Source organism: Chrysoperla carnea, chromosome 1 (genome assembly GCF_905475395.1).
Source record: "Chrysoperla carnea chromosome 1, inChrCarn1.1, whole genome shotgun sequence".
NCBI lineage: Eukaryota > Metazoa > Arthropoda > Insecta > Neuroptera > Chrysopidae > Chrysoperla > Chrysoperla carnea.
Window position 1 is genome coordinate 90,852,842 of NC_058337.1, and position 72,089 is coordinate 90,924,930.

Below are 72,089 nucleotides of genomic sequence, written 5' to 3' on the forward strand. Positions count from 1 at the left end.
TGTATAATGTACAAAATAGATTTATTACTTACCACGAGGATGCATCATCTTTTCTCATTACTTATTCATCGCAAACATTAATAATAAAGAGGGAATTTGTTGGTATAAAAACAGCAATTATTACACCCTGCATACTTGTTATATGTCAGAAATACATTATATTGAAAAGTTTGTAGCTTTTAGAAATATTGATTAGATGTAAAATGTGGGTACAGATGCTCAAAATGATCACATTGTCGCTATGCAAAAGAATCAAATTGGAAATATTTTTTCATTAACTCTATACATTCACCGTACACGGTAAGAAATTTTTTGAGAATCTTACGTTGTCAGTATCGATGTGACTCCATACTGTATCGTTTTGAACGCCATACTGTATTGGGAATTGATTGAGGGAATAGTAACATTACCAATAGTTATAAAATGAACCTGATTTTTGAACTTTTTGGGTCAAAGTTACCTCATAAACTGAGTTTTATCAAAAATGGAGATAAAAAATTTCTCGAGTTTTTCCAATTGTTTTAAGGGTAAGTACTCCTTTGAAAACATCGAGAAAAACGAAAAAAAAAAATTTTGTTTCTGATTTTGATGAAACTCCGTGGATGGGGTAAATTTGACCCAACAAGTACAACAAGTATTATTTTAATGATTGGATGCAGAGTTTCTGAGATATCGCAATATTTGGATCGATTTTAGCCCGTATCTCAGAAACTATTCGACCAGTCGTCAAATATACCTGATTTTTGTATTTTTTGGGTCAAAATTACCTTATGTACTGAGTTTTATCGAAATTGGGGATACAAAAATTTCTTGATTTTTATAATTATTTTAAGGGGTATCCCCTTTGATAAAATCGAGAAAATAGCAAAAAAAATTTTAGTTTCAAATTTAACGAAACTCAGTGGAATGGGTAATTTTGATACAAAAAGTATAAAAATCAGGATAATTTAATGATTGGACCTACAGAAAGTTACAGTGTAAGCGAATATCATGGGAAAAGAATTAAAATCCATAAAATTGTGGTTTTTAAAGAAGGAATTGCCCAGCAAAGTGGACGCGTATCTGCTTGTACTTTAATATTATTAATTACAAATAATCAGACATTGATACTCGAGTAAATTGAAAATAATTTTTCACTTAGTGGAGTAGTTTTCTACGCATCTCATTAACTTGTAATGTTTCATGTCTAAAGGTAAAGCATAAAAAATAACCAAATATAACGAAAAATGATTTAAATTTTATTCGAATGATTATCATGTGCATAATTATTTTGGCATACAAATTAACAAAGTAAAAATACCTATTGTTATTTCAACCTAAGTAACTTTACATCAAGATCGTGAAATGAAAACGATTTACATCGAATTAAATATTGCAAGCGTGACAAACAACTTCATTCTACGACGGTCTTCAATAAATACGTTTGTGAAGTGACGCTGTAATTACTCCATGAAACAAATAGTATTAATTTTTTTTGGTAAATGTCGCACTTTAAGATTAAGTGAAAACAGAATAATTCATGAAAATAAAAATTTTATATTGATGCTGTCATACAATCACGGAAAATTTAAAACATCCCGAAAATGATTAATTATCCGGAAATGAGAGTAAACTAATTAGGTGGTTCTATGAACACCTATTCCAAAATTTTTTTCGTAGCATCAATATTTTTAAGCGTTACAAACTTGGAACTAAACTTAGTATACCTTGCATATATCATATATGCATGGTATAAAAAGGAAATATTTTAATACTAAATGCAAAAACATTTTGTCAAAGGAAGGAAGGAAAGGAAAGGAAAAAAAAAAGAAGAAAGAAACATTTGAAAAGCAGAGTACGGGGAGAAAATGCTTATTCAGATTATGACCACATCCTGCATTACAAGAACCTGTGTGGGAAACAAATAAAACAATCTTGTACTGCGCGCCAAGGGAAAACTGTATACTGTGGACAATTAACTATTTTGAACACTGAAAACAATACGAAAGCTAACAATAAACACAATGTTAAAAATTTAAAAATTTATAAACATTATAAAATAAAAAATAAGATATTAAAATTATAAAAAACTTAATAACAATAAATAATAAATATAATAACAAAATTATTTAAAACCAATCACGTAAAAAACTTTTTTTAAATAACAAATTCTTTAATTTTTTCTTAAATAAAAACACACATATTAAATTTAAAAATATTATTATTTTATGAACAAAATAGTCTTCAAATTCATCAAAATAATTAAATATTGTTGTTATATTATTATCAGCTGATTGGTCACTCTTAGTAATGCTATTATCATTTAATAATTTTATTGTATATTCAACTTTGTACTCTTTTCCATCGGCAATAAAATTATATGATCCACTTGTTGGAACATTATTTTCTTCGTTCGGTTGATTATTTATTTCATTTAATGTTTCATTATTTAATTGAAATTGACTATTTATAACAAATTTCACTTGTATTGGTAACATAAATGATGATTTTATAATGTTTATTATTACAATTAAACAAATCAATGTCTAAAAATAAAAAAAAAAATATTTTAAATAAATATTTAATAAACAAAAAATAATTAAATTAATTAATTAACAAATGAATATCCAAATAACAATAATAATATATTTTTTACTCACCCTTTTCATTGTTACATTGAAAATTAATTTTATTATCACTTGTTTATAAAATTAGTAAGAAAACAAAGTTTATGATAATATTAATATTTTTCTAAGTTGGTAATATTAAAATTATTGTTATTAATAAATATTCATGTTTTTATTAATAGAACCAGTTTAAGTCTAGATTCACTGAAATTAATTATGAAAAAAGGCATTAAAATAATAAAAAAAAACCATTCATGACGTTTAACTTTTAGATAATAAAAAAAAAATGTTTTTAATATTTGTACAAATTGATAATATTACCTTAAGCAAAGGAGTTTAATTACGATTAATAATTATTTGGATATTCATTTGTTAATTAAATTAATTAAAGATATCACTGGATTCCTTAATTAAATGTTAAGTTCTGAAGGTTAAATTGTTTGTGTTATGATAAAGATTAGTAAATAAAAAGATCGATCATTGATTGCTGTTCACAATCTATATATTTTAATTGTAGAGGAGATTTGGAAAATTAACTTTTTTTTCTTTTCGTTTATATTCCGTTATATTGCTATAATTACATTGCGTTAATAACATCTAGGCCAGAAACTAAAAATCATATTATCAAAGAAGGCGTTAACTTAGACTCAAGTTAACGAACGAAATTTTATATTACTTATTGTTGTTCTTTACTTATAATTATGCATACGATATTTACATCATGGTCTATTCGATTATTTTTTATGTAAGTAGCATATTACCTACAATAGCCGAATTGCCTAATTGTTAGGGCGCTTGACATGAATCCAAGAAGTCCTGGTTCGAGTGTATTTTTTTCAATTCTCTTTAATTGAAATTTTATATCATTTTATTCCTAACGCAGACTTGTTAGAATTACATCGTGCTAAGAATAGCTGTAACGTACGTTGAAATTAAAGTTCATGGTAACTTTTCTATTAAGTAGGTAGGAGATGGAAAGTTTGTGTCCAAAATATGAAGACTGTTTCAGTCAGTTTCAAGATTGAATGCGCCCATTCAACCTATTAACAATGTTTCCAATTGAAAAAAAAATTTTTAAAACAGAATAAGTTAATAGTCTTCAATCATTTTGTGAAGCTTGCGAGAATAATTCATTAACCCACATGAAGTGCGTTGAACTATAATAGATGTGCAAACTAATTGACGATAAGTTGCCGCAGTTCGCAACTTTAAGATGTACAAATTTCGTAGAAATTTGGCATCGAGTGTATTTAGTAAGTCAATTATGACCACCCAACTGTCATAACTTTTTAAAAAAGCGCTGTAGTTCTTGTAAAATTTGTGTGCTATATACCCAACTTCCCCTTCTTAATGTATTCTAAAATAAGATACAGGGTACCACAAAATAATTACTAAATGAATTTACTAATATTAATAGATGCTGCCATTTATAATAACAAGTGAAATTAACAACATTTAAAATACCCACGAAAAATTTTTCGGGTGCATCGCATCTTTTTTACTTGTATCGGATACCTTAAGCTCAAACTTTAAACATAGCTGAGAACACTCTCCAATAAATGTTTTTTGCAAACAAAACAAAAAATATAAAAATCTGTTCATTCGTCTAGGAGCTACGATACCACGGACACACAGAGTGACAGACACATATAGCGGTCATACTTACAACACTCCTTTTTTGTTGATTCGGGGGTTAAAAATAATGAATCGAATTATTATCCATTGGGGCGCGCGAGAATTTAAATACTAAGACTGCATAAGTTTAAATTTTTTGTCTGAAAAGACGCATTTTTTGGACACCGTATATTCCATAGAACATTCAGATATTATGATCATAATGTGTGTGCTGTAATTAATTTATAATGATACTAATATAAGATCATAATTTTAATTTCAGACATTAAGTATGATAAATGAAAAAGAAGAAAACTTTCCACGAGCTAAATATAAATTGTTACTTGGAAATATTTTCTATTTAATAAGTTACTAAAACCTTCATTGGGGCAACCTTGAAATTAGTGAATAATTTATTAAGGACCATAATTAAATAAGAGAATTATTATTGAATAAGAAATGTAAATAATTTTGCCCACCGCTTAACAAAGCAGGGTATACTCGACATCGTAATTTTTAATGCTAAATTTTCCATATTTTAATCATTATTCAGATGTTTAAAATTTATTCAAATGAATGATTATGCAAAAATTCCAATACAGATTCGTATGTATACATTCAATATTTGAATGCAGAAAAAAAAATTTTTAACTTCAAAACCTGTTAAGTCAGTTTTATTTATGTTGCGGATAATGTTTTGATGAACTATCTTCCTCAATTTGTCAAATTGAAATATGTTCACCTTCATTCAAGCATGTATTTTTTGACGTACGTAGAGGCTTCATATCTTTCTTTTTTCAGCTTTAAGACGGCAATTTTTATACAATATTTCAAAATATTAATATTCGCGCTTTGATAGGCTGCGAGACAAAGGGGAAAGGCGGTCCCTTTTAACGGTCCCATTTTTAACGGTAAATAATAACTTATTTCGTTTTCTATTCTTTTAAGCTTCTATGATACATGCCTAAGGCTCTTTAAAGCCTCTATGTATAACCTGTTTGTATATAACCCATGTAACACACATTGTGAAATATTTTTACGCATTAGACGTTCGATGTGTACCACATACTAACAGAAATTCATAAAACAATCTGGGGCAACCCTTGAGGTCTACACGAATAACTTCCCAGCATAATAAAAGAAAGTATTTAAAAAAATAGAAAATAATAACTCGACCGACTAATAACGGCTCAATTGAATGTCATGAAATTCTTTTTGATCGATCAGCACCTCAACGAAGAGCATCCTTTTTTTTTTCTTGGGTTAATATTCGTCGATCAACTCCTCAACGAAGTCGATATCATTTTTTGTTCGCGCGATGTCGATGAGGAAAAAAATGACCATGAACACACACACACACTCACACATACACACCCTCACACACCACACATACTTCTTCTCATACCCATGAGAATTTCCGATACTGAGAAATTAACAATCAATCTCACTAATATACGGTTAAGTTACATTAATTAAAATTGTAAATTTTATACATTTTTTATATTTTATGCTACGATTTATGTATCAGATATGTCTTTAGAGATGTGTGATGTGCAAAAAAATAATAGCAAAATATTCGTCGCATAAACTTTTTATAGCGTAAGGCGCAAATACAGGATTGCACATATCATGATTGTGAATGTAAAGTGAAAATATATCAAAGCATAGGTATATATACACATATAAAAAATTTTTATTTATAATAACAGTTTTTACAAAATTTAATCAATTAAATAGCCTTTGATATAGCACCTAAGATTCTGGGCGCAATTTCTTCGTCTTCGGCATCAGGAGCACGTGGTAGATGATCACCTTCTGGATGGAATCCAGTTGCATCAGCTGTATAACGTACAGTATATTCCACACCATTCTCAACAAATGAGAACAATCCTTTGACTGTTATTGATGGAGCTTCCCCACCAGCATCTTCTAGCTTTCTAGTTTCTTTGAAATGTGTTCCATCATTTAGTTTATAATTAAAATGATAATTTCCATCAGTAGCATCATGTCTATTTACTTCTTTGACAACTTCGACTTCTGATGCTGGTTTAGCAAAAGTAATTGCAATAAATGCAAATGATAATACAATGCTCTGAAACAATATTAAAACAACATAACAAAGAGAATAACGTGCTTTTATAGGCAATAATAATGAGAGTGATATGATCCAAACTATATGAGGCGCCCTAATTTTATTATACACTAATATACATGCTACCTGTTTTTCTGTATCACAGTGAAACATTATAAATATTATTTACAGACAGTATTTTAATATTATCGTAAATTTATCAGATTTTACGCAGGAAAAAATGTTTTCTCGACTCAAGAATATTAAAGAAGTACGAGCACGGTACGTTAAGTTAGCAGGGCTATGAACAACTTTGATGATGAATATTGTTTTTTCCTGATGAAAAGTAAGAATTAAATTGATTGATATCTGACTTGATTTTTTAAATACTGAAGACTGAATAGTTGAAACGAAACTTTCAACTTTCGAAAACTAAATCAGATACAAAAAATTTTATTATAACTTTCATCTACTTTTGTCAAGAAAATTAAATTTTTTGACAAATCTGACATCCCTTTAACACTGATCGTATACATCCATAATGATGTCGGTTGACGAGGATTTTATTTTTTTTAAGTAGGTAGTTTTTTTCCGATTTCTTTTGTCAATTTGGGTTAAAGTTATCAAATAACCCGCCTACCAACCGCTTTTCCATAAAACCCAATGTTGAAGAGTGTATACTTTTGACGTTAATTAATTATTTAAATAATCGGTCAAAATCCCTCAAATTTTTCAAATGCATGTAAACGTATTTAAACTTTATATATATAAAAAAACAATCTTGCTCAAGAGTGAGTCAAAGATTGTTGAATCAGAAATTTTTTTTTATTGTACAGCGGCTTGTGTGCTATTATGTCGATGGCGGTACAAAATTGTACAATTTTTGGGATTTAAAATGATAAATAAACTATGTTTAGCCGCGAAATAGGAGATTACAGAGCCAGCAAAATAGTTAATATTGATATAATATTAAATAAATTTTAGTTGGATAATATGTTTAGAAAAAACTTTCATTTAAAATAAGCTTTAAGGTAATTGTAAATTAAAATTAAACTCACATAATGTAATTTCATTGTTAAATTTTCAGGATTTTATTCAGAAGAATATTTTAATTAATCTATACACACATTCAACGCCGATAATTTTCCTATATATATATTGAATTTTTTGTTTATAAAAAAAAACTGTTTTTTATGAAAACCAGTTGAGTAAGTACTCTTTTTTAGAAATAAAACGATGGTAGCGCATAAACTGGCGGGGTCATATTTAAAACCACAGTCTTATAATCCTAATAGTAAAAAAAATTTATCATCCTTTATTTCAATGCGTACACATTATACTTTCCGTACAGTACAATAAAACTAATCTGAAACTGTAATTGATCAATATTTCCAATAATTCGACACTCTACAGCAATCGAAATTGGAGAAAACAATTACCAAAACAACTGATTTTTGTGAATAATAACTTTGTCCTTGGGGAGAATGTGTACGCCTGAATCGACGCCATGTTGTTGCAGCTTGTTTTTAAGATTGGCTAGATTTAAATAATTTTCTTTTATTCTTTTTTCGATTTTTTTGAGGTAATAAAATGACAATTTACTCAGCTTACTATCCTAATGTGCAATTTATAATTTATTCAAAAATTGAATGTATGTTATTTTTCCTTTTTCAAGTAGGTATTTTAACATGGAAAAAACCATTTCGAAACATTTATTTCTTTTTTAGCGTTTGGAAAATCACACGCTTCTCTGCCTCAATCTAAACATATAAGAAGCTTTGTCCTTAATGACTGATTGATTGACTGACTGATGGATCAATTCACAGCCTAAACCGCTAATCGTAAAAACTTTTAGGGTCTATTTTTTGTATGACGTAAGCATCCGATAAAAAAGAATTTTCCGAAATTCTACCTTTAGGGTGAAATAGGGGATGAAAGTGTGTATGGAAATACGTCATATTAGAGTCCACCTACTTAACCGATTATAAAAATTCTTTCAATTTTGTCAGTAAATAACATGGGCAGTATTTTAAATTTTAAAAAAAAAAAAGGTTTCTATGTTAAAATAAAAATGTATGAATTGTATACAGTGGCATCCAGCCAATAGTGATGCCAGAAAGTCAAAAATATGAAAAATTGCGCCAGTGACAACTTTTGTATGATACTTTTTCGGAATTAAAGTAAGCTGAAAGTCTCTTTTGCTTGAACTATTAACTTATTATTATTTATCATGTCCAAAGACTACTTATAGTTATTATTATTACATTTCAAGACGCCAACACTGTCTTCTTCTTAATTGATGATTTAATTGAATTTAATAAATGTGTGACCTTCTGCTAAGGATATTTTTCTACTAAAATAAATATATTTTGACATAGCTAAGTAGTAGTCATATTATTAACATTTCAAAACCAAAAAGTTACATTGTTACTTTTTGATAATTAATCCATTACCTGAATAATGAATATTTAAATAAAATTAATAACTAATCACTAAGGTCACATTTTTCTTTCATGTGATGATAATGAAATGGGATATTCGTATTTGCATATTTCCAACAGGAAATATTTACATTAAAGGGCGGAAAGAGGAGCCGGTAAGTCAGTATTACTGCGAGAATTTCTTTTAATTTACCTCAATTCAATTTGGTAGTTCTATTGAAGATATTTTGACATAAAAAGACGAACTGCTGCGATTGATGATTTAACACCAATAGGTAGGTACTCCCGTGACATTAATTGAGCCTAATTATCTACTAACTAATTAAGGGACTTTGCTGATGAGCAAAAACTTAAAAATGTCGAAAAAATAGGAAATTCTTCTATACATCCCCTCCAAATTGCTCAAATTAACCTCACTTGAATAACATGGATTCGCCAAGTATACAATTCTGGGCGTATATACCGAATTTGTCATTTAAATGGCCAGGGGCCTGTTGAATGGCAATGTTTACGGGTATATGACAAATTACCCATTAAACCATCAATTGTAATATTATTACCGGGGAGTTCTAATGAATTAGATAGAGATGGAATGGAATGGTACTATAGACCCCTTATATCTTTTGAATTTTGGGAAGGAATCTCTGGAAACTATACATAACGCAATTGAATATCGTAGAAATGTACCGTAGAAAGGTACGGTCCAGTTATTGGTTTTTTTAACGGATGAATTTTTTTTTTTTAGATATCGTATTTGACTTGTTTTATTGCTTTAATTTAATCAAATGAGGTTGATCTGGAATTAGGCACTACAGACGGACGACTCAAAGATACTTTTCAACTTACAGTTTTCCAGATCTTATATAGTCTAACACCCGGCATTAGGAAAATATTCCCTCATTTGTTTATTAATTGTAAATAGGGTATCGTACTAAATTTTAATTATCACTTCAGATAAAGAATTCTCACTTCACAATAGAAAAGTGAAGTTGGTATAAGTAGTAAGAATCGTTATTAGTATGCGAGATATATGCGTGTCACTAGTATATACGCCACAGTGACGTCACAGGTGGGTTTCGTCATAGAGGCTACATATAAAAATTTGTTTTGCTAAAAGGAGCTTATAACTTCTTCGTTTTTTAATCAATTTTCATTTCACTTTCAAACTTTGTCGTGGTATCAAGTCTAGTTTTACATTTTTATGGGTAATATGGCCAATTCAACATCGGGATTATCCCCTATTGAAAATAGCATTGAATAGGTTTATTACAATATAAACAAATTAGGAATGTAATCTCTGCCACGATAGCCCTGCTGTTATGAAGATTAATTTATAAATTAATAATAAATTAAGAATATTACCCTAAAGTATAAAAGGCAACGCTGTTAATTATTTCTAAGTTTACCTACAGCCTCACTTACCTGCTTACTTCAAGCTGCAGATAACCGTTTATATAACTGTTATAAAGGAAAAGTACTTAAAAAAAATGACAGTAAAATAAGAAAAAAAATAATAACGTTATAGTTGTTTTAATGATTATTAACTTTAATTGAAGTAAAAGGAAGCAACAAACAGTTAGTCAAAACCACTTTTTGGCAAAAATCATCTGCATTAGGCAAAAGTACTTTTGACTGTTATTTCAATCAATTCAGTCAAAAGTACTATTGGCAAAAGCCTGACATCAAAAGTAATTTTAACTGATTTTTCCAGTTCAAAGTAGTTTTTTCTGGATAAGAGTTTTGACTGTAACATATATAACATTACCAATAAATGAAACAAAGTTTTCGATATTTCTAAGTTGAGTATATAATCTTGACAGAGCCCGTGAAATGGTATAAACGTGACAAAATTAAACTCCTCTTTTCAAACTGGATCAGTAGTAATCAGGCATTGCGTTCTAAGCGTGCCCGTACGCTGAGACTTACTATAATACCTGTTGTTTGTCCAAGAAATAAAAATATCTAGTACTTAAAATGGGTAGGTACCACCCAGAGTGTGAGTTAGCCCCACCATGTATTGGGTTAAAGTAAATTCTTATGTTGTTTCAAAATAATGAGATCCTTAAAATTTATCCTTCAAATATTTTGGAATATAAAAATTATAAAAAATATATAAAATTGATATCACCATTCTAAAATTGTTCTTAGTTTAGGAATACTACTTACGTCATAAGGGGAGTAGGATGTCACAAATAAAACAACACTTTATTTACAACATAATATAATTATTTTACTTTTTAAATACGTTACAAAGCTTTGGAAATAGCACCTAATATACGAACTTTAAGGACTTCTTCTTCTTCTGGAACAACTGAATCAAAAAGATTCAGTTCTGTAGTAGTAATTCCATTATCATTGTCTAAGTCTGATTTTTCATTTTTAATTTCACCACTTATTTCTGAACTCAGTTTTGTTTCATCTTTTGGATTCTTTTGTACATCAGTTTTATCATCTGCGGGTCTTGCAATTGATATTGTAAACAACGCCATTAATAAAATTATTGACTAAAATAGAACAAAAATTAATTAACACCTTCGTTCAAACATAGTTTTATTTTTAAGTCACTTTGAAACTATTCGATATATTTTTTAGAAATCTCACTTATTAATTACTACTTACATATTTCATTGTTAGATTTTCCTCGGAATATAATTGTGATATTTAATGATGTACCTTTTTAAACGAAAATGATTAATTTTTAAAGTGTTTATATACAATAATTTATTAATAAAAAATGTTTTTCCTACGAAACCATCAAATCACTTGCATATTCATATATTTCAAAACTTAATGATTTTTAACAGCTTTTAGTTTAACTGAATTAGACTTAATTACTATCATAATAATGCCAAAACGAAACATCTGGTCTCATTGTACGAAATATTTGAAACGATTTTATTTTCTTTTTATCGCTTGGGGACCTTTAACAGGTTCAAAAATTACTTTTTACTTTTATTATTTCGTATTACGCACATTTGTAATTGAAAATATATAGTTGGGAATTTTTGAATTTTTGAAAATATACAGTTTTGAATTCATAGGTACATGCCAAATGAAGCGAGAATAGAAAATCAAATGAAAAGAAATATGTGCCAAATGAAGATAAAAAGCGATCAGAAATCTTACGACCCAAGAGGTATCTTGGAAAAAGCTAGCTAATTTAAAAAAAAATGTAGAAGGTACAAGTTATATGCATCCAAAACAATGTACTAATCGTACTTTTTAACTTGTGAATCTTAAGAGGAAACCGTTTAATAATTACGTACGTACCTATACCCACGTTTAGAAAAATCAATTCACAAAATATACTGTTTGAGATTAATCCGCCAATCACTCTAACTAAGTGATAGTTGTCTATTTTGTAAATTGTTAGGTACATTTTTTAGGTTTTATTTCAATTTAACTTATCGATTTTATCATTTTGCAAACTTTTTTGGTTGAATTCTCACAAAAGTAAGTAACACTAACTCCCCAAATTATGGAATAACATTGCCAAAGACTGTTTATACTACACCATCTGATAATTCTCTAATTTATCTATCTATTTCTTCATGATAGTCGTGTTTCACATGAAAGTAAAATTATTAATAATTTTAAGAAGAAATAATAAAATACCTAAATGATCTGTAAGGTTTTTAAAGGTAATAATTATAAGATAATTAAATTGTTTGGTATTCAATTCCTTATTTCTTTTCATACAGATAATATGATTTATTAACTTGAAACAACAACGTAGTTCACAAATTTTTTTTTTAAGTCAATAAAAAATAAATATAATACCAATAAAAAGTAAAATTTAATGAAATAATTAAAAAATAATAATAATAAATTGAAAATCAAAAAACCCACTTTTGTAACTGAAAACAAGAAGTGGTAATGAAACTGGTTGAGTCACTGTATAAAAATAGTAGCGGCTGAGAACCGAAGCACTAGACCTGATCTGGAAGACCTGGGTTCGATTTCCTCCTACTCTGTAATTTGTTTGCTACTTTCTATTAGTTTATAGGAAAAACGTCATGTGCGATAGTCAATTGAAGTGTACAATCTCGCCCACATATGTTATAACATATAATAAATAAATGTATAGCAAATTTTATTAAAACATCATGTATACCGGGGAACTACACTGATAAAAAAGTACACGGAATCAATTGAAACAAATAGACGTTTGGCTTTGAAATTCCCCTTACCTATTTTATAATATATTCCAAGAATTGGGTAGCAATTGACTACTAGAATATTTCCTTTAAATTATGAAACGAACAGTTTCTCAACGTAAAGTTGTATGTTTTTAAGTTTTAAAAAAGATTCGGGCTCTCACAGGATTTGGAATGTTATATGTATCTATCGTTTTTGATACCTGCTTTGGACTTAAAAGTAAAGGCCGCGTATAGCCTACAGCTCTCTCCGCGTATAGCCTACAGTTATTTTCTCTTGCTTATCTCCATTCTATAATACTCGAAATAGGGGTAGGGATTTTTTTACACGGGTCAAATATAAGAGAAGAATTCAACTTTTTTCAATGTTCTACCATCTTGATTCATTGAGGGTATCTGAAACGATGGCCATAAATTGTATAGTATTCACAATTTTACAGAAATCTTTAATTTATGATTCAAAATAATGCTAGTAGATGACGCAGTGAAATGTCATAATTTAAATTTTTTAAATTATTTTTTAAAATTTTTTTAATAATGTGTTAGTCTGACGTAGGAGCTATATTATTGTACAGTTTCATTCAAATCCTTTCACTTATTTTTGGGTGAAAACGTAACAAACACACAAACAAACACACAAAAATCCTATTTCCACATTTATAATTTACAGGAATTTTGTTGTTTATATCTTAAATATCGAATACGAAAAAAAAATAAATTATAGACAGAAAATGATATATATTTGTAGTTTAAGTACTACTCTAACCAGAAAATGTCAGTAAAACCCTCAACAAGGTTTTTAACTCATAGTTATCAACAATAAGCGGCTTGGATCGTTTACAGTAGATAACAATAAGTTACTTTAAGCTACCCCGTTTCACTTCATAGAGGGAGAACAAAGCACTCATTTTCATCGAACATTTTAATAAACACCGCAAACAACACATCTAGCCAGCAGCATGGTGAAAAAATTAAACGTGTAATAGAAATCCTAGATTTGAAAAACGGTTCTGAAAGCAAAGAGTGAACTTTGCTACTGGTATCACAGAATACCTATTTACATTTAATTATTGATTACTGGACACTTGTAATTTTTTGTGTATATTTAAACGCATGATATTTGATCGAAATTATTAATCATTCACTTTGATTTGATTAAAGATTACGTCTAAACATGTCTTGTTAATACTTGAGAAAAGGTGTAGGACCTAGAATGAAAGTTTACATTTCTGGGTTTTGCAAAGCCTTGCATTTGAAATAAATTGTTCCTGCTAATAGCGCTGTTATTCTTCATTAATTTTTTTATTCCTAAGTGCGTTTTTGCGATAATATGTTAAAAATGCCGCATTAGAAAAGTAGAGTACCTAATATAGAAAATAAAATTTTACGTAAAAAATTTCTTTGATGTTTTTGGATATGATGTGCTTTTAATGGGTCAGAACTTAATATTTAACTATATTAGATATTTATTTAACATGGTTAGTTGTTTAAATATCCTATTTATTGAAATCTGTTTCAATTTTTACAAAATCAAGTATAATAGTAGCCTTTCGAGGAAGTAAATTTTTTTACTGAAAATTACGAAAAGACACTATAATTTTATTCTATTCAAATTGGTTCATTAGTTTGGCTAGCTAAACGCCTTCTAGCTTTAAGCACTAGAATGCGCTTATAAAAGTATATTAGTACGCTAGATTTTGTTGGCTAAGTTAGTGTCTATGCCAAGCTACAGTTGAATTCATGCAAGTTTCCACCAATAATTTCTGATTAAACCCCCTTTTTGGTCTAAGGGGAAGTAATTTTTGAAATATTGCTTAGGCTATAAACAAATTAATAAAAATAAACAGAAATTTATTGAAATAATTTATAAACAATGTACAATAATTTGTTTACAAACTTATTTCCATGTTAATTCTACTAGATCCATACCCTCTTCAATACAGAAACAAGCACCCATACTTCATCAACTAAAATAAATCTTTAAAAATTTCAAATGAATCTTAAGAAGACTCATGCTCATGTTCTTTTCTAGCTTTGATTCTTTCTTGGAAAGCACCCAATATGGGTTTAGCTCTTTCCTTTAGAAAACCAAATACTTTCGAATGCTCTTCTTTAGAATCATCATCGGATTTTTCGTTGTCTTTATCGGCTGGTTCTGACTTGGATTTAGGTTCATCGCTCTTTTTAGAATCAGTTGTATCCTTTTCTGCAGGTTTCGCATATACAATTGCAAATAATGCAATTAATAAAATTATTGACTGAAAAATAAAAGTGTAAGAATCAGAATCAATTTTTTAATGAAATTAAAAGTAAAGTGTCAATTGATGAAAGTTAAGTGTCAACTACCGTAGAGGAGGAGAGGCGTAAAACTTTCAATGTAAAACTTTAAAGTCGTAGTCGGTTTTATCTTCATAGTAGGCGTACGTGTTCATACAGGTAGGCTGACTATGAAGCACATAATCGCTTAGTGTTGTGAATCCCTTTCAGAAACCAAAAACCGCCATTATGCGCTCTGTGTCGGCAAGTCGGTTATAAAAGTTACTAATCATTACCTGTTAAATGTTTCACTTGACTAAAAATATTTATTATTTAGCGTAATGTCATTACGCATATGAAAGAGTGAATTTTGAAAATATTGGTGTACTGAAGTCTTTCAATAACAGTATACTTTTTAGTAATTGGAGTTAAGTAGTATCTTTTAACACACCTTTGATTAAAAATAATAAAACAATTAAAAATAAAGAAATATTACTTACGTATTTCATTGTTCGAGTTTTTCTAGGTGATATAAAGTTATAGTTTTTAATTTTTGCTGTTTTTGAGAAGTGGCCTAAGTATAATTTGTATATATACTAAATTTTAGTTATAAAAAAGTGCTCATTTTTAGATAACCTCCCTTTGACATGCATAAATTCAGTATTCAACAGTGTTATAAAGTAAGAATCATTTGGTTGCACGACACATAATTAGAATTCCATCACCTTAACTTCAGCCTAATTGTCTAGGCATTCAATTTCTCATCAAATTCAAATACACTCGACATTATCGCATTAAAAAAATGTTTTTTCCATTTAAGAGCGTCAAATTTTTGGCTTAAGATTTTTTTTGGACAATTTTTACAAAAGTAAGGCCGTGTTTTGTATCAAAAATTTTCATAGTTAAACGATCAGCGCGGGATGAAATCAATAAATTTTCCTTTTGGCTGCCACCAAAATTTTTGAAAATATTAACTTTTCCCGGCAGACTAAAAAATACTTGACGGCTGTACGGTTTATTTTTGGTGGAGATACCGAATTCGAAATTAAAAGGAAAATAAGAGCCTTTTAAAAAAAGGAAAATTGAAGAAGGTTGGAAACACTAATGCTTAGTACACACCGAAGGATGTGTAGGAGCTCGTGGTCTTAGTTTAATCTTCTTGCTCTTTTTAAAATCAGTCGTATATTTCTCTGAAGGGCTCCCATTTGCTCATAAGGTAATCAATAAAATTATTAACCAAAACATAAATATGTAAGAGGTACAATTTTCTATTAAATTAAAATATAATATTAAATATAAAATAAAAAGTGTCTCTTAAATTGAAAATACCGGTGGTGCGCGCGGGGATATTCTGTGAGTGGAAGTTTTCAATCTAAAGTTTTGAAGTTATAATAAGAGTTTGCTTATTATGCATCGTTACTACGATATATTTAGTCTCTTAAATAGAGAAAGTATCCTTAAAGTAGACATTTCAAATAACTACTTAATTTTAATACAAAATTTTGTTGAAGTAACTTTTACGCCTTGAAATTCTATAATAATTTGTTATTTTTGTTCTGCATTTAAGTGTCTACAGTGAGATAATGTATTTGTAAAGATGAATAAAAAAGTAGCCGCGTTTAATAAAATAAGCAGACGCTTTCTCTGTGAATTTAATGCATTCACACATTAATCATCCCTTTACTAACTTCAGAAAAAATATATAATGGGTAACGGGTGTCAAATTAACAAAACAAGCGGACTTCTTGTTTTTTGCTGTACAAGTCCAATGATAATGGAAAAATTAACAAAATGGACTGCTTTGTAGATTTTGGTGGTATTCATAATAATATAACGACGAAAATATTATGCTGGGTGACGTTTGCCATGTGAATTGTTCTTATTTAACATATTTCGTGTTACTATAATTTTCATCACATTTAATCGCTAAGACGTTTGTGTTAGCACAATTGAATGATCTAATATATAGACATATCAAACTCAACACCCTCTCTCAATCAGGTAAATTAAAGGAATGCAAATATTCTTTAAAAAATAAAAACTGAATTCATCCGAAAAAGAAACATGTCTACATGAAGGTAAACAAAGTATTTTCTCAGAAATAAAACCAAATAATTATATGAATACTATAATTTGAATTTGAAATGATATAATAAAACCAAACATTTATAAATTCATTCATTTTGACCTTCAATTTAATTGTTATCTAATTATCTATCTTATCGTATCATTCTAAATAATGAGTGTGAACAGCAGACTTTAATCAATCGTTAGTGCACACCTTTTGTTTAACGACAATCGAATATATTTGTATTTAATGCCCAATCGAAATTGTAGGCAGTATTTCTTTACGTTATAAAACATGATGTCAAATGATGTGCGCAATTTCCTACGATAATTCCTCCTCGTTCTCAAAAAGAATCAGAAACAATTGAAACCATTCAAATTTCCTCAAATAATTATTTAGTGTGCTTTAAGACCGGGTAACCGGTGACATCAGAAATACCGTTATAGCGGAATTTTTCAAAGTTTAAGCAGACTAACATAAAAAGTTCGCTAATTTCTGATATATCCTATCGAAAATATTCGTGCTACTAAATATGATAAATGTATGAAACATATGACATTTAACAGGAAATCTTAAACACATTAAGAAAAACTTGGTATGACTACCGCGATCACTAAGTTCACCAAAAATATATTGCAAACACGCTGTGAGTACTGCTAATAAACAAAAATAGTATTCCTATTTTTCAGATGCGGAATTTTTTTTTAAGCAAAATCTTTTTTAGCCTGGAATGTTTCTTTAATAAATACGCAAATTAATTTTTTTTCAATTTTATTTGATTTCAATTTTTCTAAACATTTGAAAAGATTTCTTTAAAATTATTTTCAACCTCCCTGTCGGCCTTGGACTCCTCTCTTGGCTGGAGATTTTACAATTATACCCAAAATTCTAGAATCTAGCTCTATTGGTGAATTCGTTCTTAAAAATGGATTTAAAGTATTCGTTTCATATTGAAATATATCATCATAAGCATTCGTTGATGCAAGAGGAGAATGAACTTTTGATCGAAATCCATTTTTATCAGCCACATATGACACATAATGAATTCTATCTTTTTCTTGAAATTCATATGAGCCATATACATTACTATTCTTATTTTCATCCAATTGACCATGACTTTCAACTTTTGTCCCATCTGATAATTCGTAAACTAAATCATACACTCCATTTTCCTTGTTTTGATTTTGATTTCTTAAAATATAAACTTCATTATTTTGTGCAAAGCCCGGTGTACTCTTCGTTAGAAGCAATACTGAAAACTGAAAAAATTTTTTTATTGATTTGTGGTTATTACTCTTCAATTCATTTAATACTAAAATACTTGGAAAATTATCAATGACTGACTAGAGCACTAGTTTTACAATTTGAAAATGTTTATAGTACCTATGCCATTTTTTCTCTCAAAGGACATGCTAAAAAATTAGAATAATTTAATTCTAAAAAAAAAACGTTTTTAACGAGACTTCATTTGTCAAATTATGATGGATAGTTTGGAATATAGGACAGAACAGACGAAAATATATACAGTTTAAACTATTTTGCTGTTATAGTTTCGTGATAAAGTAAAATAATATATCTATTTCTGAAAATTGCTAATTACGCCTTTTTATTTTATACAATACACGCTATCATATCGAAATTTGTTTTTCAATTATAACTTTATGTCCTCGACAGGACGTTATATTCAATTTAATGTGACGTCACATAGCCTTTAACCAGCGATTGATACAGACGCTGGTTTAACGTAACCTCATATGTCAAATTATGATAAGTAGCTTAGAAGATAAGAGGAAACAGATGAACATACATATATACCGGTCAAACACTTAACCCTCAACATAGTATAGTCGGGGTAAAAAATTTTAGCTAATAACAGTTTACGTAGGCTACCTATTCGTCATAATGATTGTTTAGATTTTTAAGTCAAGGACATCCAATTAAAGAAAACCTTTCGGAAATTTTAATTTGCTCATAATATAGCCGCCATCATCTTGGAGAAAAAGTATATTTCTCTAGATCTTGATACGTACTTAAAATACAAGAAAATAGTTATAAAGAAAATAGATTATGTTTTGTTTAACTATATAGAACATGTACTTTTGATTCGAACAATTTTTAAAAACTGTAAGGCTTGAGCTTAATTCCTGGTATCGATATATTATTTGTTTTAAGATCAAAAAGGGACTATAACACGGGATAGCATTATTGTATGGAACACAAAGTGTGTTATGTATCCAGCTGCTGTAACGCAATTCATTATTAGTAATCAGTATTGAAAAGCGCGCACAACACGTTTTTTCAACAATAGAACACATAGGATACAGTAATGTAAACCGTTATTCGAAAGTGCACGAGACGCGATAGCTGAGGCACGTAATGGGAATTATTCTATGGTGCAGGAAGCCTATGCTATGCAGGTATCTAATATAATTCTAAAATTTGATATGTTTTCCAGCTGTTTGACACGTACGCATAGTGAGATTTTTGCTAGAAAAAACAACGCGAATTATCATTTAAAAGCTAAAAAATAAGATACAAGTTGAGCATTATGCAACTGGTTATATTGTATTTGTTTAATTTTTGTATTACCTAATTAGAGTGTATCAATCACTGATTTGTTTAATCAATTTATGTTCAAAAAACTTGCCGCTAACACTATTTTCACTTTAAACCTTAAAAATAAATATAATATTTTAAAAACACAATAGAACTTACCATAAAGTAAACAAACATTCTGATCTTAAAACACAGCTTTTTTATTTTCCACAAGCCTTAAATATTCTTCCACCTTATACTTGGTTATACTAAAATTGACAATTAAAAAATTTGAGAAGACACTGAAAAATACTTTTAATAAATAGCCTTGAATTTTAAATAAATTGGAATATTTTGATTGCAAAATTAATTATTTTTAAAGAATAAAGTCACGCTTCTAGATTTCATATAATGTTTAAGTTGATATAATGTTTTAACGTCATAAAAATAACAATGACGGAAGACGTAGACTTATCGGCCTCGAAATCAAAAAATTCATAATTAAAAAGAAATATTTACTACAATGTTTTAATTAAGTCAATTTAATTAAGAATCGATAATCGATGGGGTATATCTCTATCGTTAGCATATAACAGTTCCTATAATTATGTTTCATGGCCAAAATTGAGAGAGCTACACTAATTCATATTTGGGTCTAACAACTTTTTTACTGCGCCGCAGCTTAAAAACTGTTTATATTAATGTTTTCATATTTTTTTCGTAAATAAAAAAAACCTTGTTACGCAAAATAGCTTTCCAAATTAAATTTCACCGACATATTTTTTCAAATATGAGCGGCAGTTGACCATGATGACCAATATGAGCGACAGTTCGGGCACATTTTAGGATTTTACAATGGACGTTTCACAAGCCATTTCTTGCATCCAAATAACATCCAAAATATAATTTCAATAAAAAAGCATTTAATACGCGACGAAAAGAAATTATTTCAAGATTTTGTTTATGTATAAAATTTAAAATAAGTGTTTTGTCAATTTTTCAATGATCTTGCCTTCTAGTAATAAACATTTGGCTTGAATCCTAAAAAGTACCGTTCTTAATTTACTTAGTTCTTATTTTCAGTCGATTGATTAAATTTATCTGATGAGAACGTAATTGAACATAATTTATCATCCATAATTTACAAATAAATTCATGTTGTAATAATATTTTCAATAAATTCAATAATATTCGTTACTTCCTTGATTGTATTTCCTACTTTACAAGGAGTTCCAAATAATACGAGTGTGATTATTACAAAACATTATTGTATAATATCACTTCCAAACATTTCTATTTTCGTTTTCACTCTTTTATCAATAGCTAGACACAAGCCAGGCAAAATTAATACCTAGACACAAGCCAATACTGTATTTCTTGGTTTCACCCACTTAGTGCTATGAGCTTTGGTCGTTATCTTGTGCCGAGTTCCACTAAGCCCCCCTTACACAGTGTTATACTATACTCTATCAAACCCTGGTCCACTGTGTCCCACCTTTCTTCATTTACCCTAATTGTAAACTTACTCGCATTAGTACATCAGATACACTTGGAAGTGGCAACGGAGGCCAGTGGAGGTGGAGGCAAAAGAGATTCAACTACTGCTCGCTAACAAAACAAACAATATTTGTGAAACTTTTATAACATAAAGTGCAAATTTATATGAAAATTTTTGATACCACGAACAAAATTTTTTGTTTGATTATAATTTGCTCTGTGAAGTTATACTGAAATAATTTTTCTTATGGAAACGCTTCTGGCAACGTTTTTAATGGACCAAAAATCAAGAGTTGGAGTTAAAAATTCGCAAAATAGGATGTTGACTACACGTAGTATTCTGCTTTTCAAGAACTGCAGTAGAATATTTTTGGAAAGTTGAAGCTCCAGCTGCATATATACAATTGCTTTATAGATGCTTAAGAGTCGCCGGTCTAGTGCTCTTAGAAACTAATTTTAGTTATAATTTGATAATTAGTTATTGGCTAATATACCTAAAGGCATCGAAAAATCGAGAACAATTGCAATAATTATAAAGAATACAAAAATAATGATTGTCCTACATCACAGTTTATGGATAGTAATTAAACACAATATTAATTATTGCAAAATAATCAAATAAAAATTACAAACTATTTTATGTATCTTCCTATTTTATTAGTTTTAAACTACAGATTGTTTTAAGTAATTATCAGTTATATAACTAAAATAGACTACTGTTGAGCAATACTCAACAAAATGATTTGTTTGGTCTGCTAAAAAAAGTTACTGGAAATTATTAATAACTTGGTAGAACTAGACAATTAATAACAGGTCGTTTGTCGATCTTAATAAAACCACTTTGTCGTCGAGTCAAATAAATTCAGGGGTTTTTTTCATTTGTTGATCAAGCATAAGCCTTTATCCCATAAAAATACTAGAAACATAAAAAAGGGCACTAATCAAAATTTATCCATATATGCATTAATAAAATTTCTAAATTAAGAATACCTTAAAGGATACGGAATAGTAAGACAATATGACAAGGTGTTGATAAAACTTTGGCAAATTAAAGTTTGCAATTACTTTGACTTAAAATTTGCTAATCTCGTAATATTAAAATAATTCAAATGTTGTAAAGAAAGTATTTAATCAATTTTAATACCATGCATATATGTAATATCCAAGGTATACTAAGTTTAGCCCCAAGTTTGTAACGCTTAAAAATATTGATGCTACGCGCAAAATTTTTGCATAAGTGTTCATAAAATCACCTTATTAGTTCATTTTCGGTTATCCGCCCGTCCGTCTGTGTGTCTGTGAACACAATCACTAAAAAACGAAAAAAGCTATAAAGCTGAAATTTTTACACTGTACTCAGGACGTAAAAATTGAGGTCGAGTTCGTAAATGAGCAACATAGGTCAATTGGGGCTTGGATCCGTAGAACCCATCTTGTAAACCGTTAGAGATAGAAAAAAAGTTTAAATGTAATAAATGTTTCTTATCAAAAAATAAACAACTTTTGTTTGAAACATTTTTTCGTAAACATCACTGTTTGCCCGTGAGGGTGCAAATTAGGCGTAAATTGTATAGTATGTATTAATATGGGAATATCAGTTATGTATACTCAATTGCACAAAAAATGCATCAGATTACATATAATATTATATGTAAAAAGAGCTTTTCTTTGTGACATTAAGTATATGTGTGACATGTATGTATGTGTAATGTGGTAGAGTAACCAACACTGTGTATGCATGGTATATATATCCTTTAATCCCATGGGGAGCGTAGGGTCTTTATTTAAACTTTACTATTGTGAATTTTTATTTTATATTATGTTATAAAATTATTCGAAATTTACTAGCTTTCATTGACCATAAGGGCCCCCGCAGACTGCAGACTTTTTATCGGCCGATAGTTTGGTCGGCTTCTTAATCAGTATGGAGAGGAATGCATATGCGCACACTACAGCGATTTTTATCGGCCGATAAAAAAGTTTGATGTGGTACCCAATTACATTCAAACTTATGTGTCGGCCAACTATCGGCCGACTGTTTAATCAGTATTGGGGCATACACGATCGCGCATACATGACGATTGTTTAGTCGGCCGATAGCTCAGTTCGCTCTGTGATTTGGCTCTTCCACAGGTATAGGAAGTCTTAAATTTGTATCCTCCTTCGCTATTGCTGGTCCAATTAGCTTGAAAAGTTCATTGAAGCTGGTAATGCTCATTCAATAATAGGCGGAAATTTTTTTCGGGTAATCAAGTAATTGGGAATGCATAGTGTAAAATTTTCCACTAACTAATCTATCACTGAGAATGGGATGCACCCGATACTCTCGGAATCTCTTGTTGATTTTCCTCCTCCGGAGTATGATAAGACCAATAATTGGACTAGTTTGCGCCCTGTTCACCAACCAAACTGTTTAGTTGGCTCGGTGTGCGCACTTTCAGCCCAACCCGACTAAACTATCGTCCGATAAAAAGTCTGCAGTCTGCGGGGACCCTAAATCATATATTCTGTAATAATACATGTAATCTATTTGTGAATAAATAATCACCAAAAGTTTATGAAGAAAATACAATTGCATAATTTTACATTGGAAAGTAACTGCGACAAATAAACATTTTCAAATGTTTCCCAACATACTGATATAGCAACCTTGAATCGATGGCATTTATAAAATTTTTGAGATTTATCCATAAATGGATATTACAACTTAAGAATCGAGGAAACAAACAAATATAACTTTCACATTGCAAGATTAAAGCGGATTGAAGGCCTAAAACTTACACTCTTAAATAGAAAATCAAAAGTGAATTAAAAAAATTAACAATCAACGATAATCTGGAATATACAGGCTACTCGAGGAAGAATAATAAATATTTTAATTCCATATTCAGAGACATAAAAACGAAAAAGTTCCTCTTATCCTCCTTTCTTGACTCTACCCAGTATTTTTTGGTGGAGTCCTTTTTCCATTGCTTTCCCTCACACTATAGTGATCCACACTATAATGCGGATCTAATGGCCACCATGTATAGCTAGTGAACCATTTTGTGTCTTAAGCCTCACTGTTTCCCTGTGGCCATTTTGCAGGTGTACACTGCTCGTACGCTCGTACCCAACAGTAGCTTTCAATTCAGAATTATGCCTAGATATTTCTCCGATAGTTTAAGACTGACTCTCTTCATATTTGGGACGGTTAAGGAGGGTTTGTGTTTCGTTGTAAAGAGTACCACCTCTGTTTTGTCTTGGTTTACTTGCTAGCGCCTATTTTAACGTTTTCTTCGAGACTCAGTCTATTCATGAGTATGAAATCAGAATATTTAAGACTCTGTGGCCACTTTTTCTATAATAATGCTTGTCAAATATTATATAACAGAAATCGTTAAAATACGTTCTGTAAATAAGTAAAACAATCTGAAAAGATCATAAGCAATTGACTGATTATTTAAAGATTTTATTATAAAACTTAAAAATTGCATTCATTGCATTAAAGGTGTTTTAGTGTTGTCTTTTTGGTGTGTAGTAAGTGTGAATTTGACATTAAAAATAAAATTAATTTTTGCGGCATCATTCATCAGGCGCGAGATAAAATAATAAAACAATGTCTGTCTACTCTATAGCAAAGATAAAAAAGAATAAAACAGTAACCATCTTGTAAAGTATATAGTTGTGCATAGATAGGTACTACACAATAGTTTTTAACGAAACAACTAATTAATTAATAATTAGGCTATGAGGAAGACACATAAAATGACAAATGCCTACCTATCTGTACCAAACAAAATAATTTCTGGGGAAAGATATTTGTTACAACAACAAAATACGAAAAAAAAATTGGTATAAAAACAGTTGAACGTAAAACAAATGATTATATTCTAAAAATCTCTATCATTTAGTCATTTGTCTTTTTTTTTAATTATTCAATTGTTTTAAAAAATAATAACTAATTTATTCTAAAATGAATTCTTTTGTGGTGAGTTGGTCGAATATTTGATTGGGAAAAGTGTATTGTGTGTTCAGAAAAAGTTGTTTCAATATGTGAAAATTTGTGTGTTGCAGGCATTTATTGGTTTACTTTTATTGGTTACTTATGTACAAAGCCGTCCAACCGATAGTGATAATAGTGGTAAATCGTCAACAAATCGTAAACCAGAAAAAGAAATTGTACCATACATTATTCATTATGAAAATGATAAGAGTGAGGAAGGATACAACTTTGCGTAGGTTTCAACTTTTTCATCGTTTTTTAAATTTTATGAATTGTTATTCAAGACGTTGCTAATTATTTTTAAATGTGCGAAATTTTTTTCGAAATCTAGTTTCCGTGCATACAGGCACAAATCGGTAAAAATACTCTAAATCTTTCAAATACAGGTTTATGACAAAAAGTGCTATAAGTTTCAAAATATATCGAAAATTTGGTTGTTTATATACATTCAAAAAAATTGTGTATTAACGTGTATTATTTTAGAGGTCACTATGTCATTACACATTAATGTAGTGTTTCAAACATTTCACGCAGTATCGCTTTTGATTCCGAGAAAATTGGGGGATTTGTAAAAACTGGTATAATTGGCGGAAAATTTGAGTAGCCGTAGCTTGACAATCATCTCGAAAATTTAATTTCTAATTTTTCAACGGGAATTTAAAGTATTTTATCGTTTTGTACTTACTGGTTTCTTGAATATGCAGAAAAAGGTGATGGTACTTCAAGAAAACAAAAATTCAAAATGACGTAAAATTGTTTTCATCTATTTAACTATTCGGTCAGTTGTAGGCTTTATGTACATCGATTTCCTTTCTGTATTTTCGTGAAGTCAATTAAAAAATGAGGAGGACCAATAAAATCGTTAAATATTTCACCATTTTCTAATCTAGTAGCCGGGCTAATATTATAACGTTTTTAATGGTCATACAAACCCCGACAAAAGATGTTCTGCATTTAATTCTGTAATTATTGGATGATGATAAAAAAAATTCCAAATTAGAACTACTTAAGGAAATTAGAAACAAAAAGATACTTTTGAAAAGTTTAATAATTGATTTTTTTTTATCAAATTCAGCTATGAGACATCTGATGGGATTGCTCGTGAAGAGGAAATGGAAATGATGAATGCTGGTACTGATGACGAGTATATTATAATGCGTGGAAGTTATTCATACGTAGGACCCGATGGTGTTTTGTATACTGTGTCATATGTTGCTGATAAAGATGGTTTCCGGCCAACTGGCCCACATTTACCTACAAGTAATTTAATTCGAAGAAAATAAATTAGTTGACTGCGATTAATATGAATAAGTTACGAAAAACACATTTTTTTTTTTAAATTTTTGTTACAAATATTTTTATAAAAATAAACAACAATAAAAACATTTTATCTTTCCTTTTATATACTCCTGACCCGGGCGTTGCTCTTTTTTTTTTTTATTTTTCACAATGAGGCAGTATGAAATTACATGTTTTTTTAGTTTACCTATAGTTCTATCCATTTCTTTTATTAAACAAAGCGCTTTTTAAGAATGATAAGGAAAAATAGATAAAATTCAAAATGAAACAAAATTTAAAAACAGAATTGAAGATAATTGTACTCGTCAACTCAAACTGAAACGTTACTTCAATCCAGCAACATGCTCGCTCAATAGTCTAGCCTACTTATTATACGTACAAATATTAAAACAGTTCTATTATTAAAGTATCTTTATACATTACAGTCTGCATCAATTCCGAAAGTTCTGATTTCTCGCAGACTTGTTTATGAAGTTATTCCAATGAATAATCCTAAATTTTCAAGATTTTTCGATTTTTGACAAAGTTGCGTTTAGCGCTCGAAGTCACAAACTTCATTATAATTATTTATTAGACCAACATCATAAACAATTCTGCAAAAAATCGGAACTACCGGATTTGATGCAGACTACTCCGTACTTTCAAACGACAAGGTTACTGTATTATCTGTGTATTTCTAATTATTTTGTGATTATATTTTTGGTTTGTATAAAAAATTCTAATGTTGTGAAACCTCATTAATACGACACAATTCGACACAAAGGTCCTAAATTTTATAAATTTGTAACTTTTTATGATACCTTTTATTTTACAAGACTTAAATAGATAAAAACGTGAAACAAAATATTAACAGCAGAATATTCCAATGTCATTAATACGACACAATTACGAAGGTCCTAAATTTTATAAATTTGTAATTTTTTATGATACCTTTTATTTTACCAGATTTTAACAGATAAAAATAAGAAAACAAATATTAACAGCAAAATATTCGTTGCATAGACTATTTATAGCGTAGGTAATGGTGGGTCCACACGATAACAACTTCACACAGACTTCTATAGAATTTTGTCTGCGCAACAAATCAGTGCAAACAAAAAGGTAAAGCCTGAGTTATAAAAGTCTGAGCACGGAAGTTGGAAGTATTCCCATACTAATGATAAGTCTGCACATACATTTCGTCATCACATTCACATCAACATTTTTACTCAGACTTTCAGTTTGTACAGATCTGTACAAACAATAGTCTGTATCGTTGGACCCACCGAAAAAGGAGGAAGTAAAGGATTGCAACTGTAATTGTGAGTCTAATAAAACTATAACATAGTATGGGTACATAACATAAATAAATCAACCTGGTCTTGTTTCAACAAATTTTTTATTTATAAATTACAGTTTTTATAAAATCTAATCAATTAAATAGCCTTTAGAATAGTTCCTAAAACTTCGGGCGAAATATCGTTTTCTTCGGCATCAGGAGCACGTGGTAGATGATCACCTTCTGGATGGAATCCAGTTGCATCAGCTGTATATCGTACAGTATATTCCACACCATTCTCAACAAATGAGAACAACCCTTTGACTGTTATTGATGGAACTTCCCCACCAGCATCTTCTAGCTTTCTAGTTTCTTTAAAATGTGTTCCATCATTTAGTTTATAATTGAAATGATAATTTCCGTCAGTAGCATCATGTCTATTTACTTCTTTGACAACTTCGACTTCTGATGCTGGCTTAGCAAAAGTAATTGCAATAAATGCAAATGATAATGCTATGCTCTGAAACAATATTGAAGCAACATAACAAAGAGAATAACGTGATTTTATGGGAAATAGTAATGAGAGTTATATGGTCCAAACTATATGAAGTCCCCTATACTTTAATTATTGCGTGCGAACTGAATTCAAAGCTTCAACTGAATAATATACGCGATCCCTGTTTTCCCGTATAACAGTGAAACATTATGAAAATTATTTACAGACAGTATTTTAAGTAGTACTATTAAGTTAGCAAGATTATGTATTAAATTTTCAACTTTGATGATGAATTTTGTTATAACCTGGTGAATTTAGACGAAAAGAAAGAATTAAATTGATCAATATCTAACTTTATTTTTGAAATGCCGAACTAGATTGAATTATTAAAACGAATTTTTAAATTTTTCATAACTGAACTAGAAACGAAAAATTATATTCTTTCTTTCGTCTAATTTTGTCAAGAAAATGAAATTTTTTGACAAATCTGTAATTACTTTAACACTGATCGTATATATGATTTTTTTAAATTTCTTGATATTAAGGTCTTAACTTAAAATAAAATATTTTTTTCCCATTTTCTTTGGTCAAATTTGGATTAAAATGCCTTAAATTTGTAGAATTAATTTCCGCTATACCGCATTCGATTATTCGATTTTTAAAGATACATTAATTCATCCACTGCACATGTTACTCAACAGAAATATGAGATGACAGAGTCAGGAAAATAATTAATTTTGAAATAATATTACATAGATTTTAGTTTTAATTTATTTAGAAAAAGCTTTCATTTTAAAGAAGCTTTAAGGTAATTGTAAATTAAAATAAAACTTACATAATATAATTGCATTGTTAAATTTTCCAGAGGTTATTTAGAAGAATATTTGAATTAATCTATACACAAATTGAACGCCAATAATTTTACTATATATATATATATATATTGAATTTTTTGTTTATAAAAAAAACCAGCTGAGTAAGTACTCTTTTTTAAAAATAAAACGATGGTAGCGCATAAACTAGCGGTGTCATATTTGAAACCACAGTCAAATAATAATAATAGTTTAAAAAAAAAAATTGTCTTCCTCTATTTTAAATTCGGGCCTTATACTTTCAATACTGTTCAATCTCACTCATCTGACACTTCAAGTGATCAATACGACCAATAATTCGGCACTCCACAGCAATCGAAATTTGTGAAAAAAATTACCAGAACAGATGATTTTCTTGCTAATGATGATATTTATTATGATTTTTCTTTAAAATCTAGTGATTCGAACAATAATCCGGGACCTTCTAGTTTTTAATAGTGCCGAATTAGTGAGATTGTAGGCTCTTCATTTGTCTGTTACCAAAAAATGCATCTCAAATTTAAAATAAAAAGTTGAAGCTGTGTAGCTCGCCAGTTTACCTCCAGTCCAAAAAGGAAATGAATCATCTACTAAAACAAGCAGTGACAAGATGCCATGACGGATGACGGTAGCCTTACACAAACAGTTGAAGCACTGAAAGAACTCACCTGATCATAATCGATTGTAATCCCATGGAATGTGATGAATAATTTCTGGAAGAATATATACACCTGAATCGACGCCATGTTGTTGGAGCTTGTTTTCAAGCTCAGCTAGACTTGTATAATGTTCTTGATTGTTTTAAGGTAATGAAATAACAATTTACTAAGCTTACTATCCTAATATGCAATATATACTTTATTCAAAAATTAAATGCATGTTATTTTAATTTTTCATGTAGGTATTTCTCTGCCCCAATCTAAACAGCCTAACAGCCTACACCGCTGATCGCAGAGACCTGAAGCTTTTGTGGTGGGCTTGACGTATGACGTAGGCATCCGATAAGAAAAGATTTTCCGAATTTCTACTCTTAAGAGGGTGAAATAGCGAATAGAAGAGTGTATGAATGTCCGTCATTTTTGAGCCCACCTATTTAACCGATTTAAAAAATTATTTCTCCTATAGAATACTACATTGTCAGCAAGTAACATGGGCTATATTTTATTTAAAAAATTAGGGTTCTATGTTAAAATAAAAATGTATTAAGTGTAAACCAGTGATCCTAGAAAGTCGAAAATATGTACTTTTGTATGATACTTTTTGGCAGTTAAAGCTTACTTTTTTATTTATTTAAGAAAAACTGAATTTTCAATGCATATTTTCCATTTGCCAAATTTTCGATGCAAGGTTATTGACGTTATTGTGGTACATTCTATCAAGTACCTATAGAACCCAATTTTCATCGAGTTTGAAAAATTTTTAAGCTTAAAATTTTTATTGCTTAACCATTAACTTATTATTATTTATCATGTCCAATGGCTACTTATGGTTATTATTATTACGTTCCAAGGCGCCAACACTGTCTTGTTCTTAATTGATGATTTAATTCAATTTAATTGTGTGTGACCTTCTGCAAGGGATATTTTTCTAATAAAATAAATATATTTTGACATAGCCTAACCATAGCCATAGTATATTACAAATATTTAAATATTTTGATAATTAATTCATTAACTGAATAATGAACCTATAAAATGCTTTGTCCTGGATGACTGACGGATCATTGCAGAGGCTAAACCACTGATCGTAGAGACCTAAAACTTAGAGAATGTGTTCTTTGTATGATGTTGGCATTCGATTAGAAAGGATTTTCCAAAATTCTACCCCTAGGGGGGTAAAAACAGGATGCAAATTTTTTATATGGAAAACCCATGTTAATAATTTTATAGACAAATGTATACATGTATATAGATACATGTTCGCATGTTTGTCATGTCACTTTAGTTTTCAACTTCATGAGGTTTATATATATTTACAGAGACTTTGAATTTTTCTTCTCACAAGCGGTATTTTTGGAATCATTATTTATAAACTCAAAGTCTGAAACTTTATTTTATCGTTTTACGTACGTATATTATACGTACAAATATTAAAACAGTTCTATTATTACAGTATCTTTATACATAACAGTCTGCATCAAATCCGATAGTTCTGATTTCTCGCAGACTTGTTTACGATGTTATTCCAATGATTAATCCTAAATTTTCAGGATTTTTCGATTTTCGACAAAGTTGCGTTTAGCGCTCGAAGTCGCAAACTTCATTAGAATTATTTATTAGACCAACATCATAAACAATTCTGCAAAAAATCGAAACTACCGGATTTGATGCAGACTACTCCGTTTTTTTTTCAAACGACAAGGTTACTGTATTATCTGTGTTTTTCTAATTATTCTGTGAGTATATTTTTGGTTTGTATAAAAAATTCCAATGTCATTAATACGACACAATTACGAAGGTCCTAAATTTTATAAATTTGTAATTTTTTATGATACCTTTTATTTTACCAGATTTTAACAGATAAAAATAAGGAAACAAATATTAACTATAGAATTTTGTCTGCGCAACAAAACACTGCAAACAAACAACCATTCGGTATAATGGTAAAGTCTGAGTTAAAAAAGTCTGAGCACGGAAGTTGAAAGTATTTCCATACTAATGATAAATCTACACATACATTTCGTCATCAGATTTACATGAACATTTTTACTCAGACTTTCAGTCTGTACAGATATCTGTACAAACAATAGTCTGCATCGTGCGGACCCACCAAACAAAGAGGAAGTAAAGGATTGAAACTGTAATTGTGAATCTAATAAAACTATAACATAGCATGGGTACATGACATGGGTAAATCAACCTGGTCTTGTTTCAACAAACTTTTTATTTATAAATAACAGTTTTTATAAAATCTAATTAAAGAGCCTTTAAAATAGTTCCTAAAATTTGGGGCGCAATTTCGTTTTCTTGGGCATCTGGAGCACGTGGTAGATGATCACCTTCTGGATGGAATCCAGTTGCATCAGCTGTATAACGTACAGTATATTCCACACCATTCTCAACAAATGAGAACAATCCTTTGACTGTTATTGATGGAGCTTCCCCACCAGCATCTTCTAGCTTTCTAGTTTCTTTAAAATGTGTTCCATCATTTAATTTATAATTAAAATGATAATTTCCGTCAGTAGCATCATGTCTATTTACTTCTTTGACAACCTCGACTTCTGATGCTGGCTTAGCAAAAGTAATTGCAATAAATGCAAATGATAATGCTATGCTCTGAAACAATATTGAAGCAACATAACAAAAAAAAATAATGTGATTTTATGGGAAATAGTAAATAGAGTTATATGGTCCAAACTATATGAAGTCCCCTAATTTAATTAGGGCGTCGGAACTGAATTCACAACTTCAACCGAATAATATACGCGATCCCTGTTTTTCCGTATAACAGTGAAACATTATGAAAATTATTTACAGACAGTATTTTAAGTAATATTATTGTAAGTTGATCAGATTTTACACAGGAAAAAATGTTTTCTCGACCCAAAAGTATGGAGGAAGTACGAGTAGGCCACGTTAAGTTAGCAAGATTATGTTTTAAATTTTCAACTTTGATGATGAATTTTGTTATAACCTGGTGAATTTAGACGAAAAGAAAGAATTAAATTGATTTTTAAATTTTTCATAACTAAACCAGAAACGAAAAATTATATTCTTTCTTTCGTCTAATTTTGTCAAGAAAATGAAATTTTTTGACAAATCTGTAATTACTTTAACACTGATCGTATATATGATTTTTTTAAATTTCTTGATATTAAGGTCTTAACTTACAATAAAATAATTTCTTCCCATTTTCTTTGGTCAAATTTGGATTGAAATACCTTAAATTTGAAGAATTAATTTCCGCTATACCGCATTCGATTATTCGATTTTTATAGAGACATTAATTCATCCACTACACATGTTACTCAACAGAAAAATAAGATGACAAAGCCAGGAAAATAATTAATTTTGAAGTAATATTACATAGATTTTAGTTCGAATTTATTTAGAAAAAGCTTTCATTTTAAAAGAAGCTTTAAGGTAATTGTAAATTAAAATAAAACTTACATAATATAATTGATATAATTGCATTGTTAAATTTTTCGGAGCTTATTAGAAGAATATTTTAAATAATCTTTACACACATTAAACGCCAATAATTTTACTATATATATTGAATTTTTTGTTTATAAAAAAACTTTTTTTTTATGAAAACCAGTTCAGTAAGTACTCTTTTTTAGAAATAAAACAATGATAGCGCATAAACTGGCGGTGTTATATTTGAAACCACAGTCAAATAATAATAATATTTTTAAAAAAAATATGTCTTCCTCTATTTTAAATGCGGACCTTATACTTTCAATACTGTACAATCTCATTAATCTGACACTTCAATTGATCAATACGATCAATAAGTCAGCACTCCACAGCAATCGAAATTTGTGAAAAAAATTACCAGAACAGATGATTTTCTTGCTAATGATGATATTTATTATGAGTTTTTCTTTACAATCCAGTAATTCGAACAATAATCCGGGGCCCTCTAGTTTTTAATAGTGTCGGATTAGTGAGATTGTATAGGTACTACATTTGTCTGTTACCAAAAAAGCACCCCAAATTTAAAAGAAAAAGCTGAAGCTGTGTAACTCGCCAGTTTCAACATATGGCTTCTAATTTTACTGCAGTGTCATTGACGTTATTGTGGTACATTCTATCAAGTACCTATATAACACAATTTTCATCGAGTTTGAAAAATTTTTAAGCTTAAAGTCTTTATTGCTCGAACTATTAACTTATTATTTATCCAATGGTTACTTATGGTTATTTTTATTACGTTTCAAGACGCCAACACTGTCTTGTTCTTAATTGATGATTTAATTCTATTTAATTGCGTGTGACCTTCTGCAAGGGATATTTTTCTACTAAAATAAATAAATTTTGACATAGCCTATGTAGTATATTACAAACATTAGAAAACCAAAACAGTTACATTGTTTCTTTTTGATAATTCATTCATTCACTGAATAATGAATCTATAAAATGCCTTGCTCCTGGATGTCTGACGGATCATTACACAGCCTAAACCACTGATCGTAGAGACCTAAAATTTGGAGAGTGTGTTCTTTGTATGACGTAGGCATCCAATAAGAATTTTCCGAAATTCTTCCCCTAGGGGGGTAAAAAGAGGATGCAAATTTTGTATATGGAAAACTCGTGTTAATAATTTTATAGACAAATGTAGATCTATGGTTGCATGTTTGTCATGTTACTACAGTTTTTTTAATTTCATGTGGTTTATACATATTTACAGAGAATTTGAACCCATCTGATAACCCGACGAGAGAAAGAAAATGATGGTATAATAGCCAAAAAAAATAGTCAAAAGTTAATTAAAAATTTTATTGTCTCTTCTGATTATCAAATGGGTGAAGATCTTTAAAATCTAAGTCTTTAAAATTGGTTCTCTAAATGAATCAACGATTCGTTAAATGAATCATTTATGGAATACATTGAAATGAATCATTATCACGTGCGAAGCCGTGGGCGAAAGATAGATTATAATATATCAGGATCTGGATATGCACGTAGGTCATAAATAGGAAAATAGGGGTTTTTCTTAAAAAAAGTGGATTTTCAATTATCCTTTAATGTTGACCTTAAGATCAAAATTAAATTCACCGTTAGATTTCTTGCAGAAACGATACTTGTTATACAGGTATCTTTGCATTCCAACTTATGATTAAGTTTTGAAGGGGAAGCTAAGGCCATTTCAATGATACGTGATAGCATCCTTAAAATTCTAAACTATTTGTTTTTTAAACTTTCCATTATTTTTTCATGGCCAGATTTACAAACCCATAATCTGTGACAAATTTTCGGTACTGCCAAATAGCACATTGTGATAATGGTGGAAACGCCAAGAAGTGTAGTGGAATGTTAGCAACATAGTATTTTACTTTGTAACGATACTTTTATATTAATGTTATTCTGATAGATGATAAAACTTGAATGGTTGTTCATCGCGTACTCTCACGCTTTATATACTATGCACAGCGTGGTGAGAAGAGACGTCTGGGATATCTCGAATAGCGTAGAATGTTCTTATTTACTCTACGATGAAAGATACAGTGCAGTATATTGATAACACACAAGTACGACAGAGATATATGTAGTTTACGCGTAGTTTCTAGTTGTACTGTAAGTGTGTGAACCGTTGAATGAATATATCGTCGGGTTGTTTATAACGACGGATTAATTGTTAAAACCACAATACATAATGATAACCCTACGCTTTTATTGCTAATGTTAACGATACATAATCGAATCTTGATAAGAAAGTTGCTGATGGAAAATTGAAGAAATAAAATATTTGCTCGAACTAAATAAAATCAACCTGATCAACATGGTATGCAAGTATGAAACTCTAGTTCTTCAGAAACTATGATCTAGTCTGGAGTTGCTAATAATTGGTAACATTTTGCTTAATATATTGAATAATAATTTTTGTGATAACAATATGATTATATTAATAATCCTAATTAAAAATTGTGCTACTTTTAAGTTATATAAAAAAAAAAGAAGATAAGTTTAATTACAAAATGAAAGATTACAATCTATCATTGTATAATTTATATTATAAAAGTTTATTTATACAATGATTTACTTTCTCAGACCTAAATAACTTGTTCTTATACTTTTATTTTCAATATGACGATGCTGTTTTTATTATAATCAACCATACGTATATATAATATAATAAATCCATAACATAGAGAATCGTCTTCTTTCTTCACGATGTGACATCGCGGTTTAAAAATAAAAACGGTAAAATTTTGGTTTGCTTCTCTGGCGGACATTAACAGCCATCTATGTTTATTATGCTGTAGCTTTTAGTAAGAGTGAATGGCAGCAAGCTTGTATAGATGTCGTTCAAATTTAAAATTACAATTTATTCAAAAAAAGAAACTATTACTGTGAGTTGTGAATGTTTTACAATCTAGTAATTATTGCAATGAAATTGAACTTGACTGACATTAATCAATAAAATGTAACATTTATAAACCAAGCGCGTATGAAATAGAAGGATCAATTTAAGCTTTCATGATGATTTTAAGAAAGACGTTGCAGTCTACACCATGGTAGATGTCTTTGTGCGAGACATTCAGTTTTTTAACACCCGAAGCAAATAGTGGCGTGTTAAAAGTTTAACCGCTGTATGTGTTTGCCTGTCTGCAATATAGTTTCTTTTAATAGATGAACCGATTTTGATTTTGTATTGAAGTCAAATTTCAAATATCGAATAGCAATATTTGGGGATACTGGTTATAGCTGAGATGCTGCATGGAATAAAATTATGAAGAATACGTCAACCGTAATGGTTTTCAAAAAATATTACCAGTTAAGCCCCATCTTCTTAGAGGTAAAAAAGAAATATAGGGTATTTAACTCAATTTATTTGAAACTACATTAATTATTAAACGTATTTTTTAAGAATGCGTTCGAGTTAGTTTTTAGAATTTTTTACTCAAAATATTTCAGTGTCCGACTTATTGATTATAACATCAATATATCGCTCAACGCTCAATGTAAAATAAGTCGTTAAACATATGCATATTTATTTCGAAAATATTAAACAATTAATCCTACTTAGATTATTTTTTCCAAAGCGGTACATTTTTAGACCGATCTATTTTTCTTTATTAGCCAGCACAATAATCTTTAAAATAATGGGCAAATCAAGAAATTTGATAGAAAAATTAGGAAGATAGCGCCATGTGACAGAAAGACAGGCCAGACAAATAATAACATATAAGATAGTATTTACGGACGTATACATTATTCGTTAACATGTCAAAATTGTTTTATTTTAAGTTTTTATTTTAAATTTAACTAAGGAAGAAAGTGTTATAAGAAATTTTTGTTGCGCACATGAAAAAAATACTTTTGTATGCAAATCATTGACTTTGAATGTTGAGTTCATTGCAAAACTGCTCTACTTATTTCAAAAGTATTAACTATTTCTTACTTACCTACATCAACTTGAATGTTTTGTCTAGACATTTTAAATACTGATCAATAAAACAAATATATATATAACTTTTGTAGATCAATTATTCACATAAAAACGTTATTTATACTTAATTGTACCTTGATATTGATTAAATACTCCAATTGCACTTGAATAGTCTAGACAAGGGGGCAGCATCTACCGAACACCTTGATACGGAAGCAGATATATAACAGATAGAATATGTTGGTAGATTGCAACAATAAAATGTAAAAGCAGAATACTGCCCTTACAATGCCACTATACCCGTAAAATGCCGCTAAATGGCAGAATCTGCTCTTTTAATACTGAAAATAAAGATAATTCGTTACAGTTAATGCTACCTTTTATGTGCTCGTTAGTGTACATAACGCAGGGGGGCTTTATAATAACTCCTGTTCGGAACTGATAACACATAGAAGTAAAATAGTCCGCCCTTTAGGAGAATGGTTGAAAAAGTAGACCTTTATTAAGAACCTAGCTGTTAATTTTAACGTTATACGTAGGTACATGAAAGATGAAATTTCACATCAAACAAAACGAACTATCAAGCCATCGTTTTAAGTTCCGAACATGGGCACATCACCTTTCGCTAATTTCATTTTTACAAAGTATGTTTAACATTGTTGTCATAATGAAATCAAAATATTTGTACCTCCGTAGTGCTGCCATCTATCGAATCCTTGTTTAATCCTCAGAGGAAAAAGGCTAATTCTTACAAAGGGTAATATATTTTTGTGGAAATAAATAATGAATCAAAATTTACTACCAAAAAATGGTTGTCATCACAACCTAATTATAAAATTGTTTCTTAATGAATTGGCAGATGAATGTTTAAATTTTTGTGAATTAATAAAAAAAATCTTTTTCACCGCATCAGTCATACAAAAAATTTTTGTGACGAATGAAAATAATGAAAACTAATAAAATACAATGCATACAAAATAAACTTTAGAACAAATATCATTTATGTTACAAAGCAATAAGTATATACAATTTCGAAAACTTTAGTGCCCAAATGACCATATACGATAAGTATGAACATTATTGTCTATTTTGTGACAATTATAATCCTGATAAATTCCGCCGTATTGAACAAATGTCGTATAATATAAATGATCGTAAACAATATGAAAAAAGTAATATACAAAACGATGCAAATGCGCAACCAACTAATTTGAATATTGGCCGGTCACATTCGAATATTAAAATATGTGAAAAATCTTTGTCAAAGTGTAGTGTCACACATCCATGTGATCGAAGAGCATCGTACAGTAATATACGAAAACATTCACATCAACGGAAAATAAGTCGACCAAAAACGGCATATGAAGAAGATAATCAGCCAAAAAATTCATTTGACGTCAACCATTCATATGATTATGATTTTAATTCCCTGACTAAGACACGATTACAAGCTGGACATTCACCTTCAAAATGCACCATCAAAAGTGATTATGCAGTACACAACTCCGAGGGTTCGAACCTAGTTTCGTCATTAAAAGCGCCATCATCTTATGGGCGTAGATTGGAATCTCCAAATTGTGTGTTTTCTAGACCTTATTATAATGACACTAATATTTCTAAAAACTCACCAAATATTGAATATACGCCACGTTCTAGCTCACGCGAAAAAATGTCGCGTAAATCATCCTATGAAAATTATGTTTCGAAACATTCATTTTCAAAAGATACAGAGAGAAAAAGTTCACCAACGCAGGCAGTTTTTGATGAGATTTTAACTCCAACTTATGATGATAGAAAAATATCTTTTAGTACTCGACCATCTTTTGATGTTGAATCAAACAATGAGAATAGACCATCTTACAAGGAAAATACATCATCATATAATGAAGCCAAACTTTATGATAATAATAAACGAACGTACGATGGAAGTAAACAATCCTACTATGAAAGTAAACAAATCCATGAGGAATTTAAAACACCTTATAATGAACTATCATATAATGAGAATAAACAATTTTACAATGACAGTAGACCTTCTTATGAAAGTAAACCAACTTATAATGAAAGTAAACAAATCCATGATGAATGTAAAACACCTTATAATGAAAATAAACAAATATTCAATGGTAGTAAACTACATTCTAATGAAAGTAAACCATCTTATAAAGAATGTAAACAATCTTACAATGACAGTAGACAATCTAATGAAAGTAAACCATCTTATAAAGAAAGTAAACAATCTTACAATGACAGTAGACCATCTAATGAAAGTAAACCATCTTATAATGAAAGTAAACAATCTTATAATAATAGCAGATCATCATATAATGAAAGTAAAGTGTCGTACAATCAAAGTAAGAAATCGTTTAATGAAAGTGCACAGTCTTATCTTACAGGAGAAAGTAAAATTCCTTCTTATATTAGTGAAGATAAATCTTATGAGGACAGTAAACCCTCTTTTGAAAGTAACGCGCCAGCTTTCAAAGAAAATAAACAACAAATTCGTCCTACTCAAAATAAAGAATTTTATAGTGAAGCTAAGCCACTTTTTGCTGAAACCCCCCTGCTATGTTTCCCTAATGAAGATAAAACATCTTATGAAATTAAAGTAACAAATGAAGGTAAACAAAACATAGAAAAAACGGAGCTACAAGAAATCAAGCAGGAATTAAAAAAGGATGATACGCCAAAGTCTCCTACAAAACAACGTAAACAAACTTCTTTTCGTGATGTTACTCACTCATCCTGCCACCATAGGAAAAGTTGCAATTGCATAATATGCCTTGATAAGCTTTGTACACATATGGAATTAACAACCACACCAGAAGAAGCGGAAATTCGAAGAAAAATTGCTGAAGTATGTATCCAAAAGAAACCATGTGCATTACATCCTGGCAACGATTGCAGTGTAACAAGTTGTCCTGAAGCAATACGAATAACTGAATCTTGTCGAAATTACCACGATGGATGTAAGTATTGCTTTTAAAAATTATACCTTCTGCAAAGTCAATGAGTTTACTTTACGAGTAAACTAAATTGTGCATTGCTAGTATATTATGTACATGATATTAAGATTTTGGAGCCCCTTGCGAGTATGCTGGGAGATATGGGAGCTATTAACACTGTAACCTTAAGCTGTGAGGTAAAACTTAAACGGTTGGAAATAGTTAACAAAAATTGTCTTTATAAAAAATATTTTTATATATACATTTAGAAAGCTTGTCATGGGTCACGCCACATATCTAGGAAATGGATTATTAACTTAAAGTTTTTATAAAGGGTGCATCATATGTTACGCCTTATTCTTGGGTAATAAATGAATTGAAGAAATCAAATTGGTCTAAAACTCTTCAGAAATCTTTCGACAAAATTCCATTAACGCGATCGTACTTCGTAAACATTTAATTTAAAAAAATTTTCGATCTCTTGAGAAAATTTTTTGAAAGTAAATTAATCGTAGAAAATAAATTTTACTATAATTTATCCTGCTACCCTTTTATTCTAAAAATTTCATAACTACAGAGATTTATAAGTTCCATGATCGGAAATACAAAATTGAAAATTTTGCTATTTACTTATTTAAAATTTGAGTGTTAGAAATTTAATGATATCGTGTTATGTTTCAAATAAAAGAGAGTAATCAGCACTTTTCAAAACATATTGTTCAACTCTATCATGAAATTATAACCCCAAAATAGTTTGAAATAAAATAAAGTTCAAAAACTAAAACCCGGAAGACTACAAAATCACGCTCTAAAAAGTATGACAAAAATAAAATATTTTCATCTGAAATTGTTATGATAAGTAAAATTCGTCATTATAGTCGGGGACCTCTTTTCCGTCCTGTGAAAAACTTTTTAATCTTAGAGGTCCCCCGACTATATTACTTATCATAAAAATTTTATATGCGCATGTTTTCTAGCTTTCATTCTTTTTATAGCGAATTTTGTTGTCTAAGGGATTTCATTTTTTCATCCCAGAGATGCGGTGGTACTCAAGATATATACTATTTGTTCATAAAAAAATATTTATTCTATATTCTATTAAGACAATTTTTTCTATATATCCAACCGTTAAAACTCTCCTCACAGCTTAATGTACAAGCGTTATTTGAAAAGAGCCAAAATCTTAAAATCATAGTCATATATTGTACTAACCATGTTAATAATTTCATGCATGTATATAAAAGTGCGTGATTGTATTGCTCTGTCGTCTTACTATATCAATAATTTTGATGGCACAGGAATAGGTAACTTAAATTTGTTATAAAATGATAAAATCATAATGTAATTGTAAATTGTTTCTGGTTTTCAGTTGCTTTTTCAGATATATTTCAAAGTAATGGAAGTTGTGGAGAACAATGTACAAGATATTTTTTAAGATTTTGTGTTCTATGTGCTTTTATAAAATGTTGTAAGTAAATTTTCATTGTAAGCAAAAGAGCTGGTTCGATATCTGGATACAGACCTTTTTTAAACCTATTAAGCTGTTTGGCAGGTTGTTTGACGGTTGATATCCAGCTCACTATATCCATGCTATTCAAACAGTTACGTCATTTGGTTGATTTTATTTATTTTAAATGCTTTTCATTTTTTTTAGTCACTTTGAGCTGGACTGCAAGAGAAGTAACAACGCCCGATGCTATGTAAAAACGAATAGAATACAAAGAAAGCTTTGTATATTGTAGGCTTTTGTGTGTGTTGAAACAAACATTTAACATTTTATATTTGCTTATTTTTTGTGTGAAATAAATATTTTTAACAAAAATTATTATATCATCAAAAAGCTTAGTATTTTTATTTGCTTAAGATTATTACAAGCTAATAGACCACAAGTCGCCCATGCTGATTTTTTTCGAGTGAAATGAACCACCAGAAAACATGTTGAAAAAGATGCTTCTATATGTAAAAGTAAGTTTAAGCACCAGGGCGTCAGTTCTGCGCGGTACAGGTGAGTAAATGTGAGAAAATAGATCTTACACCCCTGGTATCACCCAAGCACCAGTCAAGGTATACGGTGTTGCTGGATACTAACTCAGCATAAGTTATTCGAAGCGAATTACATAAATGCTGGATAGAAATAAATCCAGTAACTTCAGTATCAAAGTCAAATGTAAAGGTAGTGAAGAAAAAAGAGTTCTTGATTCTTTTTAGAAATAGTTCATCCTATTAAGGAATCGAAAATCGACCAGAAACATCGAAAACTCAGATTGTGCATTTTTTCAATTAAAATGTGCAGAATCCTTTTAGAAACAAGAAAAAAGTGAGAAAAGTTAGTCAATCATAAAAAAAAACTTTTATTTTAGAAAATAATTTTATTACGAATAAATTTTTTAATAATAAAAAATTACAATAACTCAATTTATTGTATCGAAAAATTTTTAAAAACAAAAATAATTTCTGCTCATAGTCGATACAAATATAAAAACAAAAGTAAAAAATAACAATAATGTTTTTAAAATAAATGCAAAATAAAAAAATACTGATATTCCGTAAGTTAAAGAGAGATATTCAACTTTTATAAATGCGATATCAACGATACTTCTAGAAATCTACTCGAGCTTAAAGTATTTTGTTTATAAAAATTAATTTTTTTTATAAATAGAATATTTTATTAAAAATGCACAATTTTATAAAAGTTGAATATTAAGAATAAGTTCGTCATTGATTTTAAAAATAAATGGCTGATTGGGTTTTTAAATATTTTAAAATTATGAATATTCTTGATGTGTATGAGAAAGCATAATACGGTCATCTTTATTAGAATCGTTGGAATTGATTTTGGTTATATCTGTTTTGTTGTTGGTTTTGTTGTGGTTGTTGTGGTTGGCTTTCAATGTATTGTAAAGCTTTTAAGATTTCTGGTGGGGTTGGTGGTGGAGTTGGTAAATGTGCTCCTTCAGCCTATAAACAATGCAAATTACATGATTAAAATGAAATTTTTAAGTTTAACTATAGAATGTTTAACTTAAGTAAGAGATGAATATGTTCACTAAGACTTTACAGATATCAAATGTAATAAATTTTTACTAAAGTTTTTCAAAGTGAAAAAAAAAATTGGGAAGAGATTTCAAGCCCCGATTTAATTGTTGCAGCCATTTTTGTTTAAGAACACCTTGAATGTTCTAGATAAAAGCTGCTTTCATTTTCAAACGGCTTTGGAATATTTGTGGAAATATTTTATATTTAATTCCATTGGATCTGCTCGAAACTCATCAATTGTAAAGAGAACTCAAAGTTTTTTACACTATCATATTAATGATGTTTTTAGAAAGAGAATGATATAATAGAATACTTACACGGAAACCATTTTCATCAGCAATATAAGTTACAGTATACAAGACACCATCAGGGCCAGTATAAGAATATGAGCCTTGAGCAACTTGAGCTTCTGCATCTGTTCCAGGATTTTTCAAATATCCTTGTTCTTGGGCAGCAATTCCATTACCAGTTTCATAACTACAATAAATATTATTATTAAATAAAGGCATTTATATAATAACAAAATTTATTTTTTAACTTACGCCCATTTGTAGGATCCATCTGGATTAACTTCCTGTTCTTGTCTAAGAATTGGAATTGGAGTTGTGTATTGTTGTGGTTGTTGCTGATATTGTTGTGGTGCACAATATGCAAAAGCCACTAAACACGATACAGCTACGATCTAAATAAAAATATTACTCTAATCAGAAAAATTATATCCATATTGATTTTTGATAGGATTGTTATCTCATTTAGAGGCGGATACGACACCATGGTCCGTTTTGTGAATGGTAGTGACCTCCTAGTATTATAATTTATTTCCTACAATAAGTTCCTTTTACTGAAAATTCATATTAATCATCCTTTGTTAAAAGTATCTCACAAGCTAATTGACTAATTGTTTGAATATTAGGGTATTTCTGATTCTTTTTGAAATCCTGAATAATAAACAAACTTATTAAATAATTTTAGAAACGTTTTCTTGAATCTCAATAAAAGAGAAAAAGAATTTAAAAGTATTATTATTTATAATATGCCACACCTTAACGCAATAAATCTTCTTTTAAAAACTGATTAGATTAAATAATTTTTATATTTTGTCAATCAAAAAATTTATCATCTGTAAATAATCAAATAAAAGTTATTGTTCAGTTTTTTAACGATTACAAAACTTTCAATTTCCATCAATTAAATCCAAATTATTATTACAATTTGTATGTTAATTTATTTATTTTTCGTAACATTATTCAGATTATTCTTTTAGATAATTCAAGCGTGCGAAAAAATCTACATTTGTTTAACAAAGGAAAAAATATATGTATATATAATAAAGTCGATCACTTATTACACATTTGAAATCAAAGAGTGTAAACGGATTTTTTTCTTATATATTTTTAAGGACTGAATTATGACTTTTTTAGTTCCATTAATTTTTTTCAAACTTTTAAAGCCAGATAATAAACGTCAAAATGAGGAAAAGCAAGATTATTTAAAAATTTTGATAAAAATCTTAATATCAATCGATATATCGTTATGGGCAATTTAACCTTTTTTTGAGCCATAATCCTGGAATCATGAATTAATCATGAGTCTTGATCCCCAAGTTCAATTTTCAATCCGAAATTTAGTTCGTTATTTGTTTCCAAAGCATAACGAATGAAGCTCATGGTTTATAGTTGTCATTAGAAAATTATTACGTAATCTCTGATTATTTTGTAAAGCAGTATGGATTCTAATCAAGAACTTAAGTTATACTATCCATAAAACGATCATTGACATTTTAAACGAATGCGTAAAAAATACAAATAAAATAGTAATTTTTATGAGGACAGGTTCTAAAACAACTGTTAGGTTGTTTATCATAAAATTCACTTTTATTTGAACAATTTCTATAGAGTTTTAAGTATGTTTAGATCAAAATATCATTTTACATAAAGTAAAAATATAAATTAAAAACATAAGTAATTTCCTTGTTTGTTTGCTCGTTTTTTTCTTTCTTTTTTAAGATGTAAGTATTCCAAATGTGTAATAAATAGTTACAATGCCAAGGTTAATAATATTTTTAACGTAGGTACAATCATTTAAAAATCAGGTTTGGCCCATGTTTATTTCAAAAATAATACAAAAAAATAGCCGGAGCCTCATAACGCGAACTACAAATGTCTTAGATTCTCGAAAACAACTGTAGAAAACTAATGAAACAATCGAACGTTTTATTCAATCGGGTGGTTGATGGATGAGCTACCGTGTGGATGGTAGTTGATGTGTACAAATTTTTCAATATTATATAGTATGTATTTATTTTAAGTAAACGTTTAAAAAGTGACCTTCATTAGTAAATATAAAAAGTTTTTATAGGAAGAAATAACTAAAATCTATGCTTTCGCTAAGAATTATCACTATAATTAATTTAAATATAGAAAAATACATTTAAAAGGTCGACAATAACCCATTGATCAGAAATTTGGGAATATTTTGTTTGAATGTCTATACCTAATTATCAATACTTCTCCTACGTGATATTTTTGTTGCAGATAAGAGGGTGAAATTGCAATTTTTAAACATATTCCTGACTAATGATTCTTAAAAAAAGGATGTAACTTGGAAATTGATATTATTTTTATCTTGGTGTTAATGTCCCTGTTGCAATTGCATTCTTCAACTATATTAGATTTTATGACTCTTCGTGAATTCTGTCGTCTAGATCAGTTGTTTTTTTATGATACGGAACTCAAAAAAGAAAAAACGTGTTGTAGTTCAGACAATATTCATTAAGTGATCTTGCTTGAAAAAGGTTCATACTGATTAAAAATCGAAAGTATAATTTTCCTTATTATTACACGAATTATTTTATATTCATGAAGATTATAATAATTACTTATTTAATCATTTCAAAAACATACTGACTTATATCATGTTTTTTATTATATAATTTCTAAACGACAACGCCCACTTTAATTTTTATGACATTTTCATGATCTAATGTTATTTTCTTTTCTTGACACATATAACATTTTCGTAGTTTTTAAATGTCAGGAAATTTTTGAAAACTTTCACCGATTGATTGGTCACAAAATAAAAGTTGATAAGTTTTATGCGTCTTTTTTAAAGTTGGCTTTTATAACAATCTAAAACATAGCGCGGCGAGATGTTAGTTGGAGTTTTTTAATAAAATTGATCTAATTTTGAATTTGTTATTTTTAACATTTTAATGAGTATAAAACCTATGAACTTAAACCAATCAACTGTATTTGGCGTATTCATATTGTTATATTAGCTCGCCCCAATCCGTGCTGCATGATCAACTTCTGTTTTTACGACTTTTAGTTCATATGAGCTTATTGCTTCAAAATAGAACTTTAATGGGTTACAAATGAAAGAAATAATTTGAAATAACTTATCTAGGCTTATCTTTAAGATCTAATAAGCTTATTGATAAACCTAAGTAAACAATACATATAAACGGGAAAGCTAATGTTTATATGAATTAAAAGAATTTTAAGTGCTCTTTTATTAGTAACAGAGATTGCTTTCGGAAGGCTTTTGCATTTTTGCGATACAATAAACGCGGTTGGGTAATGATTTTTCTTTAAGGATATTATTTATAATAGTTTACAGTTAGACCAACGTATCTTATAGTTTTACAATAAGCATTTAATAATCGATTAGAAGATTGCCCGTTGCGCGGACATCTGAACCTTCCTTTTCTCCCCGCATTAGTCTTATACGAAATGATTATTCTATAGACCTTAGAATTATTTCTTTTTTTAATTTATAAACTTTTAATTAAATTGGAAAACCCTAGACCGGTTACAAATGATTTATGTAAATAAATTCGTTTCATATTTTAAGGACAATTTTAGTCCTTATTTTAACAATTTAAAGGACTTAAATTTCCGGGACGAATTAAGTGTCACGAGTTCTTAATTGAAAAGTGTAAGTGATGCAGCTTTATGAAGAATATTATTATTAGTTTGAATTTTATTTATATAATTATATGTTATATGAAGTTAAAGTTAAAATACAGGTTATTTCACAAATGTTAATGCTCGAGTGTTGTAGTTGTATTCACTTTTGGTAAGAAATGCTATAGGTTACTACAAATCGTTAAAAATAATTTATTACTGGAGTAAAGACCCCTTTAATGAATTTTATGACTTTATGTAATGTGCAATTAAAAAATTATATAATCAGCTAGAAATTATTTATTCAAATTCAACAAAATGATTGAATGTTGAGATATTTTATTATTTTCCGGAGAAAATAATAATAAAATTTCTCTTATCGTAAAATGAAAATCATGCGGCTTTTAAATTTAAAGCTTATTCAATTAATTCGTTGTTACAAGACAACTTGAATTACTTTTAGTTCATAAATTAGAAGCTAACTTATTGAAAAGTGGAACCGGTAATTTATAATGGAAAAAACTATTAAAATTAGAGCTTAATGTAGTCGATTACGTTAAACCGATATAAAGTATTCGAAAAAACCTTTTTTGCAATTATATCGAAAAGAAGTGGCATCTGAATTTTTCCAAAGTATAGGTAATTTTACTTTAAGGATTACAGGCAAATTTCAATTCTATTTGCGTATTGATAAAAACACTTTATCGATTTCCAATCAAATTGAAATAAACGCAAATAATATTGAAAAATACCAACACAATTTGATAAACACATTTTACCCGGTTTTGTATTAAGCACATGCGTTATAGTTAATATGGAAAAATAAGCGCGCGATTCAAACAATTCACTTTAAGCACTTCTTAACACAAATTAAAATTAGTTGGGAAATAAGTTAGGAAAACACTGAGTTTTTTAATATATCCTACTTACAATTTTATACATGTTGATTTATTTTTAAAAGGATTAATAAAGGCTACTAAATAAGTGTGAACACTAAAAATGATATTTGATAACTGATACAATTTCAAAATTTGGTTTACCTTTTTATACGAAAAAACGAATGACTCTTGTCTTTAAAAAAATACATGACCATTTTTTTTCTCACATCATACAAGAAGAGATTCACCCATCTATCCATCCTCCCTAAAACACTTTACTTCATGAATCATTCCCCTTCTCTGTCTGGTTCACCAAAAGAGTGTTTGATAACAGAGCAAGATGAATATAAAACATATTGTATATACATTGCAATTTATTAGAATATAATAATACGTACAAGCAGCGAAAGCATTAACAAAAATTATACACTGACCCGGTTTTACCTTTCCAGGTGTAAGGTGGGGTTAAATTATAATATCTGGACTGGACTTATGGATGGATGATCATCTCTTACGATGAAATGATCGTTACATTACACCACTGCCCACTAGGTATAACACATACATAGATAGCGGTTCACAGACAGGCTAAACAATCGTGTAAATGTTACTTGTCATGAGTGTATGTACAACCTGTGGGCATTAATTTTTTTTTTTTTTTACAATTATTTGACATTTAATATACAATAATAATTACATACAAATATTATTTTATTCTTGTTTTTACGTTTATTGTAACTTGTTACGAATTTGAGTATGTGAATAAAAGATTCTTGATATGTCTGTATTTTAATGTTATACGACTACGACTCTTATATAACAATACGAAGAAAAAACTAATACTTGTACATATTTGTAATTATCATTTAAAAATATTAATCGATTGTAATTATTTATTTTTATTTTTAATTACCAATTTAATTTATAAAAATCACAATTATTAATTCTTCTTTTTTCTATAAAAGGCTTGTTAGAAATTAAAGATTTCTGGTCACGATTTTTTAGTATTTTAAAGTATTTGCAATAATAATTAATAGCATATGTTATTTTTGACTCAGATAGGATTAAGTTAGTAAGAAATAAGAGCCGAATTTTTCCAAGAACATTTTAGAGAAGTTCTTATAATGTGTATTACCAATATATCGTATTCTGATTAAATTATTTGTATTGAAAGTTTGAATATTTTTCGAACAATCTATTTTTGATATCTAAGAGATCGATTTCGTTTTTATAAAGATATTTGTACAAACCGCTTTAATACGAGAATTTTTGTGATTACAATTTTTATTTTAAAATCACATTTCTTGTTATACTTCTTGCTTGGTGTACTAAGTATACTTGGTATACTTTTATACTTGGTATACTAAGTAATTTAAATGTTAGAACTCGTAAGGCAGAAATCGACTGTATAATAGTATTTTGTTTCAATACTAGACATTGCTATTTAGAAGAGGAACACTCTCCAAATCGTATAAATGACATTCTATATTGAATTAATTTCAACAGTAGCTTCTAGAATCAATAATCCTCAAAAAATTAATCCACGTATCAAAAACCCGAATTATGATGGATCCAAGGTGAATCCAAATTATGATAAAAAATAAATCGATTTCCAGTTGCTAGAACTTTTTTACCTGATAATATGTATCGTGTCTTCAACTAATTTAAGATTTGTCTTTACTAATCCTAAAAAAATTATTGTTGTTATTTATTCATAGTGCTTATTATATACTTATAGTGTTTTTATGTGAAAAATACAAACTGTAAAAGATAAAATCCAAAATTTGCGACATTTTTCAAGATGATCTCCGCGTATTTTGGAGAAACCGCATTTTTTTGTAGAACATATTTAACTTGCACTGTGAGTTTTGACCCTATCGAAATGTTTTTGAAAAAATAGTTAATTTTTTTAATAAAATTGTTAAATATTGTTATTTGCCTATCAAATTTCAAAGACCTATCAAATTTCACTTCAAAATGTTCAACTTCTTATCAGATTAATAAATTATTATCTAATATTTTGAATTTTTTTAAATACTATATAAGTAGCTTGAAATATTAAATTCTTTCAAATTTTAAATCATAATAATGTCAGTTGTGCTAAATAATTGATAAGCATGTATGACAGAAATTTCGAAATGGATTTTCTTATATGTATCTATATATCTATAGTATTCGTTGTTTTGTTAAGTTTGGAATATTGAATACTGTGTACAGTTATAACTATATTCTATAGTTATAACTATATTCTATCATAAAAAATTGAAATCGCCTGTCGTTTCAGAACAAATTGGAAAAATAGATAGGTATGCTAGTGCCCTATGTATACCTCAGAGTATAATCAACATTTATAAGATTTTTTTAAGTCATTATTTAAAATATAATAATAGAAACAGTCTCTTCTGATAGTACTTTTTTACCTTTTTTTTACTTTTTATTACCTTTTTCATAAGAGCCTTCTCCAAATTGAATCGATTTTGAGGATCATGGAATATTTTTTAGATGTCCCGTTAGTAAAAAACACTCTCCATATAAATTTACCGAGAACAGTAGGGGATAGCAGGCATGGAAACAATGGAAAAAGCAATGTTTTGAACAATGCACTTTAATTTATCTTTGATAACCTTCTAAGCGAACTGAAACAGTTAACAAATATTCAAAACCGTTCGAAGATTTGATATTAAGGATAAATCATCCTAAATTAGCTCAACATGATAATACGTTACAAATTACCTATATGTGAGTTAAAATTCTATAAATAGATATATTCAAGCAATCAATAATGTTATGTTAAAATTATATAATAATTAATCTTTTATTTTTTTATTATGATATCTTCAAAACATTTCATATAATAATAATGAAACGGTATTTTTATTGTAAAAAAAAACGAGATCTAATGATAAATTTTATTAGAAATTTATTTGGACAGTTTTTTTTTACACTTGTCGGTATTAGCGAAGGAGCTGGGGAGGACTTGTGATATTCAAATAATCTATCCATTGAGGCAATATAATTTTGATTTTGTATCGGTAATTGATCATTGGATGATATATAATACTCATTACTCAGTTTCTCAGTCCAATTCCACCAGGATATGGACTGGTAGACTATGCATTTTTATATTGTCTACTATAGAATAAAATATTTGGTCGTTCGATGGTTAAGTATATAACCCATAGTACGTTGGTTCCATAGCCAATTGGTAAGACTATTCCTTTTGAAAAATTCTAAAATTCAACTGTAAATAATTCTTATGGAAGTAACTTTTCCCTTCAGATGTATATTGCACGATCCAATCATGTGATGTAGGTATTACAAAAACTAACGATAATAGTATTCAAAAAGACTTTGGATTTTGTTTAAAAATGATAAGATAACTAAGGGTAGGGGATTGCTTAACTGAAGGTTAATTGGAATGCCTGTTTATAGAAGTGTATTCCACCGTTTGTTGTTTTAAGAAATCATACTTTTCTTTCATCTTTAGGAGGATAAAATCGCTTTGAATAAATTATTATTTTTCGTAACATATTTCAACTGTGAAATGTATTAGATAAATTAAACGACCGTAAATTGGCGTTAATATACAAATATTTGTTTATTAAGAACAAAGGTGGTTTAATATTCATTTCACATTATGACAATAGCTCCTTTACTATTTTATTCAACAGACAAAAATTATCATCATTTTTTTATATTGCATTTAATTAATAATAAACATTATCTTCTTTCTTAAAAATTGTATAAAATTAACATATAATTTATATTTTATTTACTATCACCAATACATTTCTGTAAAAAATAATCAAAATGACATATACCTACATATTTTTTATGGTTCCGTAGTTTGTCTAAAGCGTATAATGAACCTGTAAAACCGTTATTTAAATCATACATTTTTGTTAATAGTAATATTCTGAGAAAATCTTTTGAAGAGAGCCGTAGGTTTTACTATTGTCAAGATAGTTTTAATTTTTTAAAATAGGGGTAAACTTTACGACGTTAGATATAAAACTGAACCCGTCACCGTACTTCAAATATTTATTTGCTGATTTGACACATTTAATGAATGATATGTAACCACAGAATAATACAGTGAGAGAACGCCAGGAGTGTGCTAGCCTGTAAATGGATGCGATTTGCGAAGCGAGAGAGAAGACTGTCAATGAGTTCCCGTGTGTCCATGTCATCCACTTACAGGCTAACGTTCTCTATCTTCATATATCTATCTATTTAACTCAATACTTATTACAGAACATCTATTTGTCATACGTTACATTACAAATACAATTACTATTGCTGACGTAAGTAATAACAGTTATCTCCAGTTTGTTTTTTTCTCAGCGTATCCACCTTCAGGTATATGTGAAATTATTCTTTTACCAAATTCTTAAAATGCATTCCTACATTTCTCGGGAGCAATTTCTTGAACCCTTGTCCTTATTATCTTTTACCTAAATGGTCTCCATGCCTAAACAACCTATTGAATTTTTACTGAATTTTTTCACGCTGTATATCCGATACCAAAAATGTATACCAGAATAGTAATCTTTTTGAAAGCAGAGATTTTTATATAGAATAATTTTTTTTTCGTAAACCATATAATAAAAAAGTCTTCTATAAGTAGCCAACTTCAGTAGACACGCTGTATATATTTTTCATCAAGTAGTTAAGAGCGTTTTAGTCCCATGTGTGTGGTTTATCGGCGCAATCGAGCAATTGCACATATCCCGAACGAGATCACACAAATGGTGCATTTTTGCACATTTTGAAGCATCATTTTTGCTTAGGTCTTCTTATGATGGAATAAAAAAATATACTGGGCACAAATCATCCTTGCTGTCCAATTGACTCTAACTCGAGACAAAGTATGTTACTTTTGGTTTTGTCACGAATCATGCGCACTTTATGCTTCATTCGTAATAGATATGGTGTCTTTAGACCCAAACTTAAATTTTCATGAACAATTACACTTCCAATGAATCCCATATCGTGGCAATTGATTTTATTAAATGTGTTATTTTCAATATAAAGATTTCGTTCTCATTAAAAAAATTCCCTACAGAAAAAAGATTGCTAAGCGGTCGTATAAGAAGAATTCTATTTATGTAGGTGTGAAAGTGCGTAAAATTGTAATTCCAGAAAAGTTTGCCAAAAAAAGAATTTTGCATGCTTCTTATAAAACTAACAAAAAAAAAAAAATAATAATAATAATAATAATAGAAAATGGTCTTCAATAGACACTTATGTGTTTGAAGCCTAATTCTCATCTATTATGTACTTATGTACATAAATTATGAGTTACCGAACCTCTTGGGTACTAATATCTACAGATTTAAATTTTAAAAAAGCCGGTGTTATCAAATAATTTCATATGGGTAAGGTAATGCTTTTATAACTGGAGATGTCGTAATTCCAAAAATACAATTTTTAATACATAAAAACATTTTATAATTTACTTATTTTTAGATCCATAACAGTTTTTTTTATCGTATTTTTTACAATTAATAAGTTTTGTGCGAGTATATCGATAAATTGTAATATTAATTAATGCCTTCAATATAACTATTCCATTGCAAAAGGGTAATAAAATTGAAATTTATAAAGTATTATTTTTATATACATATAATGTACCCACAAGACCGAATTACAACAATCTTGACACTTGACCTGAACAAAAATGAATTAAGAAAGTTTTTGGTTGCATCAAAGTGCTGTATTGAAATTTTGTTACATCAGTAAGAAGTAGATTCCTTTGTGTCTGTCAAGTGATGCGATTATTTAGAAATTTTGATTATCATAGGTTGGTGGGCATTCATTCCTTTTAGATTTACTGTCGATATTCTTCTTAGAAAAATTACCTTTATTTAGTTCTAAAAGAAGTAGGTTTTATATAAAAATTCCCTGAAAGAGTGTGCTAATATTTTCGATTACCTAATAGATATTGATGTTTTGGTTTTTCATATTTTTCGAGAAAATTGTCGAGAGATTGATGTTTCAAAAACTGTGAAATTTTCATTTTTTTTTTTTGTTCTCTTTTATTGTTCACGGTATTTTGTTTATTCCATTGTACCTGGATGTGAACAATGAAAATTGGGAATAATTGCGATAATACGATATTCAAAAAATAAAAGTATTCAAGGAAATCGAGAGAGTAAAGGGTATAATCACAGGGCTTGAAATTTAATTGTAATTTTAACCATTCTTATCTGGAAGACCAATTTTTTTTTCTACCAATGAATATTTAAGAGGATTCTTAAAGAAATAATCAAAGAATGATTTTACGCCAATCAAAAATGTGTATAGAACAGTTTTATTACAACATTTAATTGATCTTTAAGTTATTGAATCACAATTTTATTGACTATAGATGAAATAAATTATTTAAAATATAATTTTTTTAATTAATGAATTCTATGAATGAATAATTTATTACGGTAATTTTATAAATTTTTTATTTAATGAATATAATAACAAAATGATTTATAATTTACACAAAATATATATTATCAGTAGTAGTTTATAACAATAAAGTCAATTTTTTGTATTAATTAAATGATAATAAATAAATAATTAATTTATATTTTACATATGTAATTCAATTGGATATAGGTTCCTAACTCACGAATCATTCTTTAAAAAAAAAATCATGAGAACTTCTTTTAAGATTATATTTCATTTCATATTAATTGTTTATATAATTTTTAATTATTTTATTTTATTAATAAATTATGATTCATAATAAAATTTAGGTAGGTATGTGTAACAAATTTAGATATTATGGGTAAATTTGATTTTAAACACACTTTACATCCTGTTATTAAAAATTCAATGAAAATATCCCAATATCGTAATAGTGATTTCCAAAAATATTTTGTTTTACTTGCCAATATGGGGAACTTAATAATGCGTTCAAAATTTCAAATCGTTTAAGCACATCTTTACGTCTCATAATTACAACTATTTTACCACCAATTTTCGACTAACGTCTATGCTTATATATATGTGTCCGTTCGTTAGTAGATTTTTTAATGAACGTGAACAAAATGTGGTAACGATCTCAGACTTAATTCAGCCGTTGCGTAATAACATGCCACCTGCCAAGGTGGGTAGAAAGGATAAGAATTTGCACGCCAGAGCACCTCATCTCCTTGATCGGCATCAATTATCACAAGATAGCTACGTCTTTCACTGCTTCGAAGGAGATGCACTGATTTGTCGCGAGTGGTCTTGACGTTAGTCGGTCTACACGACATCCAAAGGTCTATCTGTTCGGTATCTTAGTTAAGCAGAGATCAGCCGTTGCATCGTAGAAATGTTAAACCTGAAAAAAAATAAAACTAAAACTTAACGCGATCTTACTTGAAAAAAGTCTGATGCGTTCTCCAGGTACCTACGATGACAGCCTTCTGCATGCCAGCGATATGGTGACAAAATTGCGGCTTACACTTCGGTATTTGAGAAAGTCTCATCTCGATAGTGGGACGAATTTCGCCAAGACCGCCGATAATAAGGACAACCGTTTTGACTGAGTAGTTTGGGTGCAGTTGTCGTAGTGTATATGGACGGTCAAGGTATAAAGTCCGTTTTTGCTTCTTATTCGAGGCAATAATCGTTTCTTATTATGTTCATACGAGGTCCGATACAGAAAATTACTCTCTAAAGTTTTAACTTACTATGACGTGTTGTAATAAATCAAATATTATTGCAAATTAAAATTTTTAAAAAGACAGCTTACTATTTCTAAAAGTTGCAGAGATTATTGGTTGCGTTCAGTGCGTTGAATATGTATTTTTTATAAATATCTCAATAGTTACAGTTAAATATTTTATATAAGCTATTAATAGAATGTTGATATTGTACGGGTTGTTAGTTTTAAGGTTGTTGGTATAATTAAACACAATTAGTTCAAAAGAGTAAAAATCTTTTTATGCTAAAATTGCTGTAGCCCCTGGAAGTCTTAAATTTTAAAGTTTGCGTTCCTACATGAGGTAGCACCGGATTGTATGGCATTATAATAAATATATAGTTTACAAGGTTAAACCAAAGAAAAAACTCAACTTCAATTGAATATCCAATTTGATGTAGACAAAATTTAAAAGATAGTGCTAACAATTTATGTATTAAAAAGGTTGACATAGTTAATTGTCATTTATAAGGTAATCATTTAAATTTTATTTGTTTTTGTTTCTTTTTCACTATAATTAACGGAGTTGTTTTAAGTCAAAGAAATTAAAACAAGTATCATCAAATTTCCATTTATCGACTGAATTTTTAACCTTTAAAACAAAAATATTAAAGACCACTTATTTACCAATATTTTATGTAGATTAAATGATTTATTACAGTGACACATTAATTACAAAAAAATCATCTTTAATAATAAATTTATGTCATACTTATGGATCTTGTCAAGGGTGACAACATATTTGCAATTTATAAAGACATTAAAATACAAATATTTCGCAATGAAAAATTATTTTGAAAAAAAATAATTAAAACTATAACAAAAAAATTTAATAATACGAAAAAATTTTTTTTTACTTTCACTTCTCTGCTTCTGATCTAACAAAAGATATTTGAATTAATTTATAATAAAACAATAATAAATTAAATATTTAAAGAAGAAGCCATTTATTTTTACATGATAAAGAACATAGAAAAATTTATTTAATATTATTACACAATTTTTTTTAAAGTGTGTTATTAAACCGAATGGTTGAACAATTAATGCGGAAGATGCTAATAAATATTAGTTTAAATAATTAATTACATAGATTTTTGTGTATACAATTATTAAAAATTAATATATTTGTAATAAATTGTTGGATTAAATTCTTTTATAAATCAACAGCATCCTACACATAACAAATATCACATGAATTCGGTAAATTGTAGATGGATTAAGTTTTATTGTAATTTGTTTTGTTTTTAATATCACTCTTCCTGAAGTACAATTTTAAGACAATCTTTTATTTGTGACCCTACTATTTTTTTGAAAAAAGACAATTATCTACCGGGTAGCTTTACTATCTGCTTATTAGTTCATAACTTCTTTTGTAGACCGCAATACACTTCCATAGTAAACAGACCTTTCAATTTTGTAATGGAAAAAAAATTCCATATAACAATCCGTTATATAAAAATTAAAAAAGTTCATGAACACTTATTTTGTTTATCTAATCTTTTACTATCAAAGTCAGTACTTTTACCAAAAAAATAGTTTTTTATTTTTATGCACAGTTTTTATGTTTTCTAAGAAACTTAAAACTTGAGGAATATTTTTTAAAGTTTTTTATGTAAATGGTAAAACAATGGTTTTTAAAAGAAGTTATTGACTAAAAAAATCAACATTTTTTACTTCTTATGCCACTATGTATAAAGGGCTGTTTTTAATAATTATTTTATAGTAAACCATACAGAGAAACGACTTTACGATGTAATTTATACAGAAGGCGTATTAAACACTCATTAATTGACATACAAATTTCAGTTCTTTGTCAACACTTTCGTTTTGGTATCGAAACACCTTAAAAAGATATGACAAATAATTGGAAAAGAAAATATTCTGATAAAGCATATAATTATTCACCTTTTTTCGCTACTAGATTGTGGACATAGCCACTTTATAAGGTTAATAATTTAAATTTAGGTCTGTTTTAAGAAAGTCTTTATTTGTCCAAATAAATTTAAAGTCTTTGAAAACCCAAAATGTAGATAAGACTGCGTTTGAAGTCCTATATTAAGTATTGAAAATGAAAACAGAAATATGTATGCAGTTCCGTGTTGCTGTAACTCTCAAGCGGATTGGCAGTTTTTAATTTTTTCAAATTGTTTTATCGAAAGATAAAGTATTACGGACAGTTGCTTACTATGCTTGAAGCTCAATCAACTTTGTTTTAAGTAGATATATATTATTGTGATCATGGTGAGTCTGAGTAAGTTTCAAGGGTGCTCAATAACTGAACTTATTTTTTAAATATTTCTGAAGCAGGAGGGTAGCAAATAAAACAAAATTTGAAAGAATTTTTTAAAGGATGAAATCTCACTTGACCAATTTATAATGATTTAGAGCTTTTTCACAAAAACCAAAACCAAAAACAATAGCAATTTCTCTCGATTGGATATTGAAATAAATCCTTTTGTGGTTTTTTATACTAAGAAAAATATAATAAAAATAATTTTTTGTGTTACATAATTTTTAAAAGATATTTTCGATTTTACTCAATTAAACTTCTTAAGTTTTTATTATCATTATTTAATGATTTTAATTGACAATATGTATTTTATATTTATTTTATTTATTTTTTATATGTTTTTGTAATATATAAAAAATAAATATAAATTAAATAGCTTTATGGTAATTTGTGTTATAATTTTTATTATTCGATTAAATTACTCGATTATCAATTTTAATGTACTTAAAATATGAAAATATTATGATTTGGTAATACCACTTAGAAAATACTTATATAGATTCTTTTTTTTTATGAATAATCTCATAATTATAAGAATATCAATGCATTATTTATTAAAATTATAACTTGAGGGTGTTTAAAGTAAGTACAGTTAGAATTATTTCATAAATCACGATGTAAATATTATTATAATATTATTATAATGATTAAAATTATGTATTTACAATATTTTATTTTAATGTTTTATATTACAACTAAAAGTAAGTAGACAGTTGTTAATCCATGGACAAAGTGTAAAAGATTACCTTTAAGCTATTTTAGAAAATTTAACACTATCAAAATTTCTTTTCTTATTTCTTGATTTTTTCAAAAAGTTTATTTCATTGGCATAGTCACATTATTGAGGAAACAAGGAAAATCTATGGATTAGTTTATTTTTAATTTTTACTGGTAGATAATGATAGTTCATTAATTTACGATGACCATTATGTTTTAAATCAGCTATAAATAACTTTAGTCTAAGTCGACCAATAATTGAAATCCAGAAATTCTATATGTAAACATACCTATTTGGGAATTTATCGACATTAGCCTTATATGACAATTCATGATAATTCTGATGTTGATTTGAATTATGAGACCAGTCACAATTGGACTTTTCTTTAAACGCATAAAGTTAAAACTTAATTATCACGTTAAAACGGATCAACTTATTACGTAGAGTGGTTCAAATGAGACTTCCTCTCATTTGAAGCACGTTACTCTACCGGGGATTCCAACTGGGGGAGGAGAGCGAAATCACTCATGCGTGGCTTCTTGAAAATTTAATTAGCAATGATTATTATGTTTACCTACCAAATACACAGTATTAATCAGGACCCAAGTGTTTATTTAAAAAGAACATGGCTTTAAAATTTTGAAAAAATTGACATGGTAATTCTGTGTAATAGGTAATGCAAACGAAATCATACAAATCATAATTAAAGAAAAAATTATCTTTGTAAAAATGATTAACACAGAACGCGTGTTGTATTTCCGTGCAATAATTCATGTGTAAACTAATTTTTCAAGCAACGAGTAGTTGTGTGTGACTGTGTGAGTGATCCTGCCCACCTCCACCGTTTGGTAACTCCGCTAGGACGATTAACGGCTCAGTCTGTATATTGATAAAATATCTCAGTGGTCATAGTGTCTAACGAATTCCTTTCCGCTTTTTTTCAGACCGACAGCTTAATATTGAACTTATCGTGCTCATTTGAGAACGCAGGTTTTTTCGAGAAAAGTCGTAGAGAGAAGTAAAAATCGTCAAAATGAAGCTACTCACGAAGGTTGAATGTATTACTCATTTTACGAAGCACTCTGTCTGTCCCACGGCACCCTGACTGTTTCTGTTTTTGGCACTGTGGCTAAAGTTTTGACCCTAATTTAGTTTTGGCCATATTTTGGTGATCTACGTCCCCAAAAACTATTAAATCAATGGTTTTTCAGAGTAATATTACACATGAATTTGTGGATTTGTGGCTTATGGGCAGCGTTTGGAGTATATATGTGCCTTTATATGTGTTAACCAAAAAAAAAAACCAATTCTGCGTCTAGTAGGATTAACTACAATTAAGAGCTCTTATGACAAAGTTAGAGTAAAGGCTGAACTGATTAATTTAAATGGACAATGTGAACAAATTAAAAATAGTAGTATAAAGTCTTTAACTATTTATCTCAGCAACTAGAAATTATTATTTAATAAAAATTAAAGTAGCAAATTGAAATCCAATTTTATACAAGATGACATTTCAATTGAGTAATAAAAAATATGATTTAAGAAGAACATATCAAACTTATAATAAAAAATTAATTAACTAATTCAAATCAAAATGAGTATATGACAGAAAAAAACCAATAAATAGATATGGGATCTAATGGCCGATACATATTTAATTCAATATATTGCACATTATTAATTAGACGTTAATAAATATAATTATGTCAAATTTGATTTGGCCAATTTGAAATCATCAATCATTTAATAAAATGTTATTAATATTAATAATATACACAACTTTGTTACAAAACATTAATATTTATAACAATTTTATTTATAGCGGAAAATAATATTAATGTCTTATACGTTATTAATATTTTAAATATAGAAAACAAATTATGTGATGTAAGTATAAACGCGTTTACATGACTGTTGATGTTCTTTTGTAATTAAGTAATTATATCATGAGTCATCCATTTCAGTTCTTAATTCATGAAAATATGCATTTGAGAGCCTAAAAATTAAAGTATAGCAAGTAAATATTTTCTTGAACTAAGAAAATATATATACTTGCGTGTTAAGCAAGCGTATTAAGAGCATATTTTTATAACTATTACTTTTTTCAGTGTCATATAGGCTTTTTCAATAAGAACTTTCAAAGAACTTTCTTGTTTAATTTGATTTAAAAAAAATTCATCGCATCGAGCTTAATTCTGCTTTATTTTGAAGCTTGGACATTGAAGTTTTTCTAACAAAATGCTTTGAAAATGTCAACCACGACTCCTTTAACAGAGCTCCATTTAAATTTTATGTTATTTCTGTTATAAGTCCTATAAAGAATCTATGGTGGGAAATTGAATAATATTCAGCGCATAACAAAACTTCAATTGAAAAAAGTATCTTTCAATGAAAAATCCAATATTAGCCTATCCGCTCAACTTCGTTGAAAGCGACCTGATTCAGTTTATTATTATTTTTCCTCATTTTAAGTTAATCATTGTTACGCAAGCATGTGATTTTCTAGAATTAAAATATGGTTTGCATTGCATTCTCAGTTTGCATTTATGCCAAATATCTTATTTCTCTAAGCAGCCGTTTAGGAATTATTCACAATTGTATCCATCTTTTCTAAAATTTCGACGCTTTCCTGCATAAAATAAATGTATTGAGAAATTGTCATTAATTTAACATTGTTATGTATTTTGCCACTCTGTATGTAGAAATTGAAATTCAAGCTTTGCATTAAATGTGCTTACTAAAGGATCAAATTAAAAAAAAGCTTTTAAAGCTTAATTTTTATAACAAATTTTGTCATATAAAATTAATTTCAAAATTTTAATTATTTAATTTTGACCATAAATAGAAAACTGAAGATGTCTTTGATGTAAATGATTTTATTTAAGTCGTCTACCTACCATTGTTTCTTCTTATAAGGTTATTTAATATCTATGTTTGAAATCAATAGTTGAAGAACAACCAGTTTCTTGATGACAATACCGTAAAAACAAATTATTATATAATACCATGTCTTTTAGTCATTTAAAAATATGTGTTAGCCAAAAATATTTCTCCTTAGTACACTTTTTCTGCGAATCGATGGGAATTACAGTTGAGTAAGAGTTAATTCCGGGTAGTGTACTCTACTTTTATAAGTTAGCAAATATAATAAATATCAAAATTTTTATCAATTTAATTGGATTAATATTTCTTGTAAAAATTTACTTTTAAAATTCACAGCATTTTTGTTCTGCTAACGATATGAGTTTTTTTTTTACAATTGGGGGGTAAAAACAATTCGTTTTTCGAAAATTGGTTTTACGGTAGACGCTTAAGCAAAGAGGAGAAGTAGTATTCACTACAATTTAAAACCAACTTTGTATTGATGTAGCCAAGTCGTTTGTGGTAATTTTACTGGAGACTATATTCGAATCAGAGTTCCTATTCTCAATACCTATGTTGCACTTGTCTATAGTTACGTTTTTCTTAAAAAATGTGAGTTTTATCAAATTAAAATAAAATGTTTTTTTAATGAAAAATTCAATATTTTAATTCCATCATCACTTGTATTTTTATATAATGAATTCGATTATGACGATCATTTTAGGCAAAAAAATTGTGTAAATGATAAAAATAATTTATTTAAAATAAAATAAAATAAATTATTAAATAAATAACCTTAATATTTTGATTCATAAATTTTAAATGTCAGTTTTAAACGAAGTAATTTATTACTTTAACAATTGCATACAAACAAAAAAAATTATTTTAAGTGAAACCCAATTAATTTCGAAAAAAAAAATTAGTATAGGCTGTTTTCTATAAAAATATTTATTTTTATTAAATATTTTTTTAATTTAAATGGTCTGCAAACAAGTACAATTGTAGATCTGTATGACCCTGAATAATTATGAAACACTGAGTCAATCAAACATTTTTTGAAAATAGACAGAGATAAATTCATACAAGATATGGGAAAATAAGATACAAATAAAGTTCATTGCATATATCAAGATTTATTTTTAGCGGAAAAAGCTGTGTGAGTAAAAGAATATAAACCGTTTTGCATTTCACTGTCGTACTGAGGATTCCATATCATATAAAAACTGATGATCTTGGCTATATTAGGCAGTACAGTAATATAGAGAATAAATTTCTAGGTAGTAACAGTTCCTGGAATTTTTATAAATAGGATGAGCTATTAAATTTATTTAAGTAGATTAAAATACAGTTGCACCAGTATTCGAATCCGGACATCATGAATAATTGCCAAGCACCTAAGCCAGTTCAGCCATACGAGCTCTCAACATTAACTTATTTATTTATTATTTTTGTTTTGTCTTTTTAAGATTACTCGACAAATTATTTGTCTTTATAGGTCAATATATACATTGTATCATAAATAACATTAATTATAACCGAAGTCTTAAGTCTTAGACGTTTAAAATTGTATACAAGATCAAGAAAACAAAACAAAAATAATAATTTCTAGCTTTTTTGTTTCCACTTTAAAAAATACAAAGTCCCAATTCACTATTCAATTAATTTTTACGTGAAGCTATGGTTTAAATGGTTTAAAATAAATTAGCCATTATTATCCATCTCCCTTTGATCTATTTATTTTAAATTTGTATCGACTTTGAAAATATAAATATTTGGTTGCTTTATAACGCTCATGGATATTGTTTACTCGCCGCTAATTCCTTCGGGATGTAGTTATGATTAGGACACTTGGTATTGATGTGACTACCTAGTTTTGGCTGAAATAGTTATTAATGTAAAAACCTCCACAAAACATCCTTGACGGCTTTTTGTCCCCCGTAACTGCATACCTGTAGCGTTTTATAATAGGAAAGAAAAATAATCTGGCTCACGCTAAGCTTCTGAAAGTGTACTCTAAGAATCTTAAACAACTACGTACAGTAATTCTAGAATTAATTTTTTATTTTAGTTATTACCAGTATTCGAATTCAGTCATCTTTTAAGACTTTCGCCAGGAAAACATTACACACACAATTTACCGCCGATTTGAAACGGAGTCCTAATAGAACAATTTTTATTAAATGTTATTGAATTAAATAATATAATTTTATATACTTAATTATTATAATTTATTGTACAAAAATATGAAGTAAATAAATATATTTTCAAAGTCATTTTTAATAGGATCATTGAAAAGTAATATTTGTGTAAAGATTTCTCAAGTTATTTTGCGTGATATGAACGATAAAAAATGTTAATAATTGTATTACAACCGTTTATATATTATGACCTTTTATGGGAATGATCAATTCGGGCATTTTACGCCAACACCAACTTAGTATTATTGCCAAATATTTTGAAACAAAAACATCATAATTGTTGGCATTTTTTAAGGACATTTGGATAGGCTGTGGCTGTGGTTAAAATTATTGCGCTCCGGCAATGTTAAAAATAAATGGAATATTTACCTAAGTATATAATAACAAAGTAAATTTTGATTACAAAATATTTATTCGCTCAAACACGCATTTGTTGGCACCCATTTATTAATATAAATTGTATGTAATGCTATTATTATCACGTGGTCTAGAATTTTTTCAAGTCACTCTCTGTCGGCCATCCAGATAATATGATAATTTTTATCGATTGGTGACAATATAATTTGTTGGACTCAGTGGGAACACATACGCGAAACAGTGTTTGATTAGGGAGAGGTAATATTTAGAAAAAAAAAATCGTTTAAAGCTAAGCAATCACTTATTTGAAAAAATATAAACTAAAAATTTTAATCTCAAATTAAATTGAATACTAAAATGGAGGAAGTACATTTTACGAACAATCTCATCACTTGGGCTTTTCAAATTTTTGTTCTTCTTACATTAATGTTTGGAGGCAAAAGAGAGAAATAATGTTCATCTTTTGATTAACGATATTATGGTCGTCATTGACTTTTATGACAGTATGATATTATGACAGTAAACTCTCCCTAGTAATTATCTACAAATAAATAAAACACTTGGTGGCCGACAGCCATATGCTGTCATAGGTAAATAAATATCAAGAGATTATTGTTTAAAAAAATGGATCACAAGGAAGTTACCTGTATAGCAGGTCTTAGTCCAACATATATAGGTACACAAAATTTTGTATTGTTCAGAGTGGCAAATTGATGACTGCTGTATAGTGTGAATTTTGGTAGAGACTCAATATCATTTAAAATTACTCTGTTCTCGCCCGATACATGTATGTTATTGAATTCACTTTGGGTGGAAGCCCTCGGGTTGCCCCTTCGAACAAAATAATCACAGGCGACTTTTCGTTTTTCCAAATAAAAACTGAAATATTTGTAATATTTAAAGAACGTGTTGTGCAGAGTACTTCCTGATCAAAAAACACTTACTTACTAGACCTCACTCTTTAAAATTATTGAAGCGTTTTCGTGTAAGAAGCGAGATCCACTTTAATTAAACATTTCTAAAGGATGTTTTTCAAAGGTATAAAACTTAAATCGAAATTAAACACATTATAATATTAAATTCATAATTTAAAAAAATCTCAAGTACAAAAGGTGATCTTTAAAAAGTAAAAAACTAAAAAGCATCGATCTCATTTCTTCTTATAATGCATGGATAAACTTTTTCATTCAATACCTAATTTCGAATCGATCAGATCTGGAGGCAGAAAAATAAAAATTAGCATTATTGATTGTACTGAATAATAAATGAAGAGATGAATAATTCATTAAATGTTTATAATTTAATATTTTAATTAATTTATATATAATACGATAATCATCGTGTGTACTGATGGCGGGCTGCTCTATTTATATTCAATGCCGATACTATATCGTCTCTGACTTGCTTTTATTTTAAATCTTTCTTAGTCCACACTATTGCACTAAGCGTGTGTATTAGTTCGTGTTTCCAACTGATATCAACTTAACAACGTCAAAATTACGCCGCTGTAAAATTAAAAATTGATACAGAAGACGGTAAGTTTTTTAAGGACGTGATCTTGAAAGCGGGTAGTGAAATCAAGTCAGACTATTGCCAAATGTCTTCAGACAGTTGATTTGCATGTACTCACTACCATCATTATCTACACCTTGGCAACTTTTCTTAAAGCGAAAAACAAGGTCAACTGAACACGTGTATCAAGTTTCGTCGCTTAAACTCAAGATTAAAAGTGATTCTCCTTAGAATACAAACCATTAGGAATAATACATAAATTTCTCAACGTCTATTCGATTTTCAGTACTAAACAAAAAATAATTTTCAATAAATTTTTTAAATAATCGTATAATTTGTAAAAAAGCAACTGATCTTCTTTTCAAATAACTTGAAATATGAAAATGATTTATTAGGCATTTAGATAAATAAAATTTCCGTCATATTTATAATTAACCTAATACTAGTTGTTAAAATATCATTATTTAACTTACAAAATTATTTAGTTAAAATAGTTGTATATTTATTTCACAATATTTCAAGTAAATATTATTATTATTATTACTGATTGCAAATAAATAGTTATTAAAATTATTTATTGGTTAAACAAGACAAATTATATGCTATAGTATTACATATTATATTATTTAAAAAAAATTATGTTCTCAGAAAGTTTAATAGCATGCAAGTAAGATTCATTTTTATTACTTTCTTTTCGAGTACCCATCAAAATCTGTTTAAATCAGCGCCTGTTTTAGATATTTGGTCACACGAATTTGACCCCCGTTGTGTAAAAAAATTTGTTCACTGTATAGTTTTGTGTATCTATTTATCTACATATATTCAAATATTATGTTCTTTTGTGAATTGCTAATGGGCTCAAAAAGTTCTGCATCGATTGAGCTCAAATTTTTACTCGATACACAACCTGCTCACTTTCACAAGCAGATATATTTTCCTGTTCACGTTTGAAGGTTATGTGGGCTATCAAAGTAGATTACGCGAACTGTAAGTCGAAATATATATTTGTTAAACTGATAAGATATCGATATATTATTACAAAAACACATTATAACCAACACATGGATAAACACTTAGATGTTGGTAGTTGTGAAATAATTGGCATAGGATTTTTGTTCTCTCTTAGCATAGGATTTTTAAATATACTGCTCTGTGTCAATGGGTTTTACAGGGCAATGTCGTACGATCGAACTTGTCGGATTAAAGAGAAGAGTCCCTTAGATCCCTTATAGTCTTGAATTTTTTACAAAAGAGTACCTTGTAATCCAACAAATCACCAATGTTTAAATTCGATATGTTATATTCTGAAGTACAAATCATATTTCATTATGTATACAATAGTAATAGACATGTCAGATTACAAGGGGCTCCGGATTAGCTAGGAGCCGGATTATCGGAGTTCCTCTGTATTTAGAATTCTTTTCACGTGCTAATACAAAAATGGAACTCTGGTAATAAGTCTTAGAGGAAATAATAAATAAACAACTATATAGAACAAAGTTTTGCTTGTTTTACGATAAGGTTTTTTTATATTTTTTAAAATTTCTTTTCTTTTGAAATTATTATATCTATTAAATTTCAAATTTTTTTTAATAATTTTTGTCGTTGCTATTGTTATTTTAGTCATAAATTTCAAATTTCATAATATTTATTTTTTGGATTTTTGGACGGCACCCACAATTACTTTCAAATGTTTACTTATTTATTTATTTATTAACTTATTTATTTATTTATTTAAAAAAAAAATTATTTGTTTATTATTTAAAATTAATTCACATTATATTTAATATTTATTATATGTCATTAATTATGTTTCTTACAATTATTTTTTTATGCAAAATATCTAGCTGGTCATATAAATTTTTTTTATTACTTACAATTATTATTCGATATCATTATAATATCTACTGTCTTGGTCACTTGCTTCTAAAAATCTAAAGTATAAAGTAATATTTCTGTTGGAACAAACGAAATGGTTGGATCAAATGGAATGGAACAAACTATTTCAATCATTGTTTGCGCTTAAAAAAAAATAAATTTTATCAGTTGTTTATAGCTTAGACTTTGGTTTGCTCTTTATGGCTTTTAACAAGAAAGGTAGGTTCAAAAGTGTTAAAAAGAGTTTAAATGCCGAGTGGCTACCTGTTTAGAATCTAAACAGAAAATAGTATACTGTTGTTGAAAGGATTACAAGGATTTCAATTTTAATTTACTATACACATGCCAATGATAAGGTTTGGGGATGGAAATAATGTTTTTGTTAATTTTTCATTCATTCATCTCTGCATTTCTTCGAGAGCTACTTTGAATTGAAAAAGTAAAAAATTATATATTTTTTATAGTTATTTTTCATAATGGAAAAGACCATTGCTTTGCAGTACATAAAAGAATTAAATTTATATTACATTATTATATTTTTTACCAGATGAATTAAAAAAACATAATTGGTTGGATCCTTTTAGTGAGTCTCACTTCAGAACATGCCTCCCTTGGCTACTCTCATTGGAGGGCAGGAACACTTCCTGGAGTGCTTACTGAGTACAAAGAGTAACCGGTGTCCACAAGTGGTTTATAGTTTTAGTAGGTAACTACCATGGGAACAAATTTTTATGTAAAAGCAAAAAGAGGACGTGATGAGAAGCGAGAAAATAATAGATATCTAATTCCGACATCCCGAAGAACACATTAATTGTTTTCTGGGTCATCAAACGGATTTATAACACTTCTTCTTCTCTTGCTCTCAGAAGTAAAAAAGACCAATATCCAAAAACAGACAGTACCTAACTAAGAAAAACTAAATTTCTCACCTACATAAGGTTTTTATTTCTATAAATGCTTTTGATATATAAAAACGACCTCAAACTGGAATTAGGGCCAATGTAAATTTCAACATAAATCATCAGTGTATTGGGGTTTGGACATTTTATTAGTTTTTAAACCCATTCGGAACTCTATAGAGCGCATTTGTAAGATGGTTGGAGGAAGGATTTTTTCGAGGAAAACATGGCTAAGAAGGGGTGCGTGTGTTCCATAATACAAGCTTTTATATTTAACGCATCCATCTATCAATATCTATTGAATTTCTTAATCATTTGAAAAATATTTTTCTTCGTTTAATTAATTATATATTCATTTCCTATTGCTTTATTTGGTTACAAACATCACAAAGAACTAAACTTAAAAAAAACCATTAAATTAGAGAAAATTACATAAATAAAAGATTTATTGATCAAATAGTTAAGAATTATTGACTCACCATGTTAAAATATTTACATTATATTAAATGACAATTATAAAGATCAAATTTAAATAATAAAAGATTATTGTGTCTACTTTATATAATTAGTTAATATAAAGTTTTGTATCTTAAATCTATTAATTTTGGGTGTGTAACTTTCATTGAATATATTAAAAATTAAAAATTTATCTTCAAGTTTAATAAAACATTCATCACATATTTCATAAATCATCACTCTTAGAATGTTATTTTGTTGATGATCTAGCGAAAAATTGAGAACCCAATAACAAATATTCCAAAGTTTGAACAAGCTTTTTTGTAGTTCCTTGTTTTAGTAGTCAACTGTTTTTAATTAGAAATATTTTCTCTGTAATATAAATAGACATTACCAAATGTAAAAGAGCCAAGCAAAAATTTTCAAATTACTACATGAGGAGAAAAAGTATACCATGTTTTTAATTCAAGCAGGTTTTATTAGATTGTTGATATTTTGTAAGAAAAATATTATATTCATTAGAATAGTATTGTCAGACAGAAAAAGAAGAAAGCAGAAAAATACCAGAAGGCAATTGAAAAACTTGCCATCGCTAATTTAAACATAAGATATCCGATCAAACACACGAGGATTAGAACCAAGAAATACAAAATTCTACAAAATTAACGCTAGATCAAGCTCAAGTATCATAAATGTTAAAAACACAAGTCATTTTTCATTAGTTTCAACACCCTAAAAGATTTCTTTTGAATGAACACTTGAACAAATTAAATGATAAATATTAATTTATCTTTTACATAATGATCAATTAATTATTATTAATCATTAATAGATAAAACAATGATAGAAAGAAATGTTCTCTTTATTAAAATGTCTTTACCTATTACTTAAATATTGTATTCAAAAGAACTCACACAGTGTGTAAAATTTTCAAGTGTATTATATAATTTTTAAAAACTGTTAAAGTATTCAGTATTTTTTATTTGTTAAAACAGTCGAGTAAACCCAAAAAAAAAAAAAAAAAAAATGTTTGAGCAAACATCATGATTTGAACATATAGGTAAGTCTGTGAGTAAAATAGGTATAGGTATATTATCAACTTGGAAATTCTAAATATCTAATATTTGAAAACAACACTTTTGGTAAAGTTTTTATTAATCAAAATTTTTAGACCTAGTCCTAAATTTTCAAACGCAGAAATATTTTTTCGATATTTCTTTACTTGTTTATGTTTTTTCAACCGCCAAATATTATTGAACCGCTTAAACGAAATAAAAACATGTTTTTATTATGAACCTAATTTTTACATTTATTTCACATATTTGTGTATTTTTTTATATGTGCAAGTCTCTCGGGCGTTTTAATAGCTTTTACCATTTCAACACAATGTACCACAATAGCACATGAGGATGAGACATCTTTACAAATTATTAATAAGTATCTATTATCACATATGCTTTGTTTTAACTCATTATCCAAAACAAAAATAAATTAGTTATTGCATTCACATGAGCGTTTGAACAAATTGTATAGAATATTTGATGTTTCTCATGTACTCACTTTCATTTTTTCTAAAAACTAGCTCAATGTTCGATACAGGTTAAGAAGATTAGAAAAGTTTTTGCTATCTTTAAAAACATGTCAACTGTTAATCACTTAGAGTCTCAAACATCGTTCTCTTTTTTTTTTCCAATAATGATATAGTAATCTATTTAATTTTGATACATTCTGTGGTAAACATTTAATATATTACATATTATTTTTTTAATTTAATATCAGTATTTTAAGTTTATATTATAAATTCAGTTTTTGTTATGAATGTGAGAACAGTTTTTTATGCAAATAAAATAAATATCACTTGCAAATAATAAATTGATATGAGAAAACTATTGTTTTAATAACAAATGTAATTAACACTTATTGATTGTTCAACAAATTATTATTAAGTGCAAACATACTTACTTGCATGAAAATAATAAAAATTATTTCAAAAAAATATAATTTATTCTTTTAATTGTTAATTCTATTTCTGAAAAAAAAAGAAGTCTATTTTACCACAATTTTAGATTTAATTAACTAAAGCAATGTGTTCATTGCTTTCAATTGCTGTTCATTTTGCTGTTCATTGCTAAAGCAATTTGTTCATTGCTTTAATATTGGAGGAATAACGTAAAATTTGTATATTTTGAGGCCATTAGATGGCATAAAATTAATTACGTATGTTAAAGTCAAAGCCTACAATCGTTCAGAATGAGTTTTCAGACAGAACTACTTCTGGTCTATTCGCCCTATAGCACAGTTGGTTAAGGCGTTACCAATTCCGTCCGCAGTATGCCTAGGGTAGCGGGTTCGGTTCCCGCAGTTGCAGCAAAATTAATTTAATTCATAGTTGTGATGGACTAGGGTAGTGCACGGTATATGCATGAAGGAGGTGCACTTAGCCTCTGAAATGAGGAGTTGATAAATGAAATAATGAGCAAAAAGGTGGTAAAACTTATATGTGGTATCACAATGGGCTCTATGGCCTAATTTGTGCTTCGTGGACAGCCAATATAACTTATTCTAACCTAATTCTGATCTACTAAATAGGTTTTGACTGTAACGTTTGTAAAATTTCCTTCCAGAATGTCTTTTTATACCATGCATATATGTAATATGCAAGGTATACCATGTTTAGTCCCAAGTTTGTTACGCTTAAAAATATTGATGCTACGAACAAAATTTTGGTATAGGTGTTCATAAAATCACCTAATTAGTCCATTTCCGGTTGTCCGTCCGTCCGCCCATCCGTCTGTGGGCACGATAACTCAAAAACGAAAAAAAGTTATCAAGCTGAAATTTTTACAGTGTACTCAGAACGTAAAAAGTGAGATCGAGTTTCGTAAATGAGCAACATAGGTTAATGGGGTTTTGACCTATGGGCCCGTACGAACAATCTTGTAAACCGTTAGAGATAGAACAAAAGTTTAAATGTAATAAATGTTTACCCGTTAGGGCGCAAATTAGGCGTAAATTGTATAGTATGTCTTATACAAATTGTATATGTTTGTGCAATGTGATAGAGTAATCAACACTATTTATGCATGGTATTTCAACAATTAACTCAGTCAATTGTTTGTTTTCACTTGTTTTAATTATATCTAAGCAATGTAATATCAAAAATCCAACATTCTCAATATACTTCCAGAATTAGATAAAACAAAAACCATAGATTAGAAGGTAAATTTTGATTAGGTATTACATAAAAACCAACCAAAGCTGTTTGTTGGTAGCGAC

The 72,089-nt window shown here is 28.5% G+C and overlaps 6 protein-coding genes across 9 annotated transcripts; 2 read left to right on the top strand and 4 right to left on the bottom strand.

Annotated features, from left to right (window-relative positions):
• Window positions 1-5,899: 5,899 nt before the first annotated feature.
• Window positions 5,900-29,191, bottom strand: LOC123299439 (larval cuticle protein 65Ag1-like). 4 transcript variants are annotated; one of them, XM_044881764.1, is made up of 3 exons: window positions 29,119-29,191; window positions 27,901-28,307; window positions 23,972-23,981 (listed from the first exon to the last, which is right to left on the bottom strand). In XM_044881764.1, exons 1-2 carry the CDS (start codon window positions 29,131-29,133, stop codon window positions 27,945-27,947), a joined length of 378 nt encoding a protein of 125 aa, XP_044737699.1. In that variant the 5' UTR covers window positions 29,134-29,191; the 3' UTR covers window positions 23,972-23,981; window positions 27,901-27,944. The 4 variants fall into 4 exon arrangements, with proteins under 4 accessions (XP_044737700.1, XP_044737698.1, XP_044737699.1 ...); XM_044881765.1 differs by lacking the exons at window positions 23,972-23,981; window positions 27,901-28,307 and adding an exon at window positions 5,900-6,312 and having other exon boundaries at window positions 29,119-29,187; XM_044881763.1 differs by lacking the exons at window positions 23,972-23,981; window positions 27,901-28,307; window positions 29,119-29,191 and adding exons at window positions 5,901-6,312; window positions 7,350-7,428.
• On the bottom strand, window positions 18,004-20,005 carry LOC123299407. Its single transcript, XM_044881759.1, has 2 exons — window positions 19,929-20,005; window positions 18,004-18,472 (listed from the first exon to the last, which is right to left on the bottom strand). The coding sequence occupies exons 1-2, from the start codon at window positions 19,944-19,946 to the stop codon at window positions 18,038-18,040; spliced, it is 453 nt and encodes a 150-aa protein (XP_044737694.1). The 5' UTR covers window positions 19,947-20,005; the 3' UTR covers window positions 18,004-18,037.
• LOC123306025 (endocuticle structural glycoprotein SgAbd-5-like) lies at window positions 25,201-26,513 on the top strand. Its single transcript, XM_044887888.1, has 3 exons — window positions 25,201-25,215; window positions 25,302-25,462; window positions 26,306-26,513. The coding sequence occupies exons 1-3, from the start codon at window positions 25,201-25,203 to the stop codon at window positions 26,511-26,513; spliced, it is 384 nt and encodes a 127-aa protein (XP_044743823.1).
• Window positions 29,192-31,962: 2,771 nt separating the features above from the next.
• On the bottom strand, window positions 31,963-33,315 carry LOC123305860 (larval cuticle protein 65Ag1-like). Its single transcript, XM_044887693.1, has 2 exons — window positions 33,247-33,315; window positions 31,963-32,412 (listed from the first exon to the last, which is right to left on the bottom strand). Exons 1-2 carry the CDS (start codon window positions 33,268-33,270, stop codon window positions 32,050-32,052), a joined length of 387 nt encoding a protein of 128 aa, XP_044743628.1. The 5' UTR covers window positions 33,271-33,315; the 3' UTR covers window positions 31,963-32,049.
• A 4,863-nt stretch (window positions 33,316-38,178) lies between these two features.
• Window positions 38,179-41,889, top strand: LOC123305326 (adhesive plaque matrix protein-like). Its single transcript, XM_044887012.1, has 3 exons — window positions 38,179-40,161; window positions 41,507-41,605; window positions 41,792-41,889. Exons 1-3 carry the CDS (start codon window positions 38,244-38,246, stop codon window positions 41,839-41,841), a joined length of 2,067 nt encoding a protein of 688 aa, XP_044742947.1. The 5' UTR covers window positions 38,179-38,243; the 3' UTR covers window positions 41,842-41,889.
• Window positions 41,890-42,673: 784 nt separating this feature from the next.
• LOC123294233 (endocuticle structural glycoprotein SgAbd-2-like) lies at window positions 42,674-48,086 on the bottom strand. Its single transcript, XM_044875352.1, has 4 exons — window positions 48,009-48,086; window positions 43,716-43,855; window positions 43,491-43,650; window positions 42,674-43,095 (listed from the first exon to the last, which is right to left on the bottom strand). Exons 1-4 carry the CDS (start codon window positions 48,018-48,020, stop codon window positions 42,952-42,954), a joined length of 456 nt encoding a protein of 151 aa, XP_044731287.1. The 5' UTR covers window positions 48,021-48,086; the 3' UTR covers window positions 42,674-42,951.
• Window positions 48,087-72,089: the final 24,003 nt, after the last annotated feature.

What these genes read in the sequence shown, in the direction of transcription:
- LOC123306025 (XM_044887888.1), top strand. An exon ending in GAGGAAGGATACAACTTTGC is followed by an intron (nt 25,463 to 26,305) that starts GTAGGTTTCAAC and finishes TATCAAATTCAG; the next exon opens with CTATGAGACATCTGATGGGA.
- LOC123305860 (XM_044887693.1), bottom strand. Translation starts at nt 33,270, where the DNA reads ATGCAATTATATCAATTATATTAT. An exon ending in AATTATATCAATTATATTAT is followed by an intron (nt 32,413 to 33,246) that starts GTAAGTTTTATT and finishes ATATTGTTTCAG; the next exon opens with AGCATAGCATTATCATTTGC.
- LOC123305326 (XM_044887012.1), top strand. Translation starts at nt 38,244, where the DNA reads ATGACCATATACGATAAGTATGAACATTATTGTCTATTTTGTGACAAT. An exon ending in TCGAAATTACCACGATGGAT is followed by an intron (nt 40,162 to 41,506) that starts GTAAGTATTGCT and finishes TCTGGTTTTCAG; the next exon opens with TTGCTTTTTCAGATATATTT. An exon ending in ATGTGCTTTTATAAAATGTT is followed by an intron (nt 41,606 to 41,791) that starts GTAAGTAAATTT and finishes CATTTTTTTTAG; the next exon opens with TCACTTTGAGCTGGACTGCA.
- LOC123294233 (XM_044875352.1), bottom strand. An exon ending in GATGGATCCTACAAATGGGC is followed by an intron (nt 43,651 to 43,715) that starts GTAAGTTAAAAA and finishes TATTTATTGTAG; the next exon opens with TTATGAAACTGGTAATGGAA. An exon ending in CTGATGAAAATGGTTTCCGT is followed by an intron (nt 43,096 to 43,490) that starts GTAAGTATTCTA and finishes CATTGTTTATAG; the next exon opens with GCTGAAGGAGCACATTTACC.